This window comes from Ipomoea triloba, chromosome 10, assembly GCF_003576645.1.
Source record: "Ipomoea triloba cultivar NCNSP0323 chromosome 10, ASM357664v1".
In the NCBI taxonomy this organism is placed as follows: Eukaryota; Viridiplantae; Streptophyta; class Magnoliopsida; order Solanales; family Convolvulaceae; genus Ipomoea; species Ipomoea triloba.
In genome coordinates this window covers 9,514,373-9,581,225 of record NC_044925.1, presented here as the reverse complement: position 1 = coordinate 9,581,225, position 66,853 = coordinate 9,514,373, and the positions used below count along the sequence as shown (strand labels likewise).

General features: G+C 37.3%; 2 protein-coding genes across 2 annotated transcripts; one reads left to right on the top strand and one right to left on the bottom strand.

The window, feature by feature from the left end:
• Positions 1 to 26,260: 26,260 nt before the first annotated feature.
• Positions 26,261 to 29,842, top strand: LOC116031439 (glutathionyl-hydroquinone reductase YqjG-like). The gene is made up of 6 exons (XM_031273652.1): positions 26,261 to 26,421; positions 27,529 to 27,753; positions 27,843 to 28,019; positions 28,150 to 28,374; positions 28,524 to 28,652; positions 29,451 to 29,842. The coding sequence occupies exons 1-6, from the start codon at positions 26,305 to 26,307 to the stop codon at positions 29,682 to 29,684; spliced, it is 1,107 nt and encodes a 368-aa protein (XP_031129512.1). The 5' UTR covers positions 26,261 to 26,304; the 3' UTR covers positions 29,685 to 29,842.
• Positions 29,843 to 41,900: 12,058 nt separating this feature from the next.
• On the bottom strand, positions 41,901 to 42,998 carry LOC116033115 (uncharacterized protein K02A2.6-like). The gene has a single exon (XM_031275870.1). The coding sequence runs from the start codon at positions 42,996 to 42,998 to the stop codon at positions 41,901 to 41,903; it is 1,098 nt and encodes a 365-aa protein (XP_031131730.1).
• Between the last annotated feature and the right edge of the window lie 23,855 nt (positions 42,999 to 66,853).

Below are 66,853 nucleotides of genomic sequence, written 5' to 3'. Positions count from 1 at the left end.
AAATGATTACCAAATGACCTTGTCAAGAGGGAAAATGATTTGAGACGTCATTGAATGTTGCTCATAGTGTATGCAAGTTGCTATTTATAACTGTTGCAGGTAGAATCTCTGCCGATGAGTAAGGTATAGGGTTTTCTATGTAACAATTTTTACAAAACCTTTATTTAGTTTTGAATAACCCATGGATATCCTTACTTAGCCGTCGTGCTAACTACACTTCAATGTGTTTTCTGTTAACAGATGTTATATAGGGTGGGTTCCTGTAGCCCGATGAGCTCTGAATAGGATGGAAGTTGAGGTTGGGGTCTACTCTTTGATGTAGACAGGGATTGTTGTTAATGTTGTAAGTTTAGCCTGTGCACTTAGAGTGGAGTTTGTCAAAGAGGTGATAGAATTCACTCTAGGTGTGGCGGTAGCACCCAGTTTTCTGCTGATAAGATGTAAGCTTCCGCAGCATATGAATACTGATTTGTAATAAATGTAAGAGTTGAAAATTGGGGTGTTACAACTCCTTTACGGTTTAAAATGATAATCTTGATAAACGTGACAAAGTTCTTTTTTGCTCGTGGGAGTGTGATTCTTTACAACTATGTGATGATACTTTGGGGAGTGAGGATGATATTATATCTTTTTATTCTTGTGAAAGTGAGTTCTGCAAGTTTGATGAATCGGGGGAAGGTGTGGGCACTTCACGAGAGATAGATAGGAGTGAGTGTGTTCACTGGGAAGCTTTTAAGGACAACTTTTTGAGGGAAGGAATTTATAATAAGAAGGAAGAAGAGAGGCTCACTATCTTTAAACAGCTTAGGGTAATAGAATGTGTTTTCCCCTTCTTTGCCTTTGAATTCAAGGATGTTACCCACTATGGGACATTCCTTGAAGCTAAAGTTCATGGGACGCTTGGTTGGGTCCCAAAATCTGTATGACTTGAAGGATAGGCCACATTACGTCTGACCAGGAGACATAAAACCATGGCGCACTTGGGAGGCAGTCCGAATGTTATTTTACATTTTCTTTCAGTTTTTCTTATTATCTGTAGTATACCTTTCTTTATCTTTATTTCAATAATGTTTTTATAACCTCGGTTAAGCTAACAAGTACAGATCATAAGCCCGAGAGTTACAAATTGCCCGCAATCGATCGACAAACATCATCATTAGCAAAGGGAGGAAGGGAAACCAAGGTAAATTTTGCACAAATAGCCTTCCACGCCTACCACCACGCGTGTAGGCAGGCGTGGAAAAATTCCAGTAAGCCGCCACGCCACTCACACGCGTGTGAGCAGGTGTGGGAATAAACCAGAGAGCTCCCACGCCCACCACCACGCGTGGTAGCGTGCGTGGACGGGCACCCGACTTTTCGCGGACTTTTCGCGCGAAGTGGTTTCAAACCCTTTCCTTGCTTCATTTCTTCACCACCACGAGCAAGAACTCTCCCAAGCTGAAAATATACACCTTCTAAGCATTTCCTTCCAAGTTTCTCAACTTTTCTTAAGGATCCTAAGTCATTTCCAAGGTAAGAACACATTCTCTTTTGCTATTTACTTGCTTAATGAAGAACTTGTTCTCTTTGAAGCATATCTCCATTGGTTTTTCTTGTTTGAGATTTTTCTTGAGATATATTGTTATGGGATGACTTAGTAGACTTGTAATAGGCCTACATTGCTTCTATGCACTAGAAATTTCATGTTTTACTATCTCTTTGTGACTAGATCTTGAAATTGCTTGATTTGAGTATTCTCTTGTCATGATGAGATCCTTGTTGTTATAGTGAGCATGATGGGAAAAGTTTGCAACCTTCCTACTCTATAGGCACTACATTGCTATATTCCACTAGTTATTTGGTCCAATTTTAACCTTCATGTTGCTTCCATTTTTCAACCTTGAGCTAGTCTAGAGGAAGAAGATGAAGTTGACCATATGTTGACCTTTTGACTATGAAATGAGTATGGAATAGAATGAGCTAGTCCTTGCATGTATATGATATAATTGTTGATAAATATCAAGATGATGATTGCATGCAATGAGCTCTTATGTTCTTTTCTCTAAAATGTGCAATGTTGTTCATATTCAATGTTTAAAGAGGAAAATGTTTTTCCTTGTATTGTGCTTTGCTTGTCAATGTTATAGGAAAAATGTCTTCTCCACATGACTTTGCACAACAAATAGCTAGAATGCTCCAAAAGGGAAAGGCTCCTGTGGAAGAAAATAGTGCTAGAAACGCAAATACTCGCTATATTGAAGTACCAACTGGAAATCAAATCTTACTGATGACACCAACCATGCTGGGTCGGTACAGACAACTGTTGAATTTCTCGATTGTGCAATGGAAATATGTCGACTTGACAGTGTTGGAGGATTATGAATGCAAGTATGGACTAGAGAGGTTAATCGCCGAACCTTATTGGAACAACTTGTTGAGCTGGAGGTAGGATACTTTCATTCCTCTAGTCCACGAGTTTATTGCAAGCTTAAATGTTGAAGGAGTAGCTGGAGACCTCTACAGCCCGACCATTAAGTTTCGACTCTTCAACCAAGATTATCACATATCGGCCAACCGCTTGGGTGCTCTCCTAGGATTCTACGAGGAGGATGACCAATCAAAGCACTGGTATCGGAGATTAAGGCATGATTTTGGAGATAGGGACATTCCAAGGAAGTATTGGTCGATGATCGCGAGACAGGGAGTCGAATGGGTTGGGTCAAGGGTAAGAGTTTCTCAGATCGTAAAAGAGGACTTACGAGTCTTATGGAAGATCATTGCTCATTCATGGGTAAAGTGAGACCTTTTGAGAATGTCAGTACTTTCTAGCCGTTTGTCCACTTTTATGCAAGGACACTTTGTATTTTGTCTCACACTAACAGACAATCATTTAATGCTCCTTGGGATCATCACCTAGGATCCATTTGACATTTTGGTCATACCCAACCTCAAGGTAATGGACAAGACATTACTTCAAAGAATGTCTTTTGAGTCTTAGTGCCTTGGGTACTCGTGAGAATGATTGACTTTATCATTCTTTTATCAACTCCTCGAATTAATCATCTTTGACTATTCGGTCTTCAAGAGTTCGGCCCTTCCAGTATTCGACCTTAAACTACTACAGCCTTCATATCTTCAATCTTCAATCTTCAAGTCTTCGAGTCTTCGAGTTATCGACCTTGAAAACTTCTTAAAGTTTGACTGAGAGCTACTCTTGATTTGTATGGATTCGTCAAAATGAATTCTAAACTAGAAATCGTCTTCCTAGAGGATAAAAGACAAAGTAAAGATTGGGAGGGGGGGGGGTTCTCCTCAGGTCTTTGGTATCATCAAATCAATAACTCGGGGTTCCTAACAATTTCCTCCTTTTTGATGATGCTAACACCTATACTCGAACCATTTGGCTACTTGTATCCAAAAGTGGATTTTTATTATCATAGCCGAATAGTGGAGTTTAACATTACATAGTGTGAGGAGTTAATTAAAACTAAATAAAACACACACATGCGTAGACCCCAAAAACTTGTCTTTTATTCATCATGAAAAGCAAAGATTACAAGATATAGCAATTCAGAAATAAAGAGGATGAAAATTATATTTTCTCATCGTCTTTGCTTGTCTTCTTCTTGTTGAGTCTTTCCAATGCTTCGGCATCCCATAGATCAATCATGCCATTGATTTCTCTCCTAGCTTTAAGTACATCTAAGCCTTCAATCTTGTACAAATACTTGTTGATTTTAAGCATGAGATAGTTCTGAGTCGTTTCGCCAAGATTCTTTCCTAAGATGATTCGCCTCTTCCACCATTTGATAGATTCGGGTGCAATCATTCCATCAAAGAAGCTTTGGCGAGTTGCAGTCATGATTTGTATAATGCCTTTCATCTTCAAGTCATCTTCATCATTGATTTCTATGTTGTTTGCACTTTCAAGCCTTTGCAAGAACTCTTCAAATATTCTTTGTCCTTCTTGCTGCTCTTGAAATATCTTTTCATCTTTCTTCTTTTTTTTAAAAGATTCGTTCATTTTGGTTCTTTATGAATTCAACTCTGTCCTTTGGTGATTTGTCTTTCCAGAATGGTGGAATGTTGCAGTCTTTGTACCATTTTCCACTTCCTTCTTCATATGGGACATAGTCGAGCAGCCGTCCATCACGTGCTCGGGTGGTTTCTCTGTTCGTCTTTTTCGGTGCTTGACTTCTAGAGGATTGTTCCTGTGTTCTTTTTGCGGGTGATGGTAAGGGAGATGGATTAGGCTTGAGAGCCAAGAATTCTTCTCTAGTTTGCTCACCACTTCCTGGTCCATGACCACTTCGGATCACAATCTCCTTACAAGTGCTCTTTTCCCCCTTGTTGGCATCATTCGCTTCCATTAACTAATTAATTTTGTCACTTAGTCGATTGACACATACTTGAAGCTCCTTAAGAGTCCACTCATATTCAGAGAGATAAGTGCCCATTTGGTTTTGGTTGCCAGTGACATATTCTAGCTTCATGCAGGAGAGGTCGAGTCGTTCTTTAATGAACGCATGTTTGGTGACCAATTCGTCTTGAGCTTTCTTCATTTTGGCTAATGACTCTTTCAAGGATTCAAGGGAGACCGAGTTCTTGGAGAGAACTCTGTCAATCTTTTGTTCAAGAGCAGTAATTCTGGCATTTTCAAGAGACTTAGAAGCCTTCTTCTTTTGCTTCTTTAGATCTTTTTTGATCTTAGCAATAGACTCATTAATAGATTTGAATTGAGTGTCCTGAGTCTTCGCTATGCCCTGTATGGCAGTCATTAAAGAAGAAAAAACAGAGACATTATCAACAATTACCTTAGTTGATCGGCTTGAGGCCTCGGCCGAGTCAGCATGACTCTCACTGGGAATTGCTTCCAGATTTTCACCTTGTGCCAAGGCGAGATCATGATGAACATCAATGTCAACTGGGTTGTCTTCGCTCATCTCTTTCCGCAAGGGAGAATCCTTATGACTAGCATTGCAAGACGTTTCCAGATTTCCATCTTGAGTGTAGCCAGAACTCATCCTTACTTCCACATCATCAAGATTCAAGGAAGAAAGAATTAGATTTTCATCAATTATTAAGTCGCCGTGATTCGCAACACGAGACGCTTCCATGTCTTCGTCTCGGGCTGAACTCTGACTTAGCATAATAGTTTCTTCCAATGATTCGTTGGTAGTGACATTCATGTCTTGAACTTCATATCCTTGAGATTCATCATGATTCACAATTTCAGTATTTCCATTCCCCGGACTATCTTCCTTTTCATCATGAGGCTGGTTGCGACTTGCCTCTTTGTCATCATTTTTATCTTCCGAGTTGTTTGAGCTTGAAGAGTCCGAAGAATTTCCGGAGTTGTCATGCCTTGTTGCATCTGCAGGTGGAGGAATATGATTTCCCGAATGATCATCATTATTATCCTCATCATCTTTCTTTCCACGAGGAGTTGAATCATCTTTACACTTATAGCCAAGTTCTAAAAGAGATTTGTCCTCGGCAACAACAGTAGTATCTTCAGATGGTTGACTCGGTCCAACTCCAGGTCGTAAATCCCTTATAGAGGATTGAACTCTTGAGATGTTGTGAATTTTATCAATATGCATGTCATCATACATTTGTTATTCTCGAGGAGTTTGATGACCAATGTTTAAATCGACATTTTTCCCATATCTGAAGGTTCGACCTTGCAATTTCTCAGCATATACTCGGTTAATTTCCTCAGGTCAAGTAGCTTTGAACACTAATTGTGTACCCATCTAATTGAGCGCCCACTCCTCTTCTTCAGCCATTTCACTGATGGTTCTAGCAAAGATTCGTAGGCTGGACATTCGCCATTGTTGCTAGTTGTACATTCTAGCAAGTTCTCGGTGGAGAATTACTTCGTTGATGGCATTTGTTGATAAGCTTCAGGAGTATCAACATTTTCAATCAATTCTTCGTGAGCTAATTGATGTACTAATGCAGCATCAACATTAACTTGACGAGTTATATCATCAGATGGGGCCTCAACTTCCCTTGATACTTCGGGAACATTAGTAGGAATGTCTTCGGTGATGGGTTCCTGGATTTCTTAAATGTGAATTGAAGAGGAAGAAGTATTTAAGAGAGGAAGTTGAAAGTTAGACCTCTCAAAAGATGAAATCACTAAACATGCCATCATTGGATGCAAATTTTCAGCAACTCTTCTTCGAATGTGCTCAGGTACATCTTTATGAAGAACTCGTCCTCGGCCATCCGCTTCCCCCTCAGAGTCTTCTTCTATTCAGGTAGAGCTTGAGTCGGAGTTATCATGAGGTGGAACGAGGTGAGATTGGACAGCAAGAGCTAGACTGTTCTGAGCATCAGAAATATGAGGCTCGGGTATCGAAGGCTCAAGTACCATTAGCTCGGGTGTGACTTCGGGTACCGAAGGCTCAATATTCAATGGCTTAGGGCCAGAGAGTTTGGATGGTGATGGCTTCAGTTTCATGAACTTGGTGAGAGGTAATTGATCGTCCTCATCACTATGTTCGAGATCAACATTCAGGGGAGGAGGGAGAACTCTTATACTATCATCAATAAGGGTTCGCCCTTGTTCCTCGACTGTTGGTAAGACAATAGTTGGTTCTGCTGTCGAAGTCTGTTCTGGTTGAGTTCTCTTAGTCTTCTTCTTCGGCCTTTTCAACTGTTTGGCCTTTCACTTCTTTGATTCAATCCTCTTCTCCTCTGGCTCGTCCTCTTGGTCTGATGATGGTTCGGGTTCTTTTGATGACTTTGCACCTTTTTCCACTTCTGCTTTTGAGGATCTTTTCCTCTTTAGGATTCTTTGAGGAACCCGAGTCATGGGACTTTGATGTTTCAGCAACTTCTTTCCCACCAGAGTCCTTGGTTGTCTTAGACTCAAATTTCTTGCTAACAGCCTTCTTTACTGCCTCAATCTCCTCGGTTTTTCTTTTGATATAATTTGGAGGATTAGAACCCATGTAATAATGAGTTCTGTGAGTCATGGTGCCAGAACGACGTTTCACTCCTTTGTTCTTCAATATTACGCTGATCATGAAACCGAATCCTAGGACTTTGATGATCCATCTAGAGTCCTCGTCGATTCTAGTTTTCACGTTGTCCCTTAGAAAATCAAAGATAACCCTAGACCAGTCGACAGGGTAATTTTCCAGTAAGGCGCACAACATCTTCATCTTCTTCATTTTCCAGTCTTCGTCACGGTGCCGGATTGCTTACTTTCTGTGAATAATAGTCTTATTATTATTTATTATTATTACTGTTAATGTATTTAGTCAAAGTCTAATAACTAGTCTAGAGTCTTAATCTCTAACCTCCCTGTGATGTAGGTGAGGTTAGCTGCCTAACTCTATAGGATTCTGTATTGTTTTCTGAATTATTGATTGAATACAACTTACGTTACTTTCATCTTGTATCAGCTAGCCAAAAACTTATCCTATTTTCCTACCTTTCACCATGTCGACAAACTCCTCTGAAAGAACCATTAGTGCCGCCACCCCAGCTGCTCCGGCCGGCACAACCAACACCCTCAACGCCGCTCACCATTTTGTTTCGCTGAAACTCACCTCCAAGAACTACCTTTTCTGGCGAACACAGCTTGTTCCCTTCCTCCGCGGACAAGGACTCCTAGGATACGTCGATGGTACTGTGTTGTGTCCTCCGGCCACCATCGCTGCTCCATCAGTCTCGGATGCCTCCGCCACCACTCCGCCGGAGATGACACCCAATCCGGCTCATAACGCCTGGACGCAGCAGGACCAATCCATCCTCTCGCTGCTGATTTCATCCCTCTCCGCTGAGGTGATGTATTTGGCCATTAGACGGCATACTTCCAGTGAAGTATGGGAATCCATCACCGCAGCGCTAGGTTCCTCCACCCGGGCGAGATGCCTCAACCTCCTTGGTCAGTTTCAGAGCCTCCGTCAGGGCGGCAGCATGACGGCGGAGTACCTTGGTCGTGCCCAGCTGCTCGTGGAAGATCTAGCGCTTGCCGGTCGACCCGTATCCTTGGATGAACAGAACTTATATGTCTTCCGAGGCCTCAGACCGGAGTTCCGGCTAATGGCATCATCTCTCACGGTATCTGGTAATCCTGTCTCTATCCCACAGCTTGCCGATTATTTGCAGGCTCAGGAGTTTATATATGCGGATGCGTTTACTCCCGAAGCTACGGCAATGGTGGCTGGTCGCGGAAGACGTAATAATGGACAAGGCCATTTTGGTGGTTGACAAAGCCAAAATGGTGGCCAATGGCGCGGACGAGGGCGGCAAGGGAGAGGCGGTCAGGGTCCTGATCGCGGCAATGCACCCCGGTGCCAAATCTGCCGGTCGCACGGCCATACCGCGCTTTACTGTTACAAGCGGTATACCGCACCGCCAGCGCCACAGGCGAATGTCGCACAGACCGCCGCCGACGCGCCGCCTGCCTCCATCGTTGATGGGTGGTGCCCGGACACTGGAGCCACCGTGCATGCCACGCCGGAATCCTCAATGATGGTGCAGTCTGAAACCTACGGTGGTGATGACGTCCTGCGCGTGGGAAACGGCTCAGGTTTGGTTATTTCGCGAATAGGCCATGCAACAATTCCTGTTAAATCTAAATCCCTTAAATTGTCCAATATTTTACATGTGCCCGATTTGTCAGTTCCTCTGTTATCTGTTTAACGGTTTGCAACTAACAACAATGTCTACTTTGAGTTTCATAAGGATTTTTTCTGTGTGAAGGATTGCATCACCAAAACAACTCTGCTTAGAGGGCCAGTCTCGGGGGATTTATACCGGCTGTCCGTGCCTCGTGACCCAGTTGCCTTTCTAAGTGCTCGTGCATCTCCCGTGGTGTGTGTAACACCCCAATTTTCACATCTTGGATTTATTACAAAATCCTTAAAATATAATACATTGCGGAAGCGTCTAACCAGCAGAAAACTGGGTGTTACCGCCACGCTTAGGTATCTCTCCTATACCCAAACGCTAAGGCTAAACTTACAACCTCAAATAACCATATCAACATCCAAAGTGTACATATGGAACTAATCCTTCCAGGGTGTCTATTCTAGGATAGAGTAATCTTCAACCTCGACTCCCATCCTATTTAGAGTTCATCGGCCACAGGGGCCCACGCTAGACTGCATCTAATAAATGACACAACGAAGTGTAGTTAGCGCGACGGCTAAGTAAGGATATCCATGATCACTCGAAAATAAACAAAAGTTTTCGAAACCACAATTAGTAATACAATAAGGTAAGGTAAACGTTACCCAACAATCGCAGTCTACCTGCAAGCAGTCTAACAACAAGCAAATTTCACATTACATCAGTAATTTCGGCACATAACACAGCCATTAATTCACCCGTGGGGTACACAACGCCACACAACTGTTAGGACACCCGACAGTTAGCTCTCGCACATCACCCGTGGGGTACACAACTCCCACCATTAATTCACAGGTGGGGTACACAACACGTCCACCTTTAATTCACAAGTGGGGTACACAACACGTCCACCTTTAATTCACAAGTGGGGTACACAACACGTCCACCTTTAATTCACAAGTGGGGTACACAACACGTCCACCTTTAATTCACAAGTGGGGTACACAACACGTCCACCTTTAATTCACAAGTGGGGTACACAACACGTCCACCTTTAATTCACAAGTGGGGTACACAACACGTCCACCTTTAATTCACAAGTGGGGTACACAACACGTCCACCTTTAATTCACAAGTGGGGTACACAACACGTCCACCTTTAATTCACAAGTGGGGTACACAACACGTCCACCTTTAATTCACAAGTGGGGTACACAACACCTCCACTTTTTAATTCCCACGTGGGGTACACAACGCCACACAACTGTTAGGACACCCGACAGTTAGCTCTCGCACATCACCCGTGGGGTACACAACTCCCACCATTAATTCACAGGTGGGGTACACAACACATCCACTTTTTAATTCACAAGTGGGGTACACAACACATCCACTTTTTAATTCACACGTGGATTACACAACACATCCACGTTTAATTCACACGTGGGGTACACAACACATCCACGCTTAAGTCACACGTGGGGTACACAACACATCCACGTTTAATTCACANAACCAGCAGAAAACTGGGTGTTACCGCCACGCTTAGGTATCTCTCCTATACCCAAACGCTAAGGCTAAACTTACAACCTCAAATAACCATATCAACATCCAAAGTGTACATATGGAACTAATCCTTCCAGGGTGTCTATTCTAGGATAGAGTAATCTTCAACCTCGACTCCCATCCTATTTAGAGTTCATCGGCCACAGGGGCCCACGCTAGACTGCATCTAATAAATGACACAACGAAGTGTAGTTAGCGCGACGGCTAAGTAAGGATATCCATGATCACTCGAAAATAAACAAAAGTTTTCGAAACCACAATTAGTAATACAATAAGGTAAGGTAAACGTTACCCAACAATCGCAGTCTACCTGCAAGCAGTCTAACAACAAGCAAATTTCACATTACATCAGTAATTTCGGCACATAACACAGCCATTAATTCACCCGTGGGGTACACAACGCCACACAACTGTTAGGACACCCGACAGTTAGCTCTCGCACATCACCCGTGGGGTACACAACTCCCACCATTAATTCACAGGTGGGGTACACAACACATCCACTTTTTAATTCACAAGTGGGGTACACAACACATCCACTTTTTAATTCACACGTGGATTACACAACACATCCACGTTTAATTCACACGTGGGGTACACAACACATCCACGCTTAAGTCACACGTGGGGTACACAACACATCCACGTTTAATTCACAGGTGGGGTACACAACACATCCACCTTTAATTCACAAGTGGGGTACACAACACATCCACTTTTTAATTCACACGTGGATTACACAACACATCCACGTTTAATTCACAGGTGGGGTACACAACACATCCCCCTTTAATTCACAAGTGGGGTACACAACGCATCCACTTTTTAATTCACACGTGGATTACACAACACATCCACGTTTAATTCACCCAACACTCAGCGAATAGACTTCTCTCTGCAGTACCGATTAATCGTACAGACTCCCTCACCTTCATTAATTATTACCACATGACTCCATAACCAATATACTTATTCAAGTATATTTCCCCAACCCACATACTTAGGTTAGTGTTAGTCACATCACAGAAATTCAAGTACAGGAGTCACAATAATGTTCAAAACATAATTATTTTCCACGTTAATATAATGCACAAAAAATAATATTTGTCAAAATTGTTTCTAACCATCCTTTTTCAGAAAATTTCAGCTTGGCGCAATCCGAAAGATTGAGCCGGTAAAAATAGTTCCCGAACTCTTTTTCAATTGAAATTTTTATGGTAGAACCCCAACTTATAGTACTTGATGTCCATAAAAAGTTTTGGTCATTTTGATCCACGAATAGACACAGAAAATTACATTTTTGCCCTTGGCAGTGTGCTGTCCAGAATATTTTTCTCTCTGGACCAGTTTTGGAAAAAAATTCGAAAACCATACTTATACTACTCCGATCATTATGAAATTTTATATGCGGGTTCTACACTTATAGAACTACATGTCTGAAAAAAATGGGATCAAAATACCTTACCAATTTTTCCCAGTAAATCTCGGAAGTTACTGCCAGAGACTATCCTTATTTCTTTTCACTATTTTCACAAGTATAAGCCTATATGGACATAAATACAACATATACATGCATAAATTAGCTATGGACATGCCTAGTAAATTTACCAAAAATCAAGGTAGAGAATTTGAGCCAACTTTTAGATCTATAACATAGCACATAATTTTCATGTAAAAATTCCTAATCATGTAATTTCCTAGCAATTGTCTACCTTCAAGTGATTGGGCCAACTTAAGGGATTCCTTACCTCGATGGAAGATTTTAAAACCGAAGAAGTGCTAGATCTTTCCTTGGATTCAAAGTCCCCTACAACATCACCACAATAACAATATTTTTCATGCACTAAACATTAACACTTAAGTTCAAGCTTAAGTCTTAGGAGGGGTAGAATCCGAACAAAACCGAAGTTCTTACCTAGAGTAGAGTCCTTGGAGTTGAAGAATTGCCTAGGGTGTTCTTGGATCACAATAGAAGACTAAGATAATTTCCCTTCTTCCTTCTCTAAGTGTGTATTTCGAAAATGGAGTGGAAGAGTGAGAGAGATGATCATGTGATTAGTGTAGATTTAGTTCTTGAAGATCAAGTAACAAGTGCAACTAGGCCATACCTCATAAATGTCACATTTAATGCCCAATCTTAGTCTTAGATTTGCCTTGCCACTTGTCATCACTCCATGGTGTCCTTAGAAGATCTCAAATCTAATTGGCCAGTTTATGCTTAAATCAGATGAATGTTCGGAGGATTATAACTTAATTCGGGAAAATTCTAATACCAAAATTATCCTAAAAATATTCCCGTCGCAAATCACCAATTTTGGAAATTTTCCGGTAATCCGCCAAATCTAGGTTCAGAGTCCGTAACAATTTATCCCTTACAGTCCATTTAAGATCTTCCTTGAACTAACTAGAAATTCAGGCTTGATCGTATGATACTTAATAATCCCAATTCTAGAAAATTCGAACTGAATCTATATCCTGAAAATTTCTCGGTTCGAGACCGGTACGTAGTTCGCAGCTTATCGATAACTAATCCAAAAAAAATTATTTCGAGCACCGAACAGTCTTCTCTTAAACGTCATAGCTTAAAAAATTTTACATCAATATTCTCGAACCTTAACTTTGTCGAAAAAACCGAGGGGTTACAGTGTGGCATCAATGCCTGGGCCACCCGCATAGTCGTGTTCAGCAGATTCTGCAGTCTTGTCCAGTCTTGTCCAATAATACCAAATCGATTCAAGTGTGTTCAGTGTGTCAGCATGGCAAAGCTTCTAGATTTCCATTAGATAGAGTATTAAAATCTAGCAATAATGTTTTAGACTTGCTGTACACTGATATTTGGGGCCCTGCGCCCGTTGTTTCTGTTTTGGGTTACCGTTACTTCGTTCTGTTTGTCGACGATTTTTCACGTTTTTGCTGGTTTTATCCCTTACGGGTAAAATCTGATATTTATAAAATATTTAATTTTTTTCGGGTCATGGTAGAACGGCGGTTTTCCCGTTCTATCAAATGCATCCAATCTGACTTGGGAGGAGAATACCGTCACCTACACAAAATTTTTGAATCACTTGGGATTGTCCATAGGCAGTCGTGTGCCTATACTCACGAGCAAAACGGGCGGGTTGAGCGCCGGAAGAGACACATTGTCGAAACCAGACTAGCTCTACTCGCAGATAGCTCTGTCCCGCTTAAGTATTGGGACTACGCGTTCGAGACAGCTACTTATCTAATGAACTGTCTACCCAGTTCGGCCACTCAAAATCAAAGTCCATACTTCCGACTATTCCAAACTCCACCTACATACACGTTCCTGCGCGTCTTCGAGTGTCGTTGCTATCCCTATTTACGGCCCTACAATCGCCACAAAATAGAGTATCGCACGACACCCTGCGTCTTCTTAGGTTACCCACCATCCTTTAGGGGGTACCGTTGCATGGACCTTTCGTCGAGAAAAACCTATATCTGCCGTCATGTGCGGTTTGACGAAACAATGTTTCCTTTTGCAGATCAATTACTAACAGATAAGCAAGACTCACCGCCATGTGCTTTACCTTGGGCCTCTAGTCCCGTGATCTCAACTGTGACTCCGACGACGACCCCCGCCGTACAGGTCACGAGCTCAATAGTTGCTCATATGGACCCACAAGTAGATCTGGTCACTGCCCTGCCACGCTCACGGCGTACGAGGGTACAACCACTCGAAAGGGAACATACTATGCGTTTGCGTCACATGACGCGGGGTACAAACGAGCAATTCCAGGCACTTAATGCAACTGTTGACCCCACATGCTACTCCCATGCTGTGGCTCATCCACAATGGCGGGATGCAATGGACCAAGAGTTCAATGCCCTACTTCACAACAACACCTGGCGACTCATACCGGCAGAACCACACATGAACATCATAGGGTGCAAATGGGTATACCGCACCAAGCAGAAAGCAGATGGGTCAGTGGAGCGCTATAAAGCTCGCTTAGTCGCAAAGGGCTTTAATCAAGTAGCAGGAGAAGACTTCTTTGACACCTTTAGCCCAGTTGTCAAACCCACAACCGTTAGAATACTATTCTCCTTTGCCGTGTCAAATAGGTGGGTTCTGCGACAACTTGACGTACACAACGCATTTCTAAACGGAAACTTAGTTGAAACTGTTTACATGAAGCAACCACCGGGCTATGAAGATCCAAATCATCCTGGTCATGTAGAACTGAGCGACGTCTAAAGGATACAAGCCTTGTGTTTAAGTGTCACAAACTTGTAAAGGCTGTTGTCTTTGAGGCACTAAATCACTTTATTGCCAAATTCTTTATTGACAACCCTTGACAAAAATCCTTCAACGTCAAGTATGGAAAGCAAAGATGAAGCCATGGATAAATTCATTCTTTATAAGAATGAAGTTGAAAACCAACTTAATTGAAAGATTAAAAAGGTTAGAAGCGATAGAGGTGGTGAGTACGAAGCACCAATTAGTGACTTCTATGCAAGTGTAGGAATTATACACGAGCGTACGACACCTTACGCACCTCAATCGAACGGTGTTGCTGAACGGAAGAATTGTACATTGAAAGAAATGATGAATGCGATGCTTATTAGTTCGGGCTTACCTCAAAATATGTGGGGTGAGACGATTTTGACAAGCAATTACCTTTTAAATAAGGTACTTCGCAAGAAGCTCGATAAGACTCCTTATGAGCTGTGGAAAGGTAGGAACCCTTCCTACCAATACCTCAAAGTGTGGGGGTGTCTTGCCAAAGTTTTGGTGCCAACACCGAAGAAAATAAAGATAGGTCCAAAGACCGTGGACTGTATCTTTATTGGTTATGCACATAACAGTAGTGCTTATCGGTTCTTAGTACACGAGTCCCATAATCCGGAAGTGCATAAGAACACGATAATTGAATCAAGGAATGCATCTTTCTTCGAGGAATTCATTGTCTAGAATACACAGAATCCTTATCTAGAATACACATAATGACTTGAGTGAATACACAGAATATTGACACAACTACACAGAAATCATCCTCCTAACATTCAAATACACAAAATACGTCACGACCTATGTTTAAGTACCCCTAACATGAATACACAGAATCGTAATCTACAATACACAGAATGCCTTCAAAGAATACACAGAATATGAAAATACCAAATACAAAAACATATCACCCCTGTATTTAAGTACCATTAACATGAATACACAGAATGGCTTGAGGGAATACACAGAATATTGATACGACTACACAGAAATCATCCTCCTAACATTCGAATACACAAAACACGTCACAACCTATGTTTAAGTACCCCTAACATGAATACACAGAATTGTAGTCAACAATACATAGAATATCTTAAAAGAATACACAAAATATTAATACAAATGCACAGACCGGCCGTAACGGGAAACATGATTTCCAAAAAAAAAATCATTAATTAAAATGACCAAAACGATGTCGTTTTGGTACGGGGTGCACAATGCATTGTGCACCCTGATACACGATATAAATTGCCGCCAAATAATAGGCCAGCAGGGCCCACTAAGCCCACGTAGTATGAGTAAATTACTAACATTATTATATATATACACACAATTTGTGTGTGTGTGTGTGTGTGTATATATATATATGTATATATATATATATATATATACATGTATATGTATGTATGTATGTATGTATATATATATATATACATGTATATGTATGTATGTATGTATGTATATACATGTATATGTATGTATGTATGTGTGTATGTATGTATATACATACATACATATACATACATACACACATACATACATACATATACATGTATATACATACATACATACATACATATACATGTATATACATACATACATATATACATGTATATGTATGTATGTATGTATGTGTATATGTATACATATACATGTATATATATACACATATACATATATATATATATATATATATAATATATATATATACATGTATATGTATATATATATACATACATATATATATGTATATATATATATATATACACACATATACACACACACATATATATGTATGTATGTATGTATGTATGTATTTTATTATTTATTATATTAAGAATGAAGTTTATTACAGTAATAATTAGTATATGTATAAATAATTTTTTATTGATTTTGGATTAATTCATGATGTATTTGACTATTTATTAGGACTTATTCCGTATTACATTATTAGTTATTATTGTTGGTAACAAATCACAAATGCATTAATGTATGTTTAAATTATACAAATTATTTTAGTATACACTTATTAACATTTTATATTAATTTTAATTTTACATTTTAAAATTTTAGCAAGCCCCCACCATGACCTATGGGCCTAAGGTGAGGCGGGCTAGCTGGTCTTTGTTAGGCCTACTAAATGACAGGCTTTGATGGATCCCGCTCTGCTAGCCCACTTTGATAGCTCTACTCAAAATATATATATAACAAAATATATGGCAAATTATGTTATCTATGTATTTATTTGTTTTGAGTGAGTTATGTGACACCCCCAACCTCACACAGGCTGAGATAGATAAAATTCAACACAACAGCTGCCTAACTCAACCAAACAGAACATAGCGGAAGCGAATTTAAAACCTAAGGGGCGTCATGCCACATCTAGGTAAGATAACACAGCCTAGATGCACAGGCTAACCATAAAAGCTGAACTGTATAAACGATAATCTTCAAGTCAAGTCTCAAAACATCCAAACACTAGTCAAGAGTTTATAAAGTCTCAAATGGCTCACAGGCCAAAGCATAAATCTAAAAACATAACCACTATCTAAGCCTCCTCATACGGGTGTATCTCTATCGCGCTCACGCAAAGACTTTAAGGCAAACCTGGAAAACACACAAAGAACCATTAGCAAAAGACTGCTAAGTAACCACCATTCACACCCGCAAGGAAGTATAGATATACATATAAGTTTGTAAATAGGTTTACACACCCATATAGAATATAAACACCAACAAACTGTTCAATAGTTCAAATCGGATACTCAACAATGATAAACTGAACGAATCACGAACCAAGACTCATCCAAACGAAGCCAATATCCAACAAGGAATATATATATATATAACGAATCCACAAACGAGATACCAACTGAACACAATCATAAGGAACAATCAATCATAATTGAGAACAACGAGATATCAACAGAATAAACAAGGACTCATAACCAAAGAACCGAAAGGAAAACCCAACACCAACCACCAAACCTCACACCAATCATCGTATCGAACCCGACCCCAAACAAAAGCCGAGTACACAGGGGTAAAAACCCAATCACGGGGACCGAAGTCCAATCACAGGGGTGAATCGACCCAATCACGGGGGTAATGAACCCAATCACGGGGTAATGAGCCCAATCACAGGGACCGTAGTCCAGTCACAGGGACCTAAGTCCAATCACAGGGGTCATCGACCCAATCACGGGGGTAATGAACCCAATCACAGGGGTAATGAACCCGAATACAAACAATAGTAGCACATATAGCTCACCCAACAAACTCCAATGATACCAACAAACCAACATCACATACTCATACTCCAACCTCAGCCCAAAACAACCAAACAAAGTGTTCATCTCATCTATGAACACAAACAAATTCCCAGGTAATATGAATATCAAGAATCAATAGACCAAGAGTACCAAAAGGGAAACTAAAGACATGAATAATCTCCAAGACAAGGTAATAAATACCCAACGAAAGGCATGGATGAATACTCCAAGGACATGGCAAAATACTCCACCAAACAATCCAACCATGATCAGAAACAAAGGAGAAACAACAGACAACAACATCACAAAACAGTCTCTGGAAGCAGATTCCNCAGGATTTCCAACACCAAGAACATCATGTAGATTAGGAGTGAATAAAAATAGTTTTGATGGACATAGTGGTTACCTTGAGTAGCTTTCTCCAACTCCAACAAGCCCTAAGCAAGATCACAAAGCCCCACCTTCACCTTGATCATCTTTTACCCAAAGAACCCCAAAAGAACATTATAAGAATATGCTTAAAAGACTATCAAAAACACAAAATACAAGATGGATTCTTAGCTAGATGAACTTACCCACTCCTAAGCAAACATAAAAGAGCAATCTTTACTTGAAAACTTGTAGGGAAATGGAGATCAAATTTTGGTGCAAGAGGAATGGAAAATGGCGTGTAAGTGATAGGGAGGGAGGAAGAGGAGTGAAAACTTTTAGGGGTTTTGATCTTCTAAAATATATACTAAGAATACATACAATATTTAGGGTGTAAGACTTTAATATGAGTTGGGCTTAAGTATATAATATGATGGCTACAAGAATTAATTATATATATACAAGACTAGCAAATTGGGCTAATGAATTCACCCCTTATAATTAATATAGGAATTAGAATCAAGGAAGCCCATAGAAATGTCTTAGGAACATTATATAATATAAGATCAATAAGTTGGGCTTGTAGGAATATTTAATTACAACTATTCTAAGGATCCAAATTGAATAAAAATCCCTTACAAGAATAATTCAATTAATTGGGCTCTTGATTAGAATAATTAAATTAGGCTCATGAATATATATATATATATATAAGTATATATATTAAATTGAAAGAATTAGCCCAATTAGAGTAATTAAATTGCCCAAGGAATTAATTAATGAATCGAAAGGCTTGAACGAATTTACGGGGTGTTACAAGTTACTTCTCCTTCTTGCAATGGTGCAATCTAATAAGATGATATATTTATTTGAATTTAAGTTTTTATTAAAATATTTTTCTTCTACAAATTTCTTAATATTTTGGTGAAATTTGTGGTCGTCGTTTACTTCATATTCCTACCTATTTTCCATTCCTCTAGAAAAAAAGTTCAAAATGTTGTTTAAAGAGGTTGAAATTGTTATAAATGATATATTCATGTGCCATTATTGTGTAACCGTTGTAACGGTCATTGTAATTAGTAGTGTTATTATTACTTATATTATATTATATATATTATATATATATATATATATATATATATGTGTGTGTGTGTGTGTGTGTATATATATGGTTTCCCTCTTGTAAACACACAATGATGAATGTAATGAAATGGTGATCACTTGTCTTTATTGTTATTATTCTTCTTCTTCTTTTCTTTTGTCTCGTTTCTATTTTACATATATGATACGTTTCTCCAGAAATGGCTCAGAGCTATAGGCTATAATCACAACACGTTATCAGCACGAAAATTTCTTCGGTGAACGGTATGCTATATATTTCAATGTTATTACAAATTATTATTCTACGCATATCATTGTTAATTCAATATATATTCCGTATGATTGAAATATATGTGTATTTCTTGCAATAAAAAAAAATTCTAGTTTATAGATGTATGAAAACTGAAAAGTTGCATACATTTTTTTTCAAAACTAGATCTATATATGTATATTTTTTTTCGTGTATATACGCTTCACCATACATGCTCTTTTACCAAAAATCAGAAGTTTTTTTTTAATATTATATTAGCATAAAAATGAGTATTTGATTATGGAATGATAATTAGACTAGTACAACATGAAATGGTAGAAAAAAAATTCTATCCTTTCTTCCCAGTCTATCTCTATCACGCCGATCGTTTGAGTCATGCTGGAGGTCTTGCGATGGTGGTGTGAGGCGGTTGTTTTCCTCCATCATTTTTTTCTACTCTCTTATTCGGTTTTTCGCTTTTCCCGTTAGTCTTCTTCGTTTGGCCGAAGAGAGATGTCAATCAATGGTTGTCATCGTTGTTGCTCCGAAGAAGGCGAGGTGTCATGATGTTGCATCTAAAATGTTGTTGTGAAAACAGATCAGCCCACTCTCACGAACCTTTTGCAATTGTAACACCTTTTCAAATCCAGATTTTAGATCTGCAAATCTGAAAAGCTAACCCCCAAAATCAGTTTTCATTCATCGCCTTCTTCAAACCTCGATCTTGGTTTTTGAGCCCAGATTTTAGATCTGCCACTCCGTTCTTGATTTTCGGCTGATTGATGATGCTTTCGGCGAGCAGATTGAACTGGCAGACGTTTACGGAGTTCCCCAAGCAAGTTGGTGGCGACCTCTGGTCCTCTATTGATCCTACTGCAAGCTTTGTCTAAAAGATTAAATCTTTTGAGGTAATTAATAATTACCTTTATGGAATACTGGTAGGGATGTCAACGGGGCGGGGTGGGGGCGGGGAACATACCCCATATCCCCGCACCCGACTTTCTTTCCCATTTCCCGTCCCCATCCCCGCCGGGGAAGGGAAAAATCCCTCCATCCCCATCCCCACGGGGATTATTCGAGAACAGGGAATCCCCACCCTGTTAATATGTTATAAAAATAAAAATTAAATATTAAAAATATTTCAATAAATAGTGCATATATATTCATCTCCAACTTAAAGTAGTATTCAATATTTTACAATTAAACATGTTATTAAATATGCATTTCATAAGCATGACATACAATGACAAGAATGCTTTTAAAATTATATATATTATAAACAAAGTAATACATATGTGTGTGTTGTGTGACTATACATACATACATACATACATACATACATACATACATACATACATACATATATATATATATATATATATATATATATATATATATATATTATATATATATATCGGGGACGGGGCGGGTAGGGAGAGTACTCCCCATCCCCGCCCCCGTCCTCGGCGGAGAATTCAAAAATGCCTCCATCCCCATCCCTGATCCCCTATTTTTGTCCACATTCTCATCTCCGTAGGAGCGGGGAATCAAGTTCCACATCGGGTACGGGTACAATTGACATCCCTAAATAGTGGCGCTGAGTCTGCAACTTTTCCCTTATCATTTATTAAATTACCTTTTTGTAAAGGTAAATTTATTTTTATATAGGAAAAATGATTAATTATTCCCTTATTACCAATTTTATTGGTAATCTTTTTATAAGTGATTTATGGCCAAAATATTATAAATATTTATTTATTATGGTAATTAAATCATGGTTGTCAATTAGGTAAAAATTAGGATACATTATGGGAAAATCAAACTTCCATTGAAGAAAAGCAAATGAAAGGCTTCCATAAAAATTCTCGTAAAATCGAGAATTTTTCATTCTGTATATGTCAGCTCATGAATTAGTAACTGCTTCCAATTTTTTCCTAATTGTGTCGAACTTTTCATTTTTAGAATGCATGTCCAGCTGACCATGCACTAGTTTCCGAAGCACACATAATGTTGCCATGTCATGTAACGTCAAAAGGGGACGAGGAAAAGGTCACAGTATGAATAATAGGTCACGGTGGCAATAATACCCTCTCAAAACCAGCATAAAAGCACAATGATCCAACCTATCGAGGATAACCAGATTCATACATAATTCTAGGCTCAACAGCAAGAATGCTTCGAATGTGGGTGTAAAAGGTACTGCTCTCGTGCGTGCCACACCCGAAGCATTTTGTCGAAACATTACAAAACATCACAATGTTGAATCCAACCAAGTAACTTTCCTGAAGCAAATACTCTTGTTGGTAATATTGATAAACCTATTTTTTCATTCAACATCATTTTAGTGATGTTCCCTTTGGTATAATCTTTATATACAAACCTCTACAATTCCTTTTTTTTACCATTATTGATAAGGTTCCTTTTGTAAACTCCGGTTGAGCCTCACTTTTCTCTACCAGTTTAAAGTAACATTATGTCAAATAACAATGCGTGAAAATACTTTATCATAACTCCAAATTTATATCTATACCAAAAGTGATACGTCATTCCTCTATAAATTACAATAGTAATTCTGTTGCAAGATCCTCAATATCTTGAACGGATGCATGATCTATGTTCAGCTGAAGATCACTATCTCTCAATGGTGATAGTTCATCCCGGTATGAATGATCATCAGTAAGATCATCCTGGTAGTAAGAAGAGGAATAAGAAATTAAAAATTTGTTCAGATATCTCGATGTTGTATGCATCTGGGTCAAACCAAATTATCCATATCCTCTTATATGATATGTCATTTGATACTCATTGCTTTAGTTGTATTAAAGCTATTTTGGCATTTTTTAGGAATCATATCGTACTTATGATTATTGTTTGGTGTGCCAAAATGTTATGATGAGACTCACACAGGTATTGATGTTTTTGGGGACATCATACTTGATATATTTTAATTCAAATCTACCTCACTGCATATCAATATCACATCCCCCATCAACCTAGTACGTGTAAACTATTTCCCATTATGCATTCCTATTCTTAGTATGCAGTCCAATTGTTATATCACCGTCATTTGCGTATCTTTATGGGCTTTATATAAGGTTATAAAACTCCATCTATTTACATAGAGCCCACGATAAGGAATCAATAGATACGATGATTGCATACTGAATATCTATTTCTCGGCATTAGGGGGAGATATACTTGAATTTAAATGCCAAGAAATCTATAAAATGATCTTCATTATAATCCACGTACTAGTGAGATTGAACTAGAAGTTCAGAAGATAATCTATTTGCGATATTAGCAAATAATCTGTCAAATATATATGTCGTTAACGTATATATACGCTGATCATGTTGATCAGAAAAAAAAGTGACAAGGTCCCATATATAATCCCCAAAATTGGACCAAATAATGTATATCTCGATACTCCTTGACGCTAGAAGCATAGGAGATCTACCAGTTTAATAGATATGAAACATAATACTAGATCTAGCAAAGAAGTATTGTTGCTTTTGCCCTAAAAAGAATTATGTCTTGAAGACATTTGTCCAGAAGACGAAAACCCTAGAAAGGTGTACCAAACAAACATAATACTAGGGATGAGGAACGATCAGATCTTAATATTTGGGAAATGTCAACGATCTGATTAATTATCATGAATTTGCGAGAAAATTATATAGTTGTCGACAACACATGCCTATATATATATATATAATTGCTCATTTAAATAAACAGGATCCAGGTGATGTGCCAGATGCATCTTCATTATTTAATATTTAAAGGAGCAATTAAGGCATAGCTCAACTCACTAAAATAGATAAAACGTACACCATTAAATGTTAACCATGTTGGTTACAAATGGGTATTTGTACGAAAGAGAAATGAAAACAATAAGGTGGTATAATAGCGAGTGTTTATAGCACATGGGTTCACGCAAATACCCTTGATTGATTTTAATCAAATCTCCCATGTACGGTGACATTAAGTTCTGCTATACAAGATAAATGGCAGAATAAACTTAGATATGCATCTAATAAACGCCATGACCATATGACAATAAGGTCATTAGACGATATGGTCTATATATGACCTTAGCACATATCATAATTGACTGAGTAATTCTCCTTTTGAAGAAGGAATTATGTGTCATTATGAATTTGTTAAAGGATTACGAATGGAGTTATTACCCTCATTTCGAAGGAATAATATGTACCATAAGTGTTCTTTATTGAATCGTAAATGAACATAGAATTACTAAATACGATATGTTTATTTGAGAAATCCTTGATGGATCTATAATTCTCAAAATAAATATTACAACATGTTTATTGTTGAAGTACGAAGGCTTTACTTAAACCGTAAAGCAATTAACTGAGTAATTTCCTCCTGAAGCAGGAAAATGTAAAAATCAATATATGCCATTAGTACTTATTAAGGGGCTAGTAATCATTGCCACAACCTATGTTGGTATTATAAACATCGTAAAGAGCTTAATGGTATTAGCTCTAAAAATGAATTTTAGAAATAACAGGACTTGGAAAAACCAAGTATTATCTCGACCTGTAGATCGAGTATTTCCTTGAAAAATTATATACATCAATTAGTCTATTTTTAGAAAGATGTCTTTAACCCTTTTTATATGGATAAGTATGATTGGCTTATCACACTAACGGTTATATCTCTTGAAGAAGATAAGGAACTGTTTAGACTCAAAAATGATACTAAGGACATCTTGGGACTTGAAGTACATTACTTCATTATTATTGGAACACTACAGAAGAACCAGAAGTTCCGTGATCGTATTAGGACTGACATTGTCCTTACAATGAAATCACTTATAACTCCTAGTGCTCCAAATATCCTCTAGTAAAGTTATGCAATAAAACCAATGTCTGATTCTCATAGATCACTTGGTATTGACTTCTTTTGATCTCCATTCCAAACTAGTTATGTGTGTTCTACCGCCACTGACTTATGGAAAGACAATTAAAGTGTGTTTTTAAATGGGTATGGTTAAGGAATATTGACTATATTCAACACACATAAACTCCAGAAGAGTCACAAGAATCGTTGTATAAAATGTTAACTTATAGCAACAATCCTGAAGATTGTCATATCATCTTCTCTATACTCCTTTTGAAATAGTTATTCTACTGTAAGAAATGTAGAACTTGAAGATTGTTATCTTCAAAGGGAGATGAGGACTATATTTACTTAAATCAATCTTGAAGATTGAGTCTTAAAAGACTAACAAGTTGTACTTTAGCAACATATGAATACATATACCATGTACTATTTTTCTCACTAGATTTTTTCCATTGGGTTTTTCTAGTGTGGTTTTTAACGAGGTATCAGTATGATATATTAAACGGGGAGAAAGTTGCAAATAAATACTTAAATAGACGAATCCCAAAATCCTGAAAATTATGCCTTGAAGGCTTATGATTGTACTCGTTTTTTTTTCTTAACTAAGTTTTTCCTATTAGACTTTTCTTAAATTAAGGTTTTTAACGAGGCAATCAAAAAAGTTATTGTCTTCAGGGCAGCAATAATTATTGGTCCAGAAAACCACCAACTCTTGTAAATCCTGAAGATTAAACGCAGCAAGTTATGGTTGTACTCTTTTCCCTTAACTGAGTTTTTTCCCACTGGGTTTTCTTAGTGTAAGGTTTTAATGAGGCAACCAGGACTATATATGAGTTTATAAATATCATGTACTCTTTTCTTCAACTAGGTTTTTCTCACGTGGTTTTCCTAGTGAAGTTTTAACGAGGCATGAAAATATTCGAGTACACCATTCATGTAACTTGTACTCTTTTATTATATAGGTTTTTCCCACAGGGTTTTTCTAGCAAGTTTTTAACCAAGCAAGATCGTGAACAAATAATATCCAAGGGAGAGTGTTATAAATGATATATTCATGTGGCCATTATTGTGTAACCGTTGTAACGGTCATTGTAATTAGTAGTGTTATTATTACTTATATATATATATATATATATATATATATATATATATATATATATATGGTTTCCCTCTTGTAGATATACAAGGATGAATGGAATGAAATGGTGATCACTTGTCTCTATATATTGTTATTATTATTATCATTCTTCTTTTCTTTTGTCTCGTTTCCAATTTACATATATGATACGTTTTTCCGGAAATGGCTCAGAGCTATAGGCTATAATCACAACAGAAGTGTGAATTTATTGTTTATCTGTATCTTTCTTTATTTTTCTAAATTTAAAAAATTAGTTAATTGGATTCTCCAAATTCTATATAAATAGAAAAAGAAATCTATATTTTTCGGTTAAAAAAATAACTTTAGTAAACAAATGTTTCATATTTCAATTTTTTATTTTTTTAATAAAATAATTTGTTTATGTGATTAATAAACTTAATGAATGACCAATGATGTTGTGGTCTAAGTAGTACGAAATGACTAGTGAAATCATGTTTCAAGCAAGCCTCATATAGTCATATCGCGAAAAGAAAAAAGCCCGTAAGGGCAGCCTGAGTGGCAAGACCAAGACGCTCGCGGCCGTGAGGTCCTGAGTTCGAAACCGTCTGCAACCCGGGTTTGAGCCGGTCAGCTCGGTCAGCTATGGGCAACCTAGGCTGGTTAACCTCCTTGTGGTTCTTTGCCGGCTAGGATCACAGGGCGAGGGTTTACTCACATACTCGGAAGGGGGCATGGGGCACCGCATGTACTACCGAAGGCGATAGAGTTGGTTTTTGTGGACGTCAGGAATGACGCGGGTGGTACGTTCTTCTACGTGGAGTTCTATAATTTGCTTTGTTTTAAATATTTTTGTTTTTGAAAACCTTTGTTTTAAATATTAATTTTCTTACTTTTTAGCGGCGGCTTCTTCTTAAAAAAAAAAAAAAAAAAAGCGGCGGCTTCTTGTATTGAAGCACATATGTGTATTCATGGTTCTTCTTTTCTCGCTGTACCTAACAGACTCATCATACGCACATTGAACTCGATCAAACTCACCAACCCTTGTCATCTTCTTCAACTCCCCTTCCCCTTCAAGGTAAATCAGTTTTCTGATTCAAGTTATGTGAACTGTTTCTGACTCCGTATCTCTCAGAATGCTTAATTATCTGTTTTCTAAATTTTGGGAATAAAACGGAATTGTTGTGATTGCTGAAATAAAGAGGGGGGAGAGGCGAGAAAAGCCGATCAGATTGCTGAAATTAATGCTGCAAATCAGGGGTTGAAAGCAGAAAGATCAGTTTGCAATTAGCTATAACTGATAACTTGTGTTCATCATTTGTAGCAATTCAGCTATTTGTACTATGTATAGATGTTTTACGGTTTAATTTTGGTAACCAACTAACATGTAAAAAGACTTAGCAGATATTTTATTAGGGAGTATTTATTTAAGTTTTCTTAAAATACTTTTAATTTTAGATATTAATTTCATAAGAATAGAAGTTTTAAAATAATTATTATTAAACTTTTATTTTGTTGTTGATAATGATGTTATAATTATTTAGAAAATACGAATAATCCATATATTTTTTAAAAATGTGTGGGAAATTAGGTTTTGAATAGTAGGGAAGTAGGTGAGTAAGATAACAATTGGCAGGAGAAGTAATTTTCACCAACTAGTGTGTAAAGTAGTATTCTTGAAAAAAAAAATCAATTCAATTTGCCAATTTAACACACTGCACTGTTTAGTGTTTCCAAAATCAGTGGATTGATTGCTATTCACTAAGCCAATCTGCTAATTCTCAAGCATCTATTTTTAGTATTTGATCAAGTAAACTGCTTATGACTATTTTTGACATATTACAAATGCCTCATTTGTTGAAGCATTACATCTGCTGCTGTAATTACGAAAGTTTGAGTATCTTCAATCAAAATAGGCATACCAAGTTACAAATTCTGAATTTAGATTGTTTTATGTGAGTCATTGCTGTGCTTAGAATGTAGAATATTTATGTAACGTAATTTTTTTCTGTTCCTTAATGCTGAAATCAAATGAATGTGATGAAGGAATACTAAATGCAAAATACTTTCACCAAAACTCATTACCATTATCAAGTATTTGATTCCCATTCCTATTCCGATCTCATGTGCAAACCAAACAGACCCTAAATGTCTGATAAATGCCTGATATTGCTGCATTTTATAGAGCTCCCTTCAAATGGCACATTCTGCTCTGGATGAGATGTCAACAACTGGTGCTTTTGAAAGAACTCCATCCACTTTCCGTAATTTGATTTCACGAGACCCCAATACTACTTTCGCAGCAGAAGCTGGTAGGTATCATCTCTACGTGTCGTATGCCTGTCCTTGGGCATCAAGATGCCTTGCATACTTGAAGATCAAAGGGCTTGACAAAGCTATTAGTTTCACTGTAAGTGACGCTGTAAACTCTAAATTTTGAATGCATATGATTTAAATTCTGACATAACAAGCTGCTCATTTTCTTTTCTTCACACTAAGTCTGTTAAACCCATATGGGGGAGGACAAAGGACACTGATGAGCACATGGGATGGATTTTTCCTTCTTCAAGTACCGAAGAACCTGGAGCTGAACCTGATCCTTTGAGTGGTGCCAAAAGTATAAGAGAACTCTATGAGCTTGCAAGTTCTAATTATGTAGGAAAGTACACAGTTCCTGTATGTACACTGCACACTGACCCTTATTCTTTGATACCCATCAATTGTTTCCGAGTTTTTTTTTTTTTTTTTTTTTTTTGTTTTTTTGGGTCTTAAAACAGATTTATCATTTATGTTTTCTTTCTAATAGGTTCTTTGGGATAAGAAACTCAAAACCATTGTAAACAATGAGAGCTCGGAGATAATTCGTATGTTTAATACTGAATTCAATGGCATAGCAGAAAATGCAGCCCTGGATCTTTATCCTCCTCATTTACAGTCCCAAATCAACAGCTTAAATGAGTGGATATATGATGGGATAAACAATGGAGTGTACAAATGTGGATTTGCTAAGAAGCAAGAGCCTTACAATGAGGTAATTCTCATTCCTTTTCACGTATTCTCACACCTTCCAACCTAAAATGTGGAGAAACCAAAGAAGAAAAGGGTGAAGAAAAGTTCCATGTGTTTAAGGACTTCATTGATGAATTTTTGCTTTATTTTTTTCTTATAATTTCCATGCAGGCAGTGCAGAAGCTGTATGAAGCTTTAGATAAATGTGAGCACATTCTCAGCAAACAAAGATATCTGTGTGGAAATCAAGTGACTGAAGCTGATATCCGCTTGTTTGTCACCCTTATTCGGTTTGATGAGGTATGTGTGTTTTGTGTTCCATGTAGTCTAGGCTTTAACTTTTTGTTGTGCTAACCTGCTGTACTTCATATAAAATGACAGGAGAAAGTATAGTTAAATGTAATCATAGTTTTATTTAATTCAAAATCTGTGGCAAGTCTGATTGTTACAGTGAAGTGTCTAGACTTGGTACAGCATAATTACAATTGGAAGCCATTCTTGACTTAAAATCCCATGATAGAGAAAGTTCTTATTCATTCTTTTGACAGATCTCCTTTTCAAGTTGGGTAATAATGTTTACTCTAAAATCGCCCTGTTGGAATTACTGTTTCCATCAAGTTCAAAAGCATTCAGACCTGGTGCTTTTACCAGAGTTATCACTTGAACTCTGCCTTCTCACACCACCAAGCCTACTTAGGTACCTAATATACCCCTATGTATAATCATGTTTACTCCATATAATCATGATATACAGAAATGGCCCACATGGATATATTGTTTGTTTGTAGAAATCTGCAAAACATCTGAATAGACTGAAAATGAGCACTTATATGAGGCTTGATATGGATACTGTGTAAAATGCCAGAAGAAAACCAATCTACCATCTTAAAACTGCTCATATACCCGTAATTCAAGCCTTCAAGGCATTGATGCACATATGGTAAACCTCACTGCAGAAGTGAAACATTTATAAACATATTGATATGCATTAAATTAGTCATTAAGCTTCACTTGCTTTATTCAAGTTCATCTAACTAGTCTTCTAACATTTACTTTGAGATGGAGGTATCATACAACTGAAGTGCTTGGTTTCTGCAGGTCTACGCTGTTCACTTCAAGTGCAATAAGAAGCTGCTGCGCGAATATCCAAATCTATTCAATTTCACCAAAGACATTTTCCAGATCCCGGGCATGAGCAGTACAATTAACATGGAGCACATTAAGAAGCATTACTATGGAAGTCATCCATCCATCAATCCATTTGGAATCATCCCACAGGGTCCAAATATTGACTATACTTCTCCCCATGATAGAGAGAAGCTGTCTGTCTAATAGGAAAGCATGTAAGTCTTGTTCTATTATGTTGTTCATATTTCTCTACTTTTTTCTACCTGTTGTAATAAAGGATTTCCCGCTTGTGTGGTTGGAAAACAGTGTTGTATGATGCTATCGCCTATCAGATTATAATCATAGCTTGAATTTTGCAGATATCATGTTTGCAAGAGATGCATGTTTACTAACAAACAATTTTTCCTTTTTTTTTTTTTTTGAAAACTTGAGAATAGAAAATAGAATATTATTTGTAGAGTTTTCCATTTTGAAAACTAAAATTACTTTTTTTAGATTTCTAGGAAACTAGAGATTTTTTTTTTCTATTTTCCAATCTTTATCACATGCTTGATTATATATTTATTATTATTGCTACATTCCTATCACATTCTAATCTTTATTTACTTACATATAACTAAATTATTTAGGCATAAGAGTCAAATATGTTATTGAACTAAACACATATTACAATTGGACCATCAAAGTAAAAAAGAAATTACAATTGGATCTTTGAACAATGCAAAATCATGCAATTGAATCAAAAGTGACTTGTTTACTTATTGTGATGGTTAATGAATAAATTTTTTAATTTAATTTTAATAATTTTATATTAAATTATTTTTTAAAAAATAAAACCACACCCCCTTCCTCGCCCTTCATCTCCAAGCCGTTGGGGACGAAGGCCAAGGGAGGGGGTGGGTTTTTTTTTTTTTATAAATTTAAAATTATTAAAATAATTTTTTAAAAAATACTCCGTAATTTTTTTAATTCAATAACCGCCATGTCAATAGGTAAAAATGTCATTTTTTATTATTGTATGATTTTGCATTGTTTAGGGACCCAATTATAGTTTCACGTGTAGTTCAATTGTCTATTTAACTCTTATTCCTTATATTATTATTATATAGCCTTTAATATCATGGTAATATAAGTTAAGCAATATCCACATTATTAAAAGAGTTAATTACCGATCCCTTAAATATAGTGAAATTACCAATTTGGTCATTGACTTTTTTTTTTTTTTTTTTTGTCTAAATAAGTCCTCAACTTTGAAAATGTTAACCAATTTGGTCCTTTGTTATTATTACCGTGAACTGTTCGTGTATTTTGAAGGCAATGATGTAATTGCACACTTTTCTTACCTAAGATGGTCCTTTGATTATGTAAAAATTTCCAAAATGATCCTCTAGGCACCATGAATGTAGTGGAACTTAGAATGAAGTATCAGCTTTCTTTTCTTTGATCAGCATACACCTTTCCCCCTTTGATAGCACACGTCTTGCGTAGTTCCATCAAATTGAAGGTTTAGTATGTTGTCGTGGTCTTATTCCTGGCTATTGGCAACTATTGGTATTGCAGCCGCGGCTACGACTTCAAGCACAAGCGGTCTCTCAAGGATCACATCAAGGCATTCGAGAATGGCCTACAATGCGTACTTTGGAATCATTTGAGCAAATGGAAGGATCACTGACAGATACAGATCAAAATGTGCTAGAAATGGACTATGCAAGAACACTAAAGAAAAGCAGTTTACCAAAGTATGTCTGCGATCGTGCGGATTGCACAACGACAAGTTATGGACTGTCGTGCCACTCCCTTTTCGACGCTGAAAATATTTCATACTATTTGAATGCCTACTTCCAGACGCAAAACAAAGCATACTTACATACATAAAAAAATTGCACAGTGACAAGTAATGGGTATGCTACTTTATCATATAGCATGCAATCTATTAAAAAAACAATAAATTTGGTGTAGTAGTGCTACAAAATGTAATTGATGGAGTGGAGTTTCTAATTTTCTGCAATTTCCGTGACTTAGAGACAACCAATCAGCACTCAGGTTTAACAGAGAAAGGAAAATAGTGTATGGGTATCTTGTTCTCTTGGGAGCGAATGCTGGAGCTACACAAAAATTCAGTCTTTTTGAGACAGGAGTCTTCTTCTTCTTCTTTTTCTTTTGTGCTTTTGCTACCTGTAAGTGTTTGTTTATTGTTCTTGATTTCTTTGTTTCACGTTGTTTGATCCCATATGCGTTTCAATTGTTCATTATGCTTGTGTATGTTAATTAATTAATGTGTGTAAGCCCTTGGTGTTTGATGCGAATCGTTGTGGTTTATCATTCATGCATGGAAGGATTGAACGCCACCACCTTGCAAATATTCTCTTGCAGATGGTTCTTTGCGAAGGAGTCCAAGGAGCTTTAAGTAAAGGAGCGGAAAGACGAGGAGGAAGAAAAGCTTTAATAAATAAGAGAAATGAAATTACCTTTCTGTCTTTAAATTTAAAAGATCATAGATGAATTTTAATAGTGGACTAAATTGAGTAGGGTTTTCTGATTGGGGACTTAATTACACAAGAATAATAGGTAGTACCAAATTGATAATTTCACTATAGTCAAGCGAGCATTTTGATTATTAACTTTTTGTTGTAATAGGAAAGCCTATTAGCTTGTATACTATAGATTACATAATAGTTGTAGAGAAGAAAAGAGAAGTAAAGAGATAAAGCAAGAAAAGCAAAGTTGTGATCTTATTCATTGCTACTCCAACCAAAGGATACACATACATATATATACAAAAGTTATTAAATGGATACAATGATTACATAACCATTACATACGTTACAATAATAATGTCCATAACGACAATGAATTGTAACACTCCCCCTTGGACATTATTTGATCACAATCGTGTCTCGTTAAAAACTTGCTAGGAAAAACCTGTGGGAAAAAATCTATACAAGAAAAGAGCGCAAGGTACAATATAAAATACATTCATGCCTCGTTAAAAACTTCACTAGAAAAACCACGTGGGAAAAACTAGTTGAAGAAAAGAGTACATGATATTGACAACCATATGAGAAAAACTTAGTTAAGGGAAAAGTTAAGGGAAAAAGAGTACAACCATAAGCCTTCAAGGCATAATCTTCAGGATTTAGGGGTTGGACCATTTAGGTATTTATTTGCAATGTCTCCCCTTATAAATGTTACTATGTCATACTCATACCTCGTTAAAAACCACACTAGAAAAACCCTATGGGAAAAAGTCTAGTGAGGAAAAGAGTGCATGGTATATGTATATATTCATATAGTGCAAAAGAGAACAACTGATATTCCTCTTAAGACCCAATCTTCAGGATTGTCTAAAGTAAATTTACTTTCCATCTCTCCCTAAAGATAATAACATTCAAATTCTATATGATTTTAAAGTTTCAATAGGTTGTAGAGAAGAGATATGACACAATCTTTAGGATTGTCTTTAGAATTTGATCATATTCTTAATGATCATATGGACTGATGAAATTAATTATTTTTGTTGCTCCTCCTGAAATTAACCTACGCATATCGATCTTAATTATTTTTGTAGGTAGGGATTTCAATGAATACACAGATTTTTCAACGGAGCAATTCATATATTTTTATCATTTCTTCTTGGGGAGAAAATCCTTTTCAGTCAGTTTGACTTTGTAGAAAAGATCATAGTTTAGTGATGTACTCATTTTGTGATTTTATCACCTTTTGAGATATTGACTACATATCTTATTTATTTTCTGCTAGTTCCCCTAAATAGCGGAATATAATGCCATGACCATATTGGGTTTTTGCATAAAAACCCTCAACTCGCTTTACATTATAACACTTTCTGGTGTATATTTTCTTTAGCGAGTTTTGATTTGTATGCCTTAATTGCTCTTTTCAAAAACAGTTAGCACGCTTCGGGCGTTAAACTACTGTTTTAATTTCTGGATCCAGATTTTAAGTATTTATGAGCAATAGGGGCAAAATGTGTTGTCGACAACTGTAACTATTTTGTAAATATTTTTATACACATGGCATTTTTATCAACCAAATAGATGGCATTTCTCAATAGTATTTTGAATTTGGTTGTTCCGCTTCCCCAGTATTTTATTTATTTGGTGCACCTACAAATTTACTGGGGATTTTCGTTTTCTAGACGAATATCTTCAGGATAAAATTTTATGTTCTAGGAGTGACGAAATTTCTACACTAGATCTAGTTTTTACAATTTCTGAAACCAATAAATTTCTAATGCTTCCGGCATAAAGAAAATCGGTAGGAAAGTTTAGTCCTATTTGGAGATTTTAATAATATTTCTATGGACTTAATCATTCTTTGATATTTCTAGCAGATTTTTGTTCAATTTGTGAATCTTCTGGTTCAATAAAACTAGTACATGGGTTTGAAGATCTCTTTTCATTTTAATGAAATTTTCTCGGCATTCTATAAAAAGTTTGGTCAAATCTCCCTCTAATGCCGAGAAACGATCTTATAATAGAGTATGCAGTTAGCGTTTCTAGTCATCCTTATGATAGACTCTAATTATTTGATGGCTCTAAAAAAAAAAGAAAGAACTGCATACTGATATTTAAAAAAAAAAAAAACTTAACGCAAATAGGGAAATGCATGATTTTGAACCATGTACTATGTATTTGTGATATGTAGTGGTTTCTAAATTTTTGGAGGTCCCCAAAATAGATAATTTTCCTCCATAATGACTTAATTTGCCTTCCGGCAAAACTCTATTAAGATTTTAGAGTTCTAGTTAAAAATAAGATATTTTAGTGTCTATGTCAAGTAATTGTTTCATGATGATAATTAGGGTACTCAACATACAATCGTATGGAGTGATTGTATTACTATTTGCATCTATCAATCATGCTTTCTAAATATTGCGTATCAATTTGAATATACGTCATATATTCTTTTAGACAATTAAAATATCACATGGTGATATATAAATGCACACAATTTTGTCAATATAAGATAATTATAAAATATCTTCTGTGAGAAAAACACTTATCTGGCATCTTCATGACGTTTGTCTGACAATTATATGACCATCGCTGGTCTGTATATGATGTTGGTAATTAGCCAAAATCACCTTTTCACAAATTTCAATTTGACAGGGCTAGCAAAAAATATCATATATTGTATTGGGATAAATAATTCAATTAAACAAATTGTATCAATTGTTAATTTTAGAGTTCCTAAAAAAACTCTAAAACATTATAGACGCACTGACATTAGATTGAATTATCAATTTAAATCAATTCAGAATGAACCTTTTCATTATTCAAATACATCTTCCAGCAATCAATAAGATGCAAACGGCCTCAAAATACACATATAATAACATATGGTAATTTGAAAAGATAATAGAGCATTTCAATTAAACAAGATAATAACCATCTCTATATAAAAATCATAATTACCATTAATAATAAAATGATAATTGTGATTTAAAAGGTTGTAAGTATAAAACGATTGTATGTATAAATACTCTTAATATTTGACAATTAAATGCCAAAAAGAAAACTTAGGTATTGCAATCTTTCATCCATAAACATGATTTGGAAAAATATATAATGATAATGGTAATTTCAATTCTAATAATCAGGTTCAATATTAAAAGAATGCTAATCTCAATTACCATAAAAATAGTCCAAAAACATGACAATTACCATTATAAATGATTAACAAAATAGGTATTCTGGTCAATAAATCAATTGATTACTAATAATAATCGTAACAAAATTAATAATTAAATCACTAATAAAATATGGTAAAAAGTAAAATGATTTCTTAAGTCCAAAAAAAGAAACTCAATGCCAATCACCATCACATAATGACCAATTTACCATAATAAAAAAATTATTAAAGGGTAATCTTAATAATGATTATTAATATTATATTAATCATATATGTGATTACCAAAATAATAAATTGTCTAGAAAAATAAGATGCAGTTACCTGGTCAAATTGAAAGGCTGTAAATACATTGTGTAACTGGAAAACGGTGTTGCTTTATTTTCCCAAGTAACGCATCCTTCGTTCTGGCCTATACTGCCTGGTGGCGGGGAGGATGGCTGCCTATGTTCTACAGGCACAAAGCAAGATTATGGTGATGGCGTGGCCCCCAAAGGCACCTTGGCTTCCAAAACACAACACCGTACAAAACACCACCGCCATTGCCTCCCTGCGCCGGACTGCCAATGCCTTCGTCTCTCTTTGCCGGAGCGCAGTGATCGGTAGTAACAACCTCACCCAAGAGCGTTGAAAACACTCCAAACATGCTCTAGCCAAGGTTGTCGATTGAGATGGCTATCAGTGCCACCAGGGGTAGGGGCGATGTTTTATGTTTAGCCGCCAACAATGGTTGCAACCCCGACCAGGCCGAAAACGAATTACACCAACCAAATCCAGGCAAGTATATATATATATATATATTCAAAATGTTTCAAAAACATGTAATTAGTATGTATATAAATTTACGATAATTTTCGAAACAAATTTTCAAAATAAACATATTTAGATTGATGCATTGTCATAATGTTATTCCAACAAAATCCACCATGAAAATGCAAAATAATTTAAGCCACAAAATGCGTCAAGAGTCAACAGATAAGGGATGCATTTGCAAGCATTTTCATACAAAAGCCAAAAACTATCATTTTTTAGTCATCCATGTCAGATTCTAAAGCAGATCAATCCAAACAAATGAATTTTACCAACAAAGGAGGTCTGAAACAAATTTCGGTCAGAATATATGCAAATGCGGAATGAAGAAGATAAAACCTTCCATGATATTAATCCGCCTGCTGAATCTGAAAAACAGACTAGAATGACTTTGGAGAAAGGACCTCATACCTCTTTACCAAAAGAGCGTGCTGATAATGTGTTGTAATAGGAAAGCCTATTAGCTTGTATATTATAGATTACAGAATAGTTGTAGAGAAGAAAAGAGAAGTAAAGAGATAAAGCAAGAAAAGCAAAGTTGTGATCTTATTCATTGCTACTCCAACCAAAGGATACACATACATATATATACAAAAGTTATTAAATGGATACAATGATTACATAACTGTTACATACGTTACAATAATAATGTCCATAATGACAATGAATTGTAACACTTTTGTTAAAATTAAAACTAGAAATCTAAACTAATTTTTAAATTTTTCAAATAGATTAGGGAAAAGGTACAAATAGGCCCCTGAACATTTCCCGAAAAGTCAATTAGGCCCATGAACTTTTAAAAAGTGCAATTGAACACATGAACTTACGATTTTGAGTCTTCTGAGCCCATTAACCGGTTATCTATCCGGTAAGAACCAGTAACCGCCTCCGTGGCTCGCCAAGTAAGCTATGTTTTGATTATTTGGATTGCCACATAAGCTTAAATAAAAAAAATTAAAATAAACAAATTAAATAGCCTAATCATACTATACACATCCCTAATTCTCATTTTGCTTAGCTCATTCACTGGTCAGTAGCTTCTTCCTGCCAAATCCCACGACCCAGAAACTTTCACTCTGTCTTTGCTGGAAAAACACCATTTTTTCCGGCAAAAAATGGAAAACAACCGAAAGAAAATTAAAAATGATGGATTTTAATAACCCGGGTGGTTCGAATTACAAAACCCGATTAAATAATAGGGGTATGACAAGCTAATGGATCATAAGTATACCGCGGGGGTAAAATATATATTGAATTGTATAACGCTATTACAAAGGTTGCCAATATAATAATAGGACAAGAGTGATAAAAGTAAGGTGAAGATGTCCTGACAAGACAACCAACGGGCTTTTATATCAGCCCTAGGTGTAACTGATCCGGAAAAGACGCAGGTAAGCACGCCCAACGCCCGGGCCGTAACCGCCGCCGCGAGACCCGGGCAACGCGCGGACCGCCGAGGCCGGACGCTCAGCCGGGCTGAGCGTGTCACGCTCGGCCGGGCCGAGCGTGCCGCGGACAGCGCTCAGCCGGGCTGAGCATGTTGCGGAACACGCTCAGCCTGTGGGCGCTCAACCGGGCTGAGCGTGCCGCGGGTCACGCTCAGCCTGGCTGAGCGCGTTGCGGACGCTCAGCCGGGCTGAGCGTGCCGCGGACGCTCAGCTGGGCCGAGCGTGCTGCGAGCTACGCTGAGCGTTCCGCGGACGCTCAGNCTACGCTGAGCGTTCCGCGGACGCTCAGCCAGGCTGAGCATGCCGCGAGCCACACTCGGCCGCGGCCGAGCGTGGCTAGCCCACCACGTGGCCGCCCCCGGGTCGTACTTGTTCCGGTTCCTTCTTGCCCCGTTCGTGCTCCGCACCCGGTCCTAATTATTCCATCATCAGTCCCCCACTCTCTGAGTTGCGAGATTTCGGCAACGAAAGAGAGTAAACACGGATCATTTATAAACCTTCGTATTAGGTTGGGTCAGAGTCCGCCCCAACTAGAGTTCTTACTGTACTAGGAGTGTTATCCGAAATTTTATCCCAAAGTTGTTCTTATCCGTCCAGAAGTTCAACCCCTTCAAAGTTCTTATCTTTCCCAAACTATAAATACCCCATGCCATCCAACATTTTTCACCACTCATTATCTTTTCCCCTTCCAATTATTGAGATTCCCCTGCCAAAATTCCCCCTCTTTTCCCCCTATATAAACCCTTTTACCCCCTTCATTATTATTATTTCCTCCTACATTACCACATTACTTCCCCACTTCTCTCTCTACATTCCAACCGACCAAAGCACCCCGAATCACCACCGAAATGCCGCCACCGACCACCGGCCGCCACTTCATCGTCGCTGGACCGCCGTGACCACCGTCGCCACCAGCCGCCGGCCGCCGCCGAACCACCGCCGAGCACCGCGCTCCGCCGTCGCCGAGGCCGAGCGCTCGCCGTCGAGGCCGGGCATTCGTAACCCGTGTCCCCCGTCCAAGTGCGTCTACCCCTCTGCGTCTTCCCTAGAGTCGGTTAGTAGTCCTTCCCCTCTTTTCATGTTCCAAATCTGGTTTCCTCCTAGCATCTGAGTCTCGCTTAGCCTGCATGCACTCTTCCTCGTATGACCCGTACGAGAGTTTCCTAGATTCCATCGACCGCTCTGAGCTCCCCTCCTCCAGCGAGGAAGCTCTTACTTACGAGAATTTTCCCTATCCTTTTGACGGGATCCCCGAGCCTTCCGTGAATCTCATGGACGCCGCTCCTCGCTATGTCATAGAGCCGGTGCCGCTACTCGAGCCCTTTGACGAGTCCCTCCACACACTGCTTGACCCCCGCGTCCCTGGCGGGACCATGGCTCAAGCCTTGACCGACTATGAGATCGAACTCGCGTGGTCTCTTGTCGGGCCCACAGTAGAGCTTGTCCTACCCGTCCCCGGTCGAAGTATCTTGGAGCCCCCCTCCCCTCGCCACTTCGGGGTGCACCTTACCTCGCTCCAAATTGGGCTCGCCTTCCCATTACATCCCTTCATTATTGTGTTCCTGAACCACCACCGCGTGGCTTTGGGGCAGTTAGTGCCCAACTCCCACAGGATCCTTTCCGCCTTCCTGGTCAGGTGTCGTCAGATGTCCGTCCTCCCGTCTCTCAGTCTGTTCCAGCAACTCTTCCAAGTAGGCGATAGTTCGGGCGGGGCCCAAGGCAAGGGCTATGCGGAAATCTCGGCCCGCTTCAAGGCCCGGTTTTTCAAGGATATCAAAGGGTTCAACAAGTACTGGAAGCCCAAGTTTGTTATTATTTCCACTGGTTCTAGCCTTCCCTTCGAGGTCCCCTAAGGTCGACCCCGTACCTTACCTCTCCACCTATTTGAGTGCTTTCCTCGGCGGTCAGCGAGGGGTCTGCACGGAGCCTCTGGTCGCTCCCGAGGCCCTGCACAGTATAGGCTGTGTGCGTGGTCCGCCGCTCCCGCCTCCCCCTCAACCCCTTGTCCCCAGAGTGTTAGTGTTGTCCTCCAGGGAGTCTGGAGGTTCCGAGGGCGATATAGTTGAGGGCAAGGAGTCATCGTCCGGTGGTTCCGACCCCGACTACTGTGGTTCGTTCTTTCCTCATGATTTTATTTTGCTTGCTTTGTTCGATACATGCTTTGCTTGGTTCATAACTTGCTTGTTCTCGCGTGTTTCAGGGATGAGCGACGAAGCTGAAAATGCCCGCACGGTCCTCGCAGCCTACAGGAGCCAGAACAGCAAGAGGCCCCGCCGAGGGGAACCCAGCCGGTCACGTGTACCGCGTGCTTCGCCTCGGTCCTCCCCTCCGGGTCAAGCGCCGGTTCCACGAAGCCGCCACAGCTCGGCGTCCACCACGGCGGATAACCCAGCGCCTGGCTTTGCTGCCTCCGCACCCGGCTTTGCTGCCCCGATGGGCTCCACATTTGCCATGCCCACCGCCCCTCCAAGTTGGCCTGTGTCCATCCCTCCTTCGGTCTCTTTACTCCAGGGGGATGTGCTAGCGGAAGATGTGATGCGGAGCCTTGTCTCGGCCCGCGATAAGGAGTCGTGTCGGGGCCGCCCGGACTACCGCTCGTTAATGGAGGTATGCCCTTATTCCTGTGTATTTTCACGATCCTTCCCCCTCCCCCTCGGGTCCCGTGATTATCTTGTTTGCAGATGGCCTTGCGCGAGAGGAGAGCCCTCGAGGGGCAGAGAGTCGCCGAGGAGGCGTCGGCCGTGGCTGTGACGCGCTACCGCGAGTCCACGGCCTTCCCAGTGGATGTGCGGGCTTACATCTCGGAGCACGTGGAGGAGAGCTATGGGGTGCTGAAGTCCACTAGGGCGGGGAAGCGATACGTGGCCATGGAGGCTGCGCACATGGCCGACATTGGTGAGTACGACATGCAGCACAAGATCTACACGCAACTACGGTGCCGAGACCCGTCCTTCGACCCTGAGGCGTGGGGACTCCCTTTGGAACTCATGGATCCGGAGCCCCAAACCGAACCCGCTGCTTCTCATGGCGCATCCGGGACTGGAGCTGCCCTCGGTGATGATCCATTCCCTGGTCTCGCGCTTGGCTTAGGTGGCGCGGCCGACACCCTGCTGGACCAGATTCGCCTTTCCCTGGGCATGGTCAATTTCGACCAGGCAGGGACCTCTGGGGCGCGCGATCCTTAGTGTCCTTGGAGGCTCCCATGTTGTTATCTTTTTTAGGTCGTTTATTGTTGGATATTTCTGTTGTTGTCGTAGCGTGGACTACTCGTTCTTGTGCTTTGACATTATGGCTGGAATTTGGTTGTTCTCAACACTAGCCTTGCATGCTTGTTTCGACTTTGCTCGTTTTGCTTTGCCTTCAATAAACTGCTTTCAATAAATTGCGCTTCTTTGCTATCTGCTGCGTGTTCTGTTGGTGTGGCGCCAGCTAGTCCGTGCTTGGCTGAGGCCTCGGTCGGGCACAAGCCCGGTCCGTGGACGCTCGGCCTTGATTAACTTGCGCCTCGGCCTTGATTAACTTGCGCTCAGTTTCGGTTGGGCCCTAGGCCCCGTCCCCGAGCATCTGTGCATTGCGTGATCACTATCTTTCCCTGTTTCTTTCCTTTGCTTTTTTATATGCTTTTGCTTTTTTGAGTTGGCGTCGGGTCGCCAGACTTAGTGCTTTTGCTTTTTTGAGTTGGCGTCGGGTCGCCAGACTTAGTCCTCCGACCCTTAGCGCATGGCGTCGGGTCGCCAGACTTAGTCCTCCGACCCTTAGCGCACCCGTTCGATGGTACGTGAGGCGTGCGCCTCGTACCCTCCCTAGGGTGCTAGCTGGTCTAGGCCGGAACCTTGTGGTCCCGCGCCTAGCGGCTCTTCCGTTCGGTGACAAGCGAGGTCGGGCCCCGTGTCACCCCTAGGGATTGTATTCGTCCTAAGTCGAGGCTATCTAGCCTTGCGTCTAGGGACTCTTTTGTTCGGCAATAGGCAAGGGCGGACCTTGTATTGCCCCTAGGGTGTTTTGGTTGTTTCGAGTTGGAGCTCCCTGGCTCGCTGGACTCAAAAGACTCGGTTGATCCGAAAAGCGTGTGCTGGAAAAAATGCTGCTTTATTGCGTCACGAGAAAAGAAAAAAAAAGGAACTGAAAGGAGGGCGGACCGCCTTACACTTTTAACGTTACTGGAAGTACTTAACTAAATGTTCTGAATTCCAGACCCTTTCTACTTCTTTGCCCTTCGGCGTCTTCAGCTTGTAACTGCCGGGGCGGACCATGGCTGAAACTATGTAAGGTCCTTCCCAGCGTTTGGCTAACTTGTCACCGTCCAGGGGCTTGCTGGCTTCGCGGCGTCTTAGCACGTAATCGTCGACTTGGAAGTATCGGGGTTGTGCTCTTTTGTCAAGGTATGCTTTAGCCTGTCTTTGGTAGTTCTCCGCGCGCACCATGGCTGCTTCGCGTTTCTCGTCTATTAGATGGAGGTTAGCCCGGTGGTACTCCTCGTTGCGTTCGGGATCGTATTCCTCACTTCGTCGCATCAAAATGATAGCCTCTGCCGGAGCTCTCTGGCTTCGAATCCGTAGCGCAGCGCAAATGGGGTCTCGCCTGTTGCTTTCCGTGGCGTGGTGCGATACGCCCAGAGGACCGCCTCTAGGTTCTCGACCCACGCTCCTCCCGCCGCCTCCAGGGTCTTCTTCAACCCGTCTACTATTGTGCGGTTGACATTCTCCACCTGGCCGTTCGCCTGGGGGTAGGCCATGGAGACTTTGGTGTGGGTGATGCGCCACTCCTGGCAGAACAACTTGAACTCCTTTCCCTCGAACTGGCGACCGTTATCGGAAATGATTTGCATTGGCACCCTGAAATGGCATAGTATGTTGGAGTATACGAACTGTTTGCACCGGACGCTGGTAATGCTTGCTAGGGGTTCGGCCTCCACCCACTTCGTGAAATAATCCACCGCGACGATAACATATTTTCGCTTGCCCGACCCCATGGGCAGGGCTCCTACAATATCGATGCCCCACCTTGAGAATGGTATGACGAAGCTAATCGGGGTGTAGTTGGTGGCGGGTCGGCCCGGGCCGATCTGGAATTTTTGGCAAGTAGGGCAGCTCCGTGTGTAATCCGCACATTCCTTCGCCATCCCCGGCCAGAAGTAGCCTTGAAGTATGGCTCTTCGGGCCATGGTATACGCTCCCTGATGGGCTGCACAAGTTCCTTTGTGAATCTCCTCGATGAGAGCCCGGGCTTCATCTGGGTATAAACACCTTAGCAACGCCCCGTTATATGACCTCTTGTATAGGATGTCCCCGATAAGCTCGTATGTCGGGGCGCGTCTCTTAGCTGCCTTAGCGTCGGCCTCATCCGGGGGTAGGGTGCCTGTCTTCTTGTACTGCACGAGATGGTCCAACCAACAGGGCGGACGGCTTTGCACGGGCATGACCGGATATGCCTCCAAGCTGGACTTATGGAGGTCCTCTATCCTTGCAATTTTCGAGATGTATTCTGGGGTGGCCTGGCTGAGCTTGGAAAGCGTATCAGTTTCCGCGTTTTGCTCTCTTGGTATTTGCAAGATTTCGTGTTGGGCGATCTGCCCCAAGACCCGGAGCACCACATCGCGGTACCGGATCATCCTCTCCTCATTTGCTTCGAACTCGCCGGACACTTGGCCGACCACGAGCCTGGAGTAACAAGTAGCATCCCAAAGAAGAAACAATTCGCGACCATGTGCAAGTTAGAACAAGGGAGCACAGAGAGCCTGACCGACTACCTAGCTAAGTGGAAGAAGGAGGCGAGGTCAGTTGACAACTTCGACGAGAAGGCGGCCGTGCCGATCTTCACCAGCAACGTCAGGTCAGGACCCTTTCATCGCGACCTCGTCCAGAATCCGCCGAAGACTTATGCGGCATTGCTGGACCCAGCAACGAGGTTCGCAGAGGCGGAGGAGGCTGAGCGGAAGAAGAAGGAAGAGGAGAGGGGGCGTCGAGACAAGGCACCTCAAGAGGACCGCCGTGCCCTGAGGCCCCAGCGCCAAGGCCCACGGTTAGCCCCATTGCGTTGTCTCACGCCCTTGACGCACCCATTGGCCGCCATCCTAGAGCATGCCGAGGTCATGGGTATCGTGTCGTACCCGGCTGGGTGTTTGAAGATCTCGCCCAACGTCGACCCCAACAAATACTGTCGGTTCCACAGGCAGATAGGGCACGACACGGAGGAATGCATGGTCCTCAAACGCCAGATCGAGGAACTCATTCAGAAGGGCTACCTTGGCCAATACGTAAAACGACCCAGCCAGGGCAAGGCTCAAGGCCCAGGCAACGTCTGGAAAAAGAAGGGTGGTTCCGGACCACCCGCTTCCGGGTCCCGCAAAAGGGAACTCGACCAACCCGTGGAGGAAGAGGAGAAGGAATCGGATGACTCCCACCCCCCCCCCCCAGAAGAAGCAAATCCATGTCATATTCGGGGGGCCGGAAGGGGGAGACACGCAATCGGAGAGGAAGAAATGGGCTCGAAGCCTTTACGTAGGGGAAGTCGTTCGTCAGCCACACGAAAAGAAGCCGAGGAGGGATTCCATTGTGTCGTACCCGTACGTAGCCAACCATGCTAGAAATCTCTTTCAATCAGAGTTTCTCAACACATGCGTGCATGCTTGTGATTAAGCATGCCTAATGTAAATGCCCTACCAAAACCAACATCGTCGAAGGTTCGTGTTTGATGATTGATTTCATCGGAGATGTTGTTAAGGAGCACGCTCGAGCTTGTATGTCGGCTCTCAATGAAAGCACCAATGATGGATTTTAATAACCCGGGTGGTCCGAATTACAAAACCCGATTAAATAATAGGGGTATGACAAGCTAATGGATCGTAAGTATACCGCGGGGGTAAAATATATATTGAATTGTATAACGCTATTACAAAGGTTGCCAATGTAATAATAGGACAAGAGTGATAAAAGTAAGGTGAAGATGTCCTGACAAGACAACCAACGGGCTTTTATATCAGCCCTAGGTGTAATTGATCCGGAAAAGACGCAGGTAAGCACGCTCAACGCCCGGGCCGTAACCGCAGCCGCGAGACCCGGGCAACGCGCGGACCGCCGAGGCCGGACGCTCAGCCGGGCTGAGCTTGTTGTGGAACACGCTCAGCCTGGCTGAGCGCGCTGTGGGCGCTCAGCCGGGCTGAGCGTGCCACGGATCACGCTCAGCCTGGCTGAGCGCGTTGCGGATGCTCAGCCGGGCTGAGCGTGCCGCGAGCCACGCTAGGCCGTGGCCGAGCGTGGCTAGCCCACCACGTGGCAGTCCCCGGGTCGTACTTGTTCCGGTTCCTTCTTGCCCCGTTCGTGCTCCGCACCCGGTCCTAATTATTCCATCAAAAATAAACAAATTAAATAGCCTGAAGTCATACAATACATAGCCCTAATTCTCATTTTGCTTCGCTCATTCACGGGTCAATAACTTCTTCTTACCAAATCCTACAACCCATAAATTTCACTCTGTCTTGCAGGAAAAACACCATTTTTTCTGGCCAAAAATGGAAAACAACCATCACAGCAGACATACCACCACCGTAGCGTACTTGCTTCTTTCCCTCAACGCCACCACTGTCACTACTTCTTCTTTCTCCCCAGTCACCGCTACCACCACCGATGAAGGCAGCAGATCGGAGCAACAACAAGCATCCAGCACCGCCGGCCATCGCAACCACCAACGCCATCTCCGGTCACCACCAGCTCTCTCTCTCTCTCTCACCGACGAGCAGACGGTGAATGGTGGAAGTGATCGGCGACCTTGACATCTTCTCTTCCTCTGGCGAACCACCGATCCAGATCCCATTTCCATCGCCAACTCTTTTCTCCACTCTCGAAATCCACCAACACCACTACCTTCACGCAACTCTAAACTCCATTGTTTGATTAAGAAGAAGCTACTTACCAGAGCCAAGCAAAATGAGAATCAGGGCTGTGAAGCCTATTTAATTTGTTTATTTTAATTTTTTTTATTTAAGCTTATGTGGCAATCCAAATAATCAAAACATAACTTACTTGGTGTGCCACGGGGGCGGTTACCAGTTCTTACCGGATAGGTAACCGGGTAATGGGCTCAGAAGACTCAAAATCTTAAGTTCATGTGTTTAATTGCACTTTTTAAAAGTTCGTGGACCTAATTGACTTTTCGCGAAATGTTCACGGGCCTATTTACACATTTTCCCACTAGATTATTGATTTGTATATTTTTAATTATATTATATCATAACTCATAAGTCATAACATAAGTTTGGTCTAGGTATCATATATTAAAATTTTACATATATAATACTTAAAAATAAAAATTATATATATGTTTTAATGAAACAAAGATATTCAAAAATATTTTTACATATTATGTCAAAAACAATATTCATCTTATGTAAAGTAAAATTTAAGTGAACTGAATAGATTATTGGTCTTGATATTGTTAGTTATGTTATATCTGAGTATAAATTTGGTTTGATATCGAATGTTAGAATTATATATATATATATATATATATATATATATATATATATATATATATATATATATATATTATAGATCCAAAAGTAAAAATTATATTTATTTCATTTAAACAAAACATATTCAAAAATATTTTTATATATAAGGTCTAGAAAATAACTTGGAATTGGACTTGTGTTAATTTTATAATGTTATAGTGTTTAATTTTTTATTTTCTTTTAAAAAAATAGTGAGTAAACAAGTTTTTTAAACAAAAAAAAAAAAAGATAAGGATCAAATAGATCATGTATAGGGCAAAGTGCAATAAGCCCCTTAAAATATAATTTATTTTTTTTTAAAAAAGCTCCATTTAGACACTTTAACTTATCATTTTATGCTAGGTAACTAGTAATTTTTTTTAAATTTAAAAAATTAATTAAAATTAAAAAAAATTTTTTAAAATTCAAATAAAGTAATTAAATTTCCTTTTAAAAAATAAAGCTCAGGGACAACTTCCCCGTCCAACCAGACGAAGAAGCCAACCTGACTTTTTTGTTAGTTGGTCGGAGAAGCCGGCCATGACTCATCCGTTGAGGATAAAAGTCGGAAATATGTGGGTTCTTTTTCTTTTAATTTTAAATTTATTTTACAGTTTTTTTTAAAAATTTAATTTTACATGCTATTACCTTGAGTTTACTTGCAAAATGAGTTAATTGCACAAATTTAAGAAGTTATTGGCTAAATTGCATAAACAGGAAGAGATGAAGTGTCTAATTAGAGCTTTTCTTATTCTAAAGGCTAATTACACTTTGGCCTATAGTTGAAGGGTCTATTTGACTGTTATCCAAAAAAAAAATAGAGAATGAAAATTGAAAAATTAGAAAATAGATAGTAGAAAACTGGAGTAAACAAATTTATTAAAAAGTGGGATTTGTAAATTTTATACAATTATTTTTTTTGTCCTTTATTACTCTTTATATTATTTGTATGTAATAAAGGTATATTAGAGATTAAAAATATATTTTTTTTAAGAATTTAACTAAATGGTTGAAATATTTTTTCATAAAATTTAGTTGTTATGTTTCCAAATAACATTTGGTTAACTAATTTTCACAGCAAAGTTATTTTTAACAAAGGAATTGGTAAAAATGTATCAAGTATAATGGACTCTAAATCATGTAACAGATCCAAAGCTTTACTAATGTGGATTTCAAAATTTTCATAATGTTATACAAAACTAGCTTTTCAAGTGTGTTGAAAAGAAAGTTTTGATTAAAACGCATTAAATAAATTAGTTTTTCCTCTTCAAAATTCAAAATCTTTGAATTTTTGCTCATGCTACCTAGAAAGTATATATCAATTTCTGTCTAAAACCCAAATGATATAACCTCCAAAATTATATCCTAGCTTCAAAGCAATCATATCTCAAGCAAAGAGATCTGGAAACAGGAGAAGAAAAGGGTGGAAAATCCTTTAAAACTCACAAGAAGACTCAATTCAATATAAGTCACTAAAACATACTTTGTAATGAAACAAACATAACTATTGTAAAACAAGAGATAGAAGCCTTGTTTTTGTTTTACAATAGTTATTTTTGAAATGTCAATTTTGTTTTCAATAGGTATCACCAAGTAATTTGAGGGAGTAAATTGATTATGCTTTGGTAATGTCAATTTGAAAACTTAGTGCTTTTCAATAGGTGCAAGCTAGCTTAATAAGCATTTCGCATTTTTTGCCTTTTCCTTGCATTTGCTACCTGCTTCCATTATACTATGCCACACCATACTAGGATTCTGCACATAAAATTGTTATATCAGCAATTTTACATTCATTCAGATATGTTTGATGGAGTGAGGAGGTCTGAGGAAGGAAGCCTAAATCAAAAAAATGTTTAAAAAACTAAAATATGAAATTAAACATTACTTTTGCTCATATTCTGACACTTAACTCTAGCACAGTATACTATAGTCCCTTGTGAAGATAATTACTTGATCAATTGCACTATTACTTGAATACTTGGTATGCACGTCATGATCAAATAAAAGTTGTCCAACATCTAAACATTGTAATGGAGCTACTCTTTCAGCATAAGGTTTCTGATCCTTTTCAAGTTAGCAGTACTAAAGCAAGTGAGCAACCAGTGAACAACATTTCATGACTAATATTGAATCTCAATACTCTTTTTTTTTTTTCTGGAAATTCAATATCTCAACGATAAATCTCTTTGCCAAATAATCTCCTCAAACACGCAGAAAACCTGTTTCATTTTGTTTTTGTTAGAACTGCAGTTTGGTGCATTTGAGAATATGGGGAAATGTTTGTTACACAAAAAAAAATGCTGAATGTAGAAGAACACATGACTGTGAGTTTATAATTTTGTGGCAAATTTTTCTGAGTTTACTAAGCATAGTTATGTTTACTGTATGTGTGTGTATATATATATATATATATATCTATATATATATATGTACATAGATATATATATATATATATGTACATATATATGTATACATATACATATATATGTATATATGTACATACATATACATATATATGTACATATATATATATGTATATGTATATGTATATGTACATATACATATACATATATATACATATATATGTATATGTATATGTATATGTACATATACATATACATATACATATATATGTATATATACATATATATATATATGTATGTACATATATACATATATATATATATATGTACATAGATATGTACATATAGATATATACATATATATGTATATATGTACATACATATAGATATATATGTATATATGTATATGTATATATATAGGTATATATCTATATTTATATATATATATACATGTATACATATATGTGACACCCCAACCTCACACAGGCTGAGATAGATAAAACTTAGCACAACAGCTGCCTATCTCAACCAACAAACCAAACGTAGCGGAAGCGAATTTAAAACCTAAGGGGCGTCATGCCATATCTAGGTATAAACACAGCCTAGATGCACAGGCTAAACATAAGAACGAACTAAACTGTCATATATATAAACCGAAATAAAATCCTCAAGTCATAATCCACAATCATCAAAAGTACCCAAACCACTAATCAAGAGTATAATAATATCTCAAAGGCACACAGGCCCAACAACCAAAGTCTAAACATCATCAAACTAGTCTAAGCGTCCTCATAGATAAGCATCTAACGCGCTCGCGCTCAGACTACTCCAGACCTGGAAAACACGCAAAGAACCATTAGCAAAAGAATGCTAAGCAACCACCATTCACACCCGCAAGGAGATATAGATATACATAAGCTTATAAATAGGTTTACACACCCATATAGAATATAAACACCAACAGACTGTTCGATAGTTCAAAACGGATACTCAACAATAATAAGCTGAACGAAGCATAACCAAAACTCATTCGAATAAAGCCAAAGCACAACGAGGAAAGCATAAGACAACAACGAGTCATGACCAAGATACCAACTGAACACGAGTATAAGGAACAATCAATCATAATCGAGAACAACGAGATATCAACTGAGTAAACAAGGACTCACAACTAAAGAACCGAAAGAAAATCCCAACACCAACCACCAAACCTCACACCAATCATCATATCGAACCCGGCCCCAAACAAAAGCCAAGTACACAGGGGTAAAAACCCAATCACAGGGACCGAAGTCCAATCACAGGGGTGAATCGACCCAATCACGGGGGTAATGAACCCAATCACGGGGTAATGAGCCCAATCACAGGGACCGTAGTCCAATCACAGGGACCTAAGTCCAATCACAGGGGTCATCGACCCAATCACGGGGGTAATGAACCCAATCACAGGGGTAATGAACCCGAATACAAACAATAATAGCACAACTAGTCCACCCAAAAACTCCAATGATACCAACAAACCAACATCTCATTCTCACACTCCAACATCATCCCAAAACAACCAAACCAAGTGCTCATCTCATCTATGAACACAAACAAACTCCCAGGTAANAAGTGTTCATCTCATCTATGAACACAAACAAACTCCCAGGTAAATGAATATCAAGAATCAATAGACCAAGAGTACAAAAAGGGAAACTAAAGACATGAATAAATCTCCAAGACAAGGTAATAAATACCCAATGAAAGGCATGGATAAATACTCCAAGGACATGGCAAAATACTCCACCAAACAATCCAACAATAATCAGAAACAAAGGAGAAACAACAGACGACAACATCACAGAAACAGCCTCTGGGAGCAGATTCCCAGAGTACTTGCGGAACACCCTGACGGAACACCGTCCTCCGCCGCACTCCTCCGCAGGAAGGAGGCGGACTGCCTCAACGGACCACCATCATCCGGCCAACCCTACCGCCTTGGCCTTGCGGAACTCCCCGGCGGGTTACATTGTGCCGCCGAGGACCTCCGCAAGGTCAACTTCAACTCCCAGTTCCAGAATTCAACAGCAGACACGAAAAATCATATTTCCAGAGAGTATAATCAGACCCAATACATCAATATTTCATCCAATTTAGAGGCCAAAAACATGGAAATCCAAACCATCAATGATCATACAACACTAATCAAACGATNCATTGTGCCGCCGAGGACCTCCGCAAGGTCAACTTCAACTCCTAGTTCCAGAATGCAAAGCAGACACGAAAATAATATTTCCAGAGAGTATATTCAGACCCAATACATCAACATTTCATCCAATTTAGAGGCCAAAAACATGGAAATCCAAACCATCAATGATCATACAACACTAATCAAAAGATCAAGATGAAATCCAACAAATAGATTCAACAAAATAGGCTAATCACAAGGAATTTTCAGGATTTCCAACACCAAGAACATCATATAGAATAGGAGTGAATAAAATAGATTTTGATGGACATAGTGGTTACCTCAAAGAGCTTTTTCCTAATCCAACAAGCCTCAAGCAAGCTCACAAAGCCCCACCTTCTTGATGATCATCTTTTACCCAAAGAACCCCAAAAGAACATTTATAAGAATATGCAAAAGACTAACCAAACCACAAAATGCAAGGTAGATTCTAGGCTAGATGCACTTACCCACTCCTAGACAAGCATAAAAGAGCAACCTTGACTTGGAAACTTGTAGGGAAATGAAGATCAATTTTTGGATACAAGAATGGTGAAAATGGCGTGAGAGTGTAGGGAGGGAGGAAGAGGAGTGAAAGCTTTTAGGGTATTTTGATCATCAAAATATATACTAAGAATACATACAATATTTAGGGTGTAAGACTTTAATATGAGATGGGCTTAAGTACATATTATAATGGCTTACAAGAATTAAATATATGTCCAAGACTAGTAAGTTGGGCTAAATGAATTCACCCCTTACAATTAATTATAAGAATTAGAATAAGGAAGCCCATAAAATGTCTTAGGAACATTACATATATATTATATAATATATGATCAAGAAATTGGGCTTGTAGGAATATTTAATTGCAAAGATTGTAAGGATCCAAATTGAATAAAATCCCTTACAAGAATAAATTCAATTAGTTGGGCTCTTGATTAGAATAATTAAATTAGGCTCAAGGAATATACATATATATATATATCAAATTGAAAGAATTAGCCCAATTGGAATTAATTAAATTACCCAAGGAATTAATTATCGGTAGTAAGGCTTGAACGAATTTTCGGGGTGTTACAATATACATATATATGTATATATATATGTACATATATATATAAATATAGATATATACCTATATATATACATATACATATATACATATATATCTATATATATATATATATATATATATATATATATATATATATATATATATATATATATATATATATATATATATATATATATATATATATATANTATATATATATATATATATATATATATATATATATATATATATACATATATATCTACACATATATATATATATACACATATAGATATATACATACATACATACACACATACATATACATATATACATACATATGTATATATGTATCTATATATGTATATATATAAATATATGTATGTATGTATCTATATATGTATATGTATATATATATATGTACATATATATATGTACATATATATATGTACATATATATATGTACATATATATATATGTATATATATATGTGCATATATATGTGCATATATATATATGTATACATATTTATATATATGTACATAAATATACATATATGTATATATATATATATATATATATACACGTATGTGTATATATATATACACGTATGTATATATATATATATATATATGTATATATATATATATATATATACACGTATGTGTATATATATATACACGTATGTATATATATATATATATATATATAAACATACACGTATATATACATATGTATATATATATGTTTATATATATATATATACATATATATATATATATGTATATATATATACGTGTGTGTGTATATATATATATAGATATATACATACACACATACATATATATATATACATATATATGTATATATATATATAGATATATACAATCATCATAATCTTTTATGATAAAGTTGTATATTTTTGCAAAGTTTCTATGGTGATACAGCTGTGATTTAAGTTCTTTGATTGCTTCAGGATAACTTAAGTTTAAGTGTCCTAGTTGCAGTTCTGCTATTATTTCTCTTAAACTCATATTAACAGATAAGAGTTGACATAAGGCTTACTGACATGTTATACATCCAGTTGTGGAAGTTATATTCATGTAAACAAGTATAGTAGTAGTCATCATGTGGTATATCAGTGGTTATTTCTTTGTATATTAAAGTTTGAGCTCTATGATGGTTAATAAGAAATTTTAATGTTTCTATTAACTCAAAGTAGTTTAAGTTTTCTAACTGCAAAGTAGCTATCATTTCTGCGTAAAGCATTTTAGCATATTATTTTTGAAAGAAGATCTTCAATTTCTTTCACAGTTTCTTTTGTCTCAGTATAATAAAGTAAAGTTTGTGTATAATAAGGATCTAACTCCTTGTTTGGAATAGAGTCAAAGTTTTTCAGAACTTGTTTGTGTTGTTTCATTTGAGAAGTAAAATATTTGTGGTAAAGTTTCAAGTTTGATTTTCTTTCGAAAAAGTTCATAAAAAAGTTTTATCAATCTGTAAATTCAGTTATAAGGCTTCTAGTAGCTCTTATAGATCTTACCAAAGCTTTTTGGTAAGGGTGTTGTCTAAAAGCAATTGGGTCTTGTATCTCAAGTTCAAAATTTCTAAGTTGTCTATATAAATAATCAAGGCTTGCCTTGGCATGCTTGATATTTACAAGAAAAGTGTTTCCAGAATACCTAGGAGTATCCATATTAATGAGTTATTTTTGCAAAAAGTCTTTCAAAATAAGTTTTTTCTTTAAGTAAATGTTTGTAAGCATAATAACAGTGTCTATCATAAAGGTTTTTCTTGCTAAAGTTTGGATTTTCTTCAACAAGAGGTCTGTATATCTTAAGTTGTCTTATGACTTCTTTATATTGTCTTTTCATGACAATAAAGGTATCAAAATAAGTATATTCCATTTTGTGTCTCAGAAATCGTAAAAGCTCTGATACCAAGTGGGGGGGGGGTATGCTCCCGCAGGAGTGGAGTATGCCTTTAGTAAAGGTTTATAAAGTTTTAGTCTGTCTCTGGTCCACTGGAATAATTCCAGTGTCTCCTATCCCAATCATCAGTCTCATGATGATTATTATAAGTGGGAAAGTTGAAAATTTGGAGTTTGTTACCAAGGTGGTAAGTGGCGTTTACCTCAAAAGGTCTAAGGAAACCTCTGAAGTCTGATATGTGATTTGAAGTAATTACAAAGTGGGATAATTCTTTGAGTTTAAGTTCTAGTTCGTGTTTTTCAAAAAGTTGACCAGTAGATTCTGTAATTGAATCTAGACATAAGGTTTCTTGGAAGGTTTGAAATTCTAACTTTGAAAGTATAGTATTTGAGATTTCTGTAGGGAAAGTTTTGTCTAATCCTTGTTTAATTAAGTTATGATTTGGTACAGTGATGTTGTAGTCAAAGTATGTTTCTGAATTTGGGTCTTGATAAAAAGTATGGATTTCATCAGTTTCCTGATGTATCTTCTCAGTTAAAAAGTTTTTAGTACTTCCAAAGTATTGTTGAATAAGTTTTTTATCCATGATGATAAATAAGTTTTTTAAGAAGTTTAAGTTTTATAAAAACCTTCTGGTTTGAAGATTCTTCTTCTCTCTTGCATCACAGGTTGCTGTACTAAGAGTTTTATTACTTATCTAGATCTTTTTAGTTTATGTTTGTTCTTACTTTTATTGCTTTATTATCAGATTTGTTCTTTTTATTTTCACCTTATCATCCCTAACCTACTAACCAAAGGATCCCATGACCCTCCGTCTACAACCTTAACAACATCTAAGTATTCAGACTCAGGTTTCTCTTTTCCCCACCTGGGTACTTTCTCTACCTGACATATAAACTTAGACTACACAGGTTGCTTCGGCTCAAGCAGGATTTACGTCTTTTAAATATGAACAATAAGAACAATAAAGCATAATAATAAGAACAAACACAAAGTAAAGAGATCTGGTTTAAGTAATATTACCTCTTAGTAGCAATCTGGTTTGCAGAGAAAAGAAGAAAGTTTTTAGAAGTGAAGTGTTTTCTGAAAAGAGTTTTTCATTGATATTTGCTGGTATTTTTCGTGTGTTTTTTACAAATGTACAAGCTTCTCCTTATATAGAAGGAAGAAGAAGAACCTAGAACTACCTTTACAGCTGTCTACTAATTACATTATTGACATACCGAAGATAAGATGTAATCTTATCTCATATCTTCGGTCGAAGTGACAGAAAGATAAGGAATCTTATCTCCTTACCCCATAGTCAAAAAGTGTACAGCAAAAGTAGTACAGTTAAAGAAAAGTTGAAAGGGACAGGCCCCCTTATCTTAGCCAAAGTAAAGTAGTGATGTCTTCTCAAGTTATATTCATATCTTCTGATTCGGAAGAAGACAAAGTTCTTGGCAGTACTCTCCTGATCCTTCTCTTGTAGGAGTTGACAAGTCTTGGATTGGAGTGAGTGACTTCAAATGGAAAAAAGTATCTTGATCCGATGCTTGGATCACAGTAGATTTTCCCTTGGGAATCTTCTCTAAGTATGTTTTTGTTGGCAAATCTGTATTTTGTCCAGTTGAAGTTTTCAGCAAGTATCTTGGCTCTGGCCTGGTCAAGTTGTATTTCCATTGTTTCTTCCAGTTTCAAGGCCTTGGGATGTTGGTGTTCTGGTTCGAAGTCCTTGTATTCATCATCCACCTTATGGAAGTTCACTTCTAGTAAATGATATGCAGGTTTATTTTCTTTGAAGTCTGGGTAAAGGGAAGTGAAATCCAATCTGAATTTTTTGGGAAATTCAGGGATAATAGTTTCAAAAGTTTCTGCCAGCATTTCTGGAAGTATTCCAGAAAATTCATGGAGTGGGGAAATATTGGCTGACTTAACCAATCCATGTTTTAAAAGTGTAGAAAAGTTAACTGGATAATCCTGAAATTTAAAAGGTTTAAACCCAGGAATAAGAAGTCTAGCTCTTCTAATGGCAAACTCAAGTTTACAAAGGCATTCGAAATCATCAGACTGTTGGTTTTCTGGACAATCTGGAAAAAGTAAAGAACAAGTTTTGTAAAGGTTATAATTGAAATCCCAAGAAATTGAGATTCCAGGAGTTGAAATGCCTGAGTTGGCGATTTGAGCCAGGCATTCTTGGAGTAAAGCAAAAGTTTTTAAAGAACATTCTCCAAGAGAGACTGGAGTTTTGGTTAGTGAAGGGGAAGTGATAGTTTTGAGGGAAACGGCTGGAGTTGGGATCTTTCCAAGTGAAGGAATCTCCTTTTCCTTAAGTTTCAAGGAAGTTTTCATCACTTCTGAGAAAGTGTTCTCAAGTTTCTTTCTGGGAGTTTGAGGTTCAAACCTCTGAAGTTTCATTGAGCTGGAAGCTCCAGTTTCTAAGTTTTTCAGAAGTTCCTGATCAGAGAACTGATCCAAGTGTTTTAGGTATTCTTTATACCTAAGTACCTGTTCAGAAACCACAAAATCATTTCCAAACCTTTGAGTTAGCATAGAAGTAGCTTCCTCAATACTGTAATATCCTTTATAAGAAGGATTTCCAGACTTTAGATCTTTCTTAAGTTCCTCAAGTTCAGTGATCATTTCTTCCCAAGTTAAGTATAAACCAGCATTCTTACCAGTATAAAGTGCATAACAAGTAAATGGTTTCTTGGTCTTATGCCTTCCAGAGACCAAAAGTTGAATTAAGTAGTTTACGCAAGTAGCCTTCCTTCCGGAGGATTGGGCTATAGTTGACAAGCTCCAAATATTGTCAACCAAGCATTGCTCTTCTTCAGTAAGTTTCTCACGAAGTGGAGTTTTGAACTGATTCCTTTCAGGAATAACAGCAAGTTCATACCTGTCCACCTTGAAAGTTTTCTCCATAGTAAAGTCTAGAAAAGTTCTGCAAAACTTTAGACAAATTGTTAAAATGATTTATGGAGGATCATAAAGTTTATAGTCTAAAATGTTTCTGGAAAGGATATCAGCAAGTCTATTATCTTTTCCTTTAGTATGTTCCCATTTAATATGGAAACCTCTGGTTAGCACAAATTCTCTGAATTTGAGCCATCTGTTTGCAGTAAGTTTCCTTTCGTTTTTAGTGTCTGCAAATTTTACTATGGACTCGCAATCTGTCCTTATAGTAAAAAATTTTCTTGAAAGTATAAAAAGTGCAAATTTTTCTAGGACATAAATAATAGCAAGTAGTTCATAATCCATAGAAGTTAAGTATCCTTTTTCCCTAAATACACCAGAAGTGTATCTACAGAGTTTTTCAGTAGATTTAGGAGAGTATTCAGTTGGTTTCTTAATAAGTATTCCTCCCCATCCATCTTTACTTCCATCAGTTTGTACTATTAAGTAGTCTGAATCTAATGGCAAAGCCATGGGTTCAAGTTGTTGGATTTTTTCTTTTATTTGTTGAACAATTTTAATGTCTTGGTCATTAAAGTTTCTATATCCTTTAGTTTGTGATTTATTATAAAGTGGTGTAGTGAGTTTTGCAAGATCTTTAAAATAAGGTCTAGTGTAATTTACTAATCCTAGAAAGGATTGTAATTGTTTTAAGTTTTCAAGTTTATCTGGGAATTCAAGTATTTTCCTAGAAATATGTGGTTGTAGTTTAATAGTGCCTTCTCCTATCTCAGCTCCTAAAAAAGAAATATGGTTTTTGCAAAGTTCCATTTTCTTTTTTGAAACAATAAGTCCATATTTTTCAAAAATAGTAAAGATAGTGTAAAGATGAGCTCTATGCTCTTCTTTAGTTTTTGAAAAAACAAGTATGTCATCTATATAGATGCAAGTAAAGTCATAGCAATCCTTAAAAAATTCATCCATCATTCTTTGGAATTTTTGAGGAGCGTTTTTAAGTCCAAATGGCATTACTTTCCATTCAAAAAGTCCTAATGGACATGAAAAGGCTGTCCATTCTATACTCTCTGGATGCATTTTAATTTGCCAAAATCCAGATTTCAAGTCAAATTTTGAAAACCAGTTTCTATTTTGTATTTTGTTAATCAAAGTATCTTTGTCAGGGATGCAATACCCATCTTCATAAGTGTTGTCATTAAGTCTCCTGTAGTCGAATACCATTCTGGATTGACCACGTTTCTTTTCTGCTTCTTTCTGGACAATAAAAGCAGGAGTTCTGTGTCTAGAAGTTGATCTTGCTATAATACCAAGTTTTAAAAGTTGGTCGATGTGCATTTTAAACTCATCTTGTTCCCAAGGTCCATATTTAAAGTTTTGGGATTTAATAGTTATGTCTGGGTTAATGATTTCAAGTTTACATTCAGTTTTGTTCTTTTCCCAGAATTTTACAGGATTCTCTCCTATAATTTCCATTTTTTCAAGTCTTTTAACTAAGTTTTCTAAGTCATTTTCTCTTAATTCTTTTTTGAAGTTAGTAGTTTCTACTAAATGTAAGTTTAATTCAATTCCCTCAAGATTCTCTAGATGTTCTGGAAAATCTTGTAATTCTTCAGTATTTATACAGTTACAATCTTTATTGTTACTGCATTTACAAGAGTCTAATATTTTAGTTTCAAAGATCTTAGCAGGGAAGTTTGAAATAATAGGAATTTGGAAACAATTCCTACTAATAGTTAAATAGTCTTTGTTAATGGTCATTTGACCATTATTATAAAGTATGAAATCTAATCCCATAATTACAGGAACATTATGGTTTTTAAGTGTTCTTACCCAAAGTTTTGGCCAATAAAAAGATTCTGACCAAGTATTGCAGTTGGTTTGAAATTTGGCTTGTATATTTTTAAGTTGAGTATCTATGGATACTTGAGTACCATCAAATTGAGTAGATTTAACAGGAGTAACTTTAACAGTTTTTTGTTTAATTGTTTCTGGTAATATTCCAGAATCAATCGTTGAAGAAGTAGCTCCAGTATCAACAAGTATTGGTACAAGTAAATCTATTCCATGTATTGAAAGTTTGGATGGAATAATTACTTGGGTTATTCTTGTATTATTACATACCAAAGGTATATTTGTGCTACAAGTTTTTTCAGTTTGAGTATTAATTATGTTTTGTTCTTCAGTAGTTATCTCAGTTATTTTGAGATCAGTTTCAGTTATTACTTGTTTTCTTTTTTCTAAGAGTTCAAGTATTTTTTCAAGTTTTTCTTCGATTTTAGCCATTTTGTTTTCTAAAGTAATTACTTGGTTTTCCAAAGTTCTTATCTTTAAGTTTTCCCATTGAGTATTATTAAGTGTAGTATTTTCTGGGATAGGTATGTTGAAGTTTTTTGTAATACAGTTATTACAAATTTGTTTAAGACAAGTTTGGCATTTCCATCTTCTGTCGAAGGCTGGATACCATTTGCAGATATGACAACAAATGTTGTCGCTACCTGACCTATGTTTCCAGGAATGTTTACATTCCATAGTTCCAATTATTTAGTCTATCCATAAGGATATTAAGTGAGTCTTCTTCTTCAGGAATTTCAACCTCTTTGGTTTCAAATCCTTCCAAAGAACATATACTCCAAATTTCTGAAGTATCTGAAATATCAGAAGTAATTTCAAGTATATCTTCATTAATGGTGTTTACTAAGTTTGCTTCTTCATTAAATAAGTTATTTCTGTTTGGACAAACAGAGGATAAGTGTCCAGGTTTTTGACAAGCATAGCAAGTTATTGTTTTCTTGTAGTTTTTGTTTGGATTGTACTTAGTAACATGCTTATCTTTATTGAGATAAGGTTTTTTAGCAGTTGATTTTCTTATGTATTTTCTTTTTACATAGTTTCTTTTAGGTTTCGCAGGTTGTCTTCTGGGAGTTGGATCATCAGGATGTCTCCCATATTGTTGTGGAGTGTAGATATTTTTACAAAAACCTACATTCTTTTGTTTTAAGTCTCTCTGGATCTGTATATAAGTACATCTAGTCTTAAGTTCACTAATAACATGTTGAATTCTGGTTCCCATGTTATCAAAAAGTTCTTCTTTAGGTATTAAATTCCAGGAATCATGGATTTCTTTTCCTAAAGGTCCAGGTAATTTTGAAAAAAGTCTTTCTCCTAAGTCTTTAGAGAAATAGTTTCCAGAGGTGCAGGCTAGTGATAAAAAGTCTATTAAGAAATCTATAACTTTATGCCAATCATACAATTGGATTTGTTCTAGATCTCTCATGGCTTCAGCTTGTCTTATAGTTAAGCCAGTGTTTGCTTCTCTTCCAGTAAGAAGTGTGTGTATTTGGTAAGCAAAGTTGTGTATACTATTTCCTTGCATTGCTAATTCTGCAAGCTTATCAGGAAATTTTATTTTAAAGGCTTCCCATGCTGCTCTAGCAGTTCCGCCTAAATAGTTTTCAGCTATTTTAATCATTTCTTCTCCGTCATTGACGTAAGGGTGTTTTGATTCAAAGTCTCTTATTATAAGTGCAGTCCATTGTTCAATATAGTTATCGAAAAGTTGTGGATGAACCCTAGTTATGTTAAGTATAGTTGGTTCATTACTGAGTATTTGTACTTCATGAGGCATTTGTTTTCCTAAAGTTCTTCTGTTAGGATTATTTTGGTCATAAATAGTTACAGCTCTTCTGGGAGGATGTCCCAAATTATAGCTCATTTGTTCAGGATTAGTTCTGGGATAAGAAGTAGCAGGATGTGATGAAGCAGTTGCTTCATTTTGTCTAGAGTTTATTGTTTCAATATCTGCAAAGTTTTTGACAGACATTGGTTCAGTTTCTGATTTTGTTTCTTCAACAAAATCTTTTTTGAATTGTTCAATATCCATCAGATATTGGTGAAGTATATCTTTTTTTGCTAAGTTTTGGTTTAGTTTTTCAATTATGTTTGTGTCTACTTTATTTTCTAGTTCTTCATTAAGTAAGTTCATTAAGTGTTCACTATGTTTAATCTTTTGTTGGATTTGTTCTTCTGTTAAATCCATTAGTTTTCTTCTTCTAGATCCTTTTGATCAGAAGCTTCATAGTTTCCAAATCTTAGGCATAGAGGTCCATTTTTTCCTTCTGAGTAAGATGTTATTTCAGTAGGTTTTAAAGTTTCAGGTTTAGTTACAAAAGTTTCAATCTTCCACTCTTCTCCAGCTAAAAGAGAAGATGAGATTGGTTTTGGTCCAAAGAATTTTATCCCCTTGGACTCAATAGTTTTGACAATACTGTCAATTTTGATTTTGTATTTAGGACAGACTTGGGTAGACAATTTTCCAATGAAAATTATATCTACTGACAAGTTTGCTCCTTGAAAGTTTCCGAATCCTTTAGTTTGGATTTGGAAAAGGAATTTGTGAATGTCTTTTAAAGCTATAGTGTAATCAGGAAGTAAATAATGTACTCCTACATTATTGTTCATGTCTACCTCAATTGCTCCAATCATTTGAGCCTGAGTTGAATCTTGAATTCTAGTATCTAAAGCAGTTATGAGTACTTTAGCTCCGTACTCTTTTCTGATCAATCCTTTGATCACAACAGTTATCATTCCAAGATGAACGTAATTCATCTTTTTAAGTTTAAGTTGCTTAATACTCTCTTCAGTCATTAAGCTAAAAGTTTCTGCTCTTCCGTCTGGAATTTCGAGCATTTCTGATCTATGAGTTTTGATTAAACTAGAGTCATTCTGCATAAATCCAGTTCTGTACAAAGTAGAAGGTCTCAAAGTATTGATGAAGTCATTTGACATTACCTCAGTATCTCTGTCAATATTAACAATTTGTTCTATAATCTGAGTATTTCTACTCTGATTAGGTCTAAAAAGTCTTCCTACCCATGTGGAACTAGTAGTTTGGTCTAAAGTTGTGGTTCTGGAAGAACTCGGTTCTTCAGAAATAGTTCTTGATGTTCCAGTAAAGGGTCTCATTTCTTATTTAGTTCTTCTTTATAATCTTTAAGATTATATACTAAGAAGTTTGTTTGTTTCTTTTTTGTAAGTTGCCTAGTTTCTGTTGACACTTTAATTTGTGAAAACTTCTGGGAAAGTTGGTCTATTGTTTTGTTTAAGTTATCAAACTCTTTTGGAGTTTGTTGTGGTTGTTTTCCTTTAAGTATTAAGTCTATTTTTTCTATCATAGTGTTTACTTGTAAAGTTAAGTTTTTTATTCTTTCTTCTATTTTATCAAAAGAAGTTTTTAAGTATTGGATTTTGTTGTTTAAGTCTTCCATTAACAAGTGATAATAGAAAATATTTTTTCTATCCTTTTTACCATATAAGAATGGTAGTGGAATTCTAAGAAGTGTTCTTCATAAAAGTCATCTGTGTAATCATCATAATCTTTTATGATAAAGTTGTATATTTTTGCAAAGTTTCTATGGTGATACAGCTGTGATTTAAGTTCTTTGATTGCTTCCAAATAGCTTAAATTTAAGTGTTCTAGTTGTAGTTCAGCTATTAGTTCTTTTAAGTTCATGTTAACAGATAAGAGTTGACATAAGATTTACTGAAATTTTGTACATCCAGTTGTGAAAGTTATATTCATGTAAACAAGCATAGTAATAGTCGTCATGTGGTATATCAGTAGTTATTTCTCTGTATATTAAAGTTTGAGCTCTATGATGGTTAATAAGAAATTTTAATGTTTCTATTAACTCAAAGTAGTTTAAGTTTTCTAACTGCAAAGTAGCTATCATTTCTGCGTAAATCATTTTAGCATATTATTTTTGAAAGAAGATCTTCAATTTCTTTCACAGTTTCTTTTGTTTCAGTATAATAAAGCAAAGTTTGTGTATAATAAGGATCTAACTCCTTGTTTGGAATAGAGTCAAAGTTTTTCAAAACTTGTTTGTGTTGTTTCATTTGAGAAGTAAAATATTTGTGGTAAAGTTTCAAGTTTGATTTTCTTTCGAAAAAGTTCATAAGAAAGTCTTATCAATCTGTAAATTCAGTTATAAGGCTTCTAGTAGCTCTTATAGATCTTACCAAAGCTTTTTGGTAAGGGTGTTGTCTAAAAGCAATTGGGTCTTGTATCTCAAGTTCAAAATTTCTAAGTTGTCTATATAAATAATCAAGGCTTGCCTTGGCATGCTTGATATTTACAAGAAAAGTGTTTCCAGAATACCTAGGAGTATCCATATTAATGAGTTATTTTTGCAAAAAGTCTTTCAAAATAAGTTTTTTCTTTAAGTAAATGTTTGTAAGCGTAATAACAGTGTCTATCATAAAGGTTTTTCTTACTGAAGTTTGGATTTTCTTCAACAAGAGGTCTATATATCTTAAGTTGTCTTATAACTTCTCTATATTGTCTTTTCATGACAGTAAAAGTATCAAAATAAGTATATTCCATTAAAGTTTTTGTCTCAGAAATCGTAATAAGCTCTGATACCAAGTAAGGGGGGGGGTATGCTCCCGCAGGAGTGGAGTATGCCTTTAGTAAAGGTTTATAAAGTTTTAGTCTGTCTCTGGTCCACTGGAATAATTCCAGTGTCTCCTATCCCAATCATCAGTCTCATGATGATTATTATAAGTGGGAAAGTTGAAAATTTGGAGTTTGTTACCAAGGTGGTAAGTGGCGTTTACCTCAAAAGGTCTAAGGAAACCTCTGAAGTCTGATATGTGATTTGAAGTAATTACAAAGTGGGATAATTCTTTGAGTTTAAGTTCTAGTTCGTGTTTTTCAAAAAGTTGACCAGTAGATTCTGTAATTGAATCTAGACATAAGGTTTCTTGGAAGGTTTGAAATTCTAACTTTGAAAGTATAGTATTTGAGATTTCTGTAGGGAAAGTTTTGTCTAATCCTTGTTTAATTAAGTTATGATTTGGTACAGTGATGTTGTAGTCAAAGTATGTTTCTGAATTTGGGTCTTGATAAAAAGTATGGATTTCATCAGTTTCCTGATGTATCTTCTCAGTTAAAAAGTTTTTAGTACTTCCAAAGTATTGTTGAATAAGTTTTTTATCCATGATGATAAATAAGTTTTTTAAGAAGTTTAAGTTTTATAAAAACCTTCTGGTTTGAAGATTCTTCTTCTCTCTTGCATCACAGGTTGCTGTACTAAGAGTTTTATTACTTATCTAGATCTTTTTAGTTTATGTTTGTTCTTACTTTTATTGCTTTATTATCAGATTTGTTCTTTTTATTTTCACCTTATCATCCCTAACCTACTAACCAAAGGATCCCATGACCCTCCGTCTACAACCTTAACAACATCTAAGTATTCAGACTCAGGTTTCTCTTTTCCCCACCTGGGTACTTTCTCTACCTGACATATAAACTTAGACTACACAGGTTGCTTCGGCTCAAGCAGGATTTACGTCTTTTAAATATGAACAATAAGAACAATAAAGCATAATAATAAGAACAAACACAAAGTAAAGAGATCTGGTTTAAGTAATATTACCTCTTAGTAGCAATCTGGTTTGCAGAGAAAAGAAGAAAGTTTTTAGAAGTGAAGTGTTTTCTGAAAAGGGTTTTTCATTGATATTTGCTGGTATTTTCCGTGTGTTTTTTACAAATGTACAAGCTTCTCCTTATATAGAAGGAAGAAGAAGAACCTAGAACTACCTTTACAGCTGTCTACTAATTACATTATTGACATACCGAAGATAAGATGTAATCTTATCTCATATCTTCGGTCGAAGTGACAGAAAGATAAGGAATCTTATCTCCTTACCCCATAGTCAAAAAGTGTACAGCAAAAGTAGTACAGTTAAAGAAAAGTTGAAAGGGACAGGCCCCCTTATCTTAGCCAAAGTAAAGTAGAGATGTCTTCTCAAGTTATATTCATATCTTCTGATTCGGAAGAAGACAAAGTTCTTGGCAGTACTCTCCTGATCCTTCTCTTGTAGGAGTTGACAAGTCTTGGATTGGAGTGAGTGACTTCAAATGGAAAAAAGTATCTTGATCCTATGCTTGGATCACAGTAGATTTTCCCTTGGGAATCTTCTCTAAGTATGTTTTTGTTGGCAAATCTGTATTTTGTCCAGTTGAAGTTTTCAGCAAGTATCTTGGCTCTGGCCTGGTCAAGTTGTATTTCCATTGTTTCTTCCAGTTTCAAGGCCTTGGGATGTTGGTGTTCTGGTTCGAAGTCCTTGTATTCATCATCCACCTTATGGAAGTTCACTTCTAGTAAATGATATGCAGGTTTATTTTCTTTGAAGTCTGGGTAAAGGGAAGTGAAATCCAATCTGAATTTTTTGGGAAATTCAGGGATAATAGTTTCAAAAGTTTCTGCCAGCATTTCTGGAAGTATTCCAGAAAATTCATGGAGTGGGGAAATATTGGCTGACTTAACCAATCCATGTTTTAAAAGTGTAGAAAAGTTAACTGGATAATCCTGAAATTTAAAAGGTTTAAACCCAGGAATAAGAAGTCTAGCTCTTCTAATGGCAAACTCAAGTTTACAAAGGCATTCGAAATCATCAGACTGTTGGTTTTCTGGACAATCTGGAAAAAGTAAAGAACAAGTTTTGTAAAGGTTATAATTGAAATCCCAAGAAATTGAGATTCCAGGAGTTGAAATGCCTGAGTTGGCGATTTGAGCCAGGCATTCTTGGAGTAAAGCAAAAGTTTTTAAAGAACATTCTCCAAGAGAGACTGGAGTTTTGGTTAGTGAAGGGGAAGTGATAGTTTTGAGGGAAACGGCTGGAGTTGGGATCTTTCCAAGTGAAGGAATCTCCTTTTCCTTAAGTTTCAAGGAAGTTTTCATCACTTCTGAGAAAGTGTTCTCAAGTTTCTTTCTGGGAGTTTGAGGTTCAAACCTCTGAAGTTTCATTGAGCTGGAAGCTCCAGTTTCTAAGTTTTTCAGAAGTTCCTGATCAGAGAACTGATCCAAGTGTTTTAGGTATTCTTTATACCTAAGTACCTGTTCAGAAACCACAAAATCATTTCCAAACCTTTGAGTTAGCATAGAAGTAGCTTCCTCAATACTGTAATATCCTTTATAAGAAGGATTTCCAGACTTTGGATCTTTCTTAAGTTCTTCAAGTTCAGTGATCATTTCTTCCCAAGTTAAGTATAAACCAGCATTCTTACCAGTATAAAGTGCATAACAAGTAAATGGTTTCTTGGTCTTATGCCTTCCAGAGACCAAAAGTTGAATTAAGTAGTTTACGCAAGTAGCCTTCCTTCCGGAGGATTGGGCTATAGTTGACAAGCTCCAAATATTGTCAACCAAGCATTGCTCTTCTTCAGTAAGTTTCTCACGAAGTGGAGTTTTGAACTGATTCCTTTCAGGAATAACAGCAAGTTCATACCTGTCCACCTTGAAAGTTTTCTCCATAGTGAAGTCTAGAAAAGTTCTGCAAAACTTTAGACAAATTGTTAAAATGATTTATGGAGGATCATACAGTTTATAGTCTAGAATGTTTCTGGAAAGGATATCAGCAAGTCTATTATCTTTTCCTTTAGTATGTTCCCATTTAATATGGAAACCTCTGGTTAGCACAAATTCTCTGAATTTGAGCCATCTGTTTGCAGTAAGTTTCCTTTCGTTTTTAGTGTCTGCAAATTTTACTATGGACTCGCAATCTGTCCTTATAGTAAAAAATTTTCTTGAAAGTATAAAAAGTGCAAATTTTTCCAGGACATAAATAATAGCAAGTAATTCATAATCCATAGAAGTTAAGTATCCTTTTTCCTTAAATACACCAGAAGTGTATCTACAGAGTTTTTCAGTAGATTTAGGAGAATATTCAGTTGGTTTCTTAATAAGTATTCCTCCCCATCCATCTTTACTTCCATCAGTTTGTACTATTAAGTAGTCTGAATCTAATGGCAAAGCCATGGGTTCAAGTTGTTGGATTTTTTCTTTTATTTGTTGAACAATTTTAATGTCTTGGTCATTAAAGTTTCTATATCCTTTGGTTTGTGATTTATTGTAAAGTGGTGTAGTGAGTTTTGCAAGATCTTTAAAATAAGGTCTAGTGTAATTTACTAATCCTAGAAAGGATTGTAATTGTTTTAAGTTTTCAAGTTTATCTGGGAATTCAAGTATTTTCCTAGAAATATGTGGTTGTAGTTTAATAGTGCCTTCTCCTATCTCAGCTCCTAAAAAAGAAATATGGTTTTTGCAAAGTTCCATTTTCTTTTTCGAAACAATAAGTCCATATTTTTCAAAAATAGTAAAGATAGTGTAAAGATGAGCTCTATGCTCTTCTTTAGTTTTTGAAAAAACAAGTATATCGTCTATATAGATGCAAGTAAAGTCATAGCAATCCTTAAAAAATTCATCCATCATTCTTTGAAATTTTTGAGGAGCGTTTTTAAGTCCAAATGGCATTACTTTCCATTCAAAAAGTCCTAATGGACATGAAAAGGCTGTCCATTCTATACTCTCTGGATGCATTTTAACTTGCCAAAATCCAGATTTCAAGTCGAATTTTGAAAACCAGTTTCTATTTTGTATTTTGTTAATCAAAGTATCTTTGTCAGGGATGCAATACCCATCTTCATAAGTGTTGTCATTAAGTCTCCTGTAGTCGAATACCAT

Bases quoted from the DNA above. Each gene is read 5' to 3' on its own strand.
- LOC116031439 (XM_031273652.1), top strand. From the start codon at position 26,305: ATGTGTATTCATGGTTCTTCTTTTCTCGCTGTACCTAACAGACTCATC. The intron at 28,020-28,149 runs GTATGTACACTG...TCTTTCTAATAG, and splicing joins TAGGAAAGTACACAGTTCCT to GTTCTTTGGGATAAGAAACT. The intron at 28,375-28,523 runs GTAATTCTCATT...ATTTCCATGCAG, and splicing joins AGCAAGAGCCTTACAATGAG to GCAGTGCAGAAGCTGTATGA.
- LOC116033115 (XM_031275870.1), bottom strand. From the start codon at position 42,998: ATGATCCGGTACCGCGATGTGGTGCTCCGGGTCTTGGGGCAGATCGCC.